The sequence below is a fragment of the Manis javanica genome, chromosome 4 (assembly GCF_040802235.1).
Source record: "Manis javanica isolate MJ-LG chromosome 4, MJ_LKY, whole genome shotgun sequence".
Lineage (NCBI taxonomy): Eukaryota > Metazoa > Chordata > Mammalia > Pholidota > Manidae > Manis > Manis javanica.
In genome coordinates, this window is record NC_133159.1 from 150,627,326 (window position 1) to 150,699,414 (window position 72,089).

General features: G+C 44.2%; 1 protein-coding gene across 3 annotated transcripts; it reads right to left on the bottom strand.

Moving 5' to 3' along the window:
* Positions 1-967: 967 nt before the first annotated feature.
* AKAP1 (A-kinase anchoring protein 1) lies at positions 968-40,102 on the bottom strand. 3 transcript variants are annotated; one of them, XM_036999065.2, is made up of 11 exons: positions 39,932-40,102; positions 13,520-15,167; positions 10,840-10,973; positions 9,127-9,253; positions 8,432-8,559; positions 6,479-6,656; positions 4,872-5,022; positions 4,347-4,414; positions 2,770-2,843; positions 2,486-2,548; positions 968-1,964 (listed from the first exon to the last, which is right to left on the bottom strand). In XM_036999065.2, the coding sequence occupies exons 2-11, from the start codon at positions 15,132-15,134 to the stop codon at positions 1,890-1,892; spliced, it is 2,613 nt and encodes an 870-aa protein (XP_036854960.1). In that variant the 5' UTR covers positions 15,135-15,167; positions 39,932-40,102; the 3' UTR covers positions 968-1,889. The 3 variants fall into 3 exon arrangements, with proteins under 3 accessions (XP_036854960.1, XP_036854962.1, XP_073091501.1); XM_036999067.2 differs by lacking the exon at positions 39,932-40,102 and adding an exon at positions 30,863-30,977; XM_073235400.1 differs by lacking the exon at positions 39,932-40,102 and adding an exon at positions 29,782-29,907.
* Between the last annotated feature and the right edge of the window lie 31,987 nt (positions 40,103-72,089).

A 72,089-nucleotide genomic window follows, 5' to 3' on the forward strand; every position in this document is an offset into this window, starting at 1 on the left:
CACCCTGGCTTGAGTCTCTGCCCTCCCACCTCCCCATCAGGCTCCGATGGCTGTTAAAGCCCCTCAGTGAGTACCAAAGATGAACGGCAAACATGCACCCAGGCTTTGTGAACTCTCCCTGGACGAGCTGGAAGGCTCCCACACACCCCTCCCGCTCTAGAGATGCCAAATTGTACAGAAGTTTAGTCCTGGGTATGACCTGACTTGGCCAAAGTCACAGCCAGTCACTGCTGGGACTTAAGACTACCAGCAGCCAGGACTGCTTGAGAGCTCACTGTGGGCAAGCTCTGCACAAGTGGGGTACAGTTCCATGATTTCATTTCATTGCCTTACAAGGGTGGTAACATGATGTGGTCCTACAGATGTGGGACCCACGGCCGGGGAGAGTGACCACAGCTCCGTGGGAAGATTCCTTCAGTGTGAAGGACCCTCGGGCTACCTCAGCTCTCTAGAGACCGCTGGAGGCCTGGGCCAAAGGGTCTGAGCCTGCCTTTGAGAGAGGGGGCCATTAAATCAAGTCTTAGTTCTGCTCTCACTGTTTAAATGCATTTTTTGTATAATTCTTACCACTACAGACTAAATACCTTCACAGATCTATCAAGAATACACAACCAACAATTTTGGGAACCAGTGCTTTAAATTCAAGCCTGGCTATCTCAGACATTCACTGGGAGAAGCCAGAGGAAGCTCGGCTGCCATGCTGTGGGGGCAAGGAGGGGGAAAAAGCCAGATAGAAATTGGACAAACTGTCTTCAAAGGCACATGGGTCTCCTTCAGACAGGATCCTCCACCCACCATACTCACAAGCACTCCTTTCACTACCCACCCCCAACCTTTTTCCACCATGGAAAAAATGGACTCGAAATTACAGTGTACACAGTCCAAGATTTATACAAGTTACTGAAGTTACTTATTTTAAATCTCACAATGCTGATGCCAGCCTAAAAAAAACAAACAAACACACCACTTCAAGGTAATTCAATGAGTTGTTTTTTTTTTTTTTTAAACAAATTTGTACAGAAGAAAAAAAAAATCCCCGGATCACAGTCTGCATAATACAGTCACCCTGTCTAGTTTGCAGGAAGCCAGGGGAGGAGCTGGGATGGACAGCTGTACTCTGCAGAAGTAACTTCTGCTCACAGATGACATGGGGTATGGAAAAATCTTGAGTTCCCTTTGTTCTCCAGTGTATCTTATACAAAATATTACATTTTTTAAACATATATTTACAGAGTTTGCACAAATAGAAAATGGTTATAAATTACAACAAGGCTTGGCAATCTAACAGCTCCTCTCCCCCAATGACCAAGGCCAGAGGTATGATTGCTTCATACTTACATATGCATTAAAAAGTCTGCCTTTTTAGAGACCTACATAAAGTTCATAAAAACTGGTTAAACATCATTCATTCATTTATGCAAGCTGTACAAGTAATCAATACCAATTATTCAGTTCATGTCTTGCTCCCTGAAAATAGATTTTGAAGTAAAAGAGACCCCTTCAAGCAAGCAACACATCCCTTGACTTGTCTGCTGTCATCTACAGGATGGAGGAGAAAGTGGGAAGGAAGAAGGGCAAGGAGGGGTAATAGGACAAGGACAACCTAGCTGAGATGGTTCTTCTTCCACTTCATTTTTTTTAATTTTAAACAGCTTGGAACCAGGTTAAGCCAACTGGCTCATTAAACACCATCCCATGGCTCTGAAGAGAACTCACAGTTCCTTCTCAGAGACGAAACATCTTTGTAACACAAATACAGTATGAAAAAAAGGACTTCCTGGGGAGGACAAAGTTTGTTATTCTGATGTGAAGTCTTTCTTTGCCTTAGTGCCAAGCCCAATTTCAACAGTGCAAAAAAGACTCAAGAAGCAGTTGTGGAGGGATGGGGGTCAGAGGCTCACGTAGTAGCTGTCTACCCATTGAGCAAGTCCTCGCTCCACCAGTGATCGGTTTATCAACACCACCTAGAAAACAAAGTTTCCTTGAGAGCTTTGCCCACGGCACCTCAGGGCCACTTCTTGAACCAAAGTGTGTCCTCCCTTGTACAGTCCCAGGCTGCCACCACAAACAAAGGGTACGGGTGCGGGCATGACTCACTCATTTTTTAGGCCAAAAGGAGTGTTACTTGAATGTCTGTTGGCATGAGGACAGGCTTTTTCCTATACTGAAGACATCCAAGCTTGCACACCATGAGATGGTATGCCAAATAAGCCAACAGACAGAAGGTGCAGAAAGGTCCAGACACTTGGGGGGCTCCCTGTGCACTGCAGCGTGTCTGGCAGCATCCCAGCTGTCCCCACTAGAGGATACAAGCAACATTGCCCCAACTGTGACAACCAAAAATGTGTCTGACACTACATGTCCCCTGGGGGCCACTGGTCTATGGTTATATCCTCTGATTAGCTCAAGAGGAAACAACAGCAGAACCAGCTCCCAGTCAACCCATTACTGCTGGCCAGACACTCAGAAGGAAAAGAGAACTTACTTCATCTCCAATCACACTCCACAGCTGAATCAGAGGAAGTCCAGTTGGACTGTAACTTGTCACCTAAAAACAAAACCAAGCATGTTTAAAAGCTACCCGTGCACTCCTCCTTAAAGACTGCTGGCCGCCAAGGGCCCAAGCCCAACCGAGGGAGGAAGGAATTCAAGGTCAGTTCCCGAGAATCCCAGATACTAGGGAAGCGAGGCCAGGAGGCACTGCAGAAGCCAGGTAGGCCCTCAGACAGACTCTGTCCAGCCTGCCCACCTCCCAGCCACCAGTCACACCTGAGCCAGCAGTGCTGCATTTCCTGTCATTTCGCTCATAGCGGCATCTGCTTCAGGTGAGAACTGGTCATTATCTTGAGGAGAAGAAAAAGCAGCATTTAGACTCACTGACGCAAAGCACTCCTATCACTCACACAGTTCCCAGGGGTATCCCAGGCAGAACACTTCAGAGGCTGCCATGGGACTAGGGAACTTCGCTGGGGAGAGCCAATGTCAGGACAGCCACATGGGGAGCAGAGCCCAGGCCCCCAGGTGGACACATTCAGGGTCCCTGCTGCATGCTACAGGGAGGAAGGGAGCAGAGCCCGGGCCCCCAGGTGGACACACTCAGGGTCCCTGCTGCATGCTACCCATGGAGGAGGAGGAGGACCAAAGGGACACCTGATCTGACTTCGATGGAAATGTCACCACTGCCACCACCTATCTGGGGCCTAACCTGGCTTGGCACATTGTAGACATTCTTCTACCCCATCAGTGACACCCAAGGAGATGGCAGGTGTTCTCCCTGCTCTCCAGGTGAGAACATGGACACAAAGGATGATGGCCAAAGGCCAACCAGCTCCCAGAGTGGTGAAGGAGGAATTCAAATCCAGGCAGCTGGCCGCAGAGCCCAGTACAGGCAGTGCCCCCACAGGGGCAGGGTGCTGAGGCAACATTCTGTCAGAATTCAAGTTATGGTCAAGAACACACCCAAGGCAAGATGGACAGGCAGGTTTACGAAGGTCTGGGAATGTCTTACTGAGGCAGCAGCATTTCAGCTGGGCCTGGACAGACCATTGAGATGGACAGAAGTGGAAAGAAAGGTTGGGCAAGAGCAATAAAGGAAAACAAGCCGAAGCCCTTGTCCAGTGCTCTAGCTGCTGTGCCTCTGGCTAGACCAGTGTTTCTAATGCATGTCATTGCTTTAGACAAGTAAGAATAAGATTAGAAAGGGCAAACCTCGGGAGGGAGGAGCATGGAAGGAACAAACTATTACCTACAAATACAAAAATCCTGGCCATAAATTAGCTGCTATTTGACCAGCTCCTGGGTTTAGGTAATTCCCTTGGCCACCCTGAAAGACAGGTACCACCCCATTTTCAGGGCGGGTAAGTGGATCAAGGCTAAGCAACCTGCCCAGGATCACACTGCCTGCGCCCCTCTCTCCAGGGATGAGATCACAGGCTAAGACACCACACAGGTCAGTGGTTATGTAACCCCTGTGGGTACCTAGGGGTGAGGCCCAGCCAGGCAGTGGCGTGGGCCTCAATGCCTGCCCTCAACCACGGGTGCTAGGACTCTGGGTCTTGACTATGGCTCTGGAAAGTACCTGTGCCAGAAACCTCTCAAAGCTGGAGGCCTGGGTAGACTACAGCAGTGCACCTGAAAAGATGGTCTACGGACCAGCAGCACTGGCCCCACCTGAGAAGTTGTTAGAAATGTGAGTTCTTGGGCCTCCGCCCAGACCTACTCAGTCAGAAACCGAAAGAGGAAGTGGTCTGTGTTAGCATGAGACCTCCAGGTGTGAACAAGCACCCTCAAAGAGAAAGACCTCCTCTCAACACCCGTGCCTCCAAGCCAGAGGCCCCACCTGTTACCTGACAGGGGCATCACACTGTCCAGAAGGACCTCTGCTCCCTGGAATGGCAGTGTCACAAAGTCAGACCTAGAAATGCAAGAAGAAACAAGTTAAGCACAGACGTGAAGGCTGAACCTACTCCAGGCCAGTATTTAACTCACACATAGCACCAACATAGCACCAAGACCCCCGGCAACCCAGGATGAAGCAAAGCAGGGGTGCCCGCGACAGTCAATGGGCAGTGGCTCCTGGCATGGCTGAATGTAGTGGCCTCAGTGGTCACAGAAGTCCCAGGAAGAAGCCTGCTTCTCTTCTGCTACATGACCGGGGGGAAGTCTTCCACAGAAAGGCCTTTCTAGCTCAGATTGGCTGAGGTGAGCAATGAAGTTTGTTCATATCAGACTCTACTGTAAGTAGCGCAGGTAGCAGGATGGAGGAATTAACCCACATCCCAGGCTTAGTAGAACTGAGCCAGCTATGCAGAAATCACACATCCCCTAAGAAGCAGGGTGCATGCCTGTCTGTCTGAGGGGTCCCAACTCACCGGATTTGCCGAAGCACATCTACTTTCACTCTCTTATATCCACCGTAGTCCACATAGCGAATCTCGACTTCATCTGTTTCCTCATAGGAGGCCACCACTTGAGCTCGCCACCAGGCACCGTCCATGCCAGGGGCGGCGCAGATGACCGTTACTGCAGGACAGGGAGAAAGCATGTGGACATGTGTGACCCAGGCCAGGGCACCAAGGGGTTCTTCTGGTCAATGCTACCCACCCCACCGTGTTACTTCTCAGAGGCCTGTGCCTCCACAAGGCTGGAGAACAGCAAGGAGTCCCCAGAGCTTCCCCAGAGCCCAAGACTGCTGGTGCAAAGTCTCTGTTGTGAGAAATTCACCCTATCATGTGCACTGCCCAAATAGCTATCCAGACCAAAATGCATGCATCCAGACCCATTTACTCAGTAACTTACCAAAGCCTGACAGAGACACAGATTAACTGGAAAAACCAAATACAAGCCAAAACTCAGGGAATGAAGACTTAGATCCTTAAGAGGAAGTCCCAGAAAGCATCAAGAACCTCCAAGAGCAGATCTCAGTAGCCTACTATCTAGAGCCTGCTCCAGCTTCTGACAACTCGGAAGCTGACCAGAAAGGGGCTCGAACTTTCCTACCAGAAGACCTAACCACCACTTCCTCTAGCCTTCGCTTCAGGAAGGTGCACTGATGCCCTGGGAAGCCAACGGGGCTAGAGAGCAAGTACCCTGAGGTCACTAATCCCAGCTGCAGAAGAGGCAGGTCACCCAGAGGCACCAGTAGCAGCTGCCCAGGCCAACTGGGATGAGGGCCTATGACACAGCTGACCACACTCTTAAAGGGACACCCTGGTGCAGTCATCTCTTGGACTCATTTGGTCTTTACTGCTGGGTTGAAGCAACATTAAATCTGACGAAAATTAAACCCTTACTCCTCCAAGAAAAAAACATATAAAATGCTACAGATAATGTCAAAGGTTTTCCTAATGCCTTGAGGCCCACCAGGGGCTCCAAATTAGGAGTCCCTGATGGGGATGGGTCAAGAGATGTCCTAACATTTGATTCTTGCTAACAAGGGCAATAAAAATAATGGCAATGAAAGACAGACTCAGGAATGCCACTGGGTTTGGCCAGACTCCAGCTCCTGCCCAGGTTCACCTGGGAAAGCCACGGGACTTCAGAAGCTGTTTCTCACCTGTCACATGGAGATAACCCAACCGCCTCGGAGGCCTTTGCTCCTAGGGAGCTTCTGTGGGGACCAGCATCTGCATCAGGTACTGTACATATAACACACACGACACCCACCCCCAATTCCTGGAACAAGTGGGTATCAGCTCCATTTAATAGGTGTGGCAGGCAGAGCTAGGATCTGAATCGTGTGTCAAAACTGCACTCCAACCCCATCACTCTGCCAGCCAATGGGAGCAGCAGCCTGGGCAAGCCAGGGAACAGTGCAGAGGAACCACGCCAAAGGAAGAACTCAGGGCTGCGGTTCCCATGAAGGATCCCATAATGCCTCCTCCTGGTCAAGACAAAGGGCAGAACAGGCTACCCCCAAAACTTCTCCCCGACCTAGACAGAGCCCAGGGCTCCCCACTGACGCCAGGGCAGCACTTACTTTCCACAGGGGTGGGCAAGGTAGGGATTCCGGGCTGAGAATAGCACAGGAACATCTGCTGGTCCAGGCTGCGCAGCGCATGGAAGGTGGGGTGTGTGTGCTGCTGTACAAACAGGTGTCCAGCATTGACCTGGTTGACCACGACGACCTCCACAGTGATGCCGTCGGGGAGCATGAGCTGTAGAGAGGGGAAGGGGCAGCAGGCACTGTAGCAATCCTTCCCTCATCAAGTCTGGGACAAGCCCTGAACCCCCAGGCAAGTCTCTGAACTGGCAAAGCTTTGGAAAGGGTATGGCAACCCACAGCAACGTGGCACCCAGGTGACAGGTTCAAGGAAACTACTTTAGCCATAAAGTGTTTGACTACTGTGGCCATTGTCCTGCAATGCCACGGGTAACCACTAGAGGCAGCATCCTGCTGGCCTGGGCAGCATCGGTGGGCCGGTTTCCCCTCCTCTCTCTAATACCCAAGGAAGGCAAATGGGAATGTGGCGGACGCTGAGAATAAAGTATCCAAGAATAACAGGTGAGGAGGCCTTCAACCCCTCAGCCAGCTACTCTGGGCTTACTGCTGACCCCAGGAGCTTAAGATTTAACAGCATCTCCCTACTCTGTTTTCCTGCCAGCAAGTCTGTTGTCAAAATTTGCAAGAATATGAGTCATAATTGTTATTCTCTATGCTCCACAGACCTCCTTCCAACACATTTCCACTCTGGCATTCGGAATATAGGTTTGCTCAGTAGCCAGGCTCCCATGAAAGGCCCTAGAAGCAGCCAGCCAGGTCTCTAGAAGACTTGTCCTTAAGACACTAGATGCTAAGCTACAGGCAACTTCTAGGTGCTCTGGATACAGCAGGGAATCTAGTCCATCTTCCAGCCAGGTGGCCACAACAGCAGCTTCTGCTGAAGTCCTGGCTTCCAACTCTCCCCACCAGGGCTGCTGGTTGAGAGGCACCTGGGTGTCCTCACCTGGCCCACTGAGCCACACAGAGAACAAGGGAAGAAAGCCATACCAACCACTCAATTTAAAAATAAAGAGTGGGTCTGGGCTAAGCTTCCTGGGGAAAAATTCTGTGATTCTGAAGTGAAACTTGGAGTAGTGTTCAGCCCACTCCCAAATATCCACAGGGAAGGAAGGGACATCCATTTCTTCCCCTGAGGCACAGGATCTTTGGAAAGGCAAGATACAGGACCAAGAAGTCTACCATTCTAAACAAAAGAATGGGAGGCAATTTTCTTGAATTCAGCCCATGTGTGAAATGCAGTAGTCTTTGGCCTACAGAACCATACAATTCTTCCACCGGTGAGATGAGGCTCAAATAGAGCTGGAGGCATGCTGCAGGATATGAGTGATAGGCCCCTGAGGCCTCAGATGTCAGCAACTCCTCTGTCAAACTCTTAGGGCAACCTCCAAAGAGCCACGTGGCTTCAGGGCCTGGGGAGGTGGTCATGGGGAGGGGGAAGGAGAAGGGACTCTTTCACCAGGGCCACCGCTAGACGTGGCTCCACTAGGAGTGAGGAACATAGTGACCCATCATGAGGCCATCCAAACCCACAATGGTGGGTCCCACCCAGGCCTCAGAGGTGTTGGGCTGAACATGGCACCAGCTTTAAGCAGATCCAAGCCAGTCTGGGTTCACCTAGTGTCCTAGATGGACCATAATCCTTTCCAGATGTCTTAGAAACACAGGGGGCCAAGGTGACAGAGCCAGGGGAGTTGTCCTTCCAAGTGGGGATAGAGGCACCTCTGGCTTTCTTCCAGCTCTTCAGTCCCCAACCCAGCACCAGAAAACACAGGCTAGAAGTGGAAGTGACCAGTGGAAGCCAGAGGTGAGAGGATACAGGAATCAAGGAGCTCCTGGCCTTCCTGGCCCATGGCCTTAGGAGTTTCTTGTTTGGGGCAGGTTAGGGAGAAAGGGAGACAAGAAGTCCTGGTCCTCCAGGAGCATGCTCACCCAGGAAGTCATTGGAAGAGAAGGCAGTGCCAGCGAAGGCAGGGGGGGAGCGTAGATATTGGTGAGATTCAGTTCCTTGAACTTCTTCCCAATCAAGTTCAGCGCCTTGTCTACATGACGCTGAGAGCCTAATATGGGGATGGAAGCAGGATACAAAAAGTAAGACAAACAGAGCAAAACCAACCTTGTGCATACCCATAGGCATTTTCCTGGAGTTCAAGTGTACCTTTAAAGTGCCAAAATAATGTTCTGCCTGAGGAAAAGAGGCATCTAAAGTGGCTTGTAAAGCACTGACCTTTCAGAGGAATCCCTCTGCTGCTGTGACCGATGCCTGAATTCAATAGAAAGCTGGTAGATGGAAAGAGCCTGGCCCTCATTGCCCAGAGGGGAAATCACACTTCTGCTCTGTGAGGGAGCTCTATGGGGCAGCGGGCCCTCAAAGCCCAGGAGCCCTAGCCCACCCACCTATGTGCTCATGTCTTTCCTGGCCTGAAGATCTGGGGGAGGGACATGAGTCTCAGTCAAGCACCTGAACTGGATGTGAAGGCTGAATGAAGATACCAGTCAGTGCTCCCTTCACCTGGGATAAGCAGGCTTCTCTGCTCAGAAACTTAAAGACTCCAAAGGGAAGCTGCTAGAACTCAAATGCTTTACACTTCAGGGGAAAAAAACACAGAGCAGCAGCTGTCACTGACCTTCTATGTGGCAGATCTGGATGTTCTGGGTGTAAGGCAGGGTTGAGATGTAGATCTTGGCACCAGAGGTTTGTTTCAGAAAACTCACATACCGCCCCTGCTTGCCAATTAGTCGGCCAACTAAGTGCTGAGAGAGATGGAGAATAAGAGTGTTAATGGGAAATCAATTCCCTACACTCTCGAAGACCTACCTTTGTTTTACACAAGGTCAAGCTCAAACATATTAATTATTAACATGTCAGCACTCATTTGCCAAGCACTGTTCTAAGAACTTAAAAATGGATACCTTTATCACCATGTTACAAATAAGGAAAGGGGCCCAGAGAGGCTAAGTACTTGCCCAGTATCACACAACTTCTAAGCAATCGAGCTGGATGGAGTCTGGTTCCAGGGACTCAGCAGTTCCCATGTCATCCCCAACAGTGAAGTCTAAATCTAAAAGGCCACAAAGGCAACATCGGCTCCTCTCAAACCCACACCATGAGGTGTTTCACCAGCCAATGGGTCAACTTATGACTCCTCTGACCTTGTCAGGTCTACTCAAGTTCAAAGATAAAAAGGCTCAATTTAAAAATAAAGGTCTAAGACCTTGGGCTTCTGCTGCCAAGTAACAGCAAGGATGGAGCCTTCAGAGCATGAGGCTTACAGAAGTGCCCAGAATGCCAGAGTTCAGGCAGACAGAAGAATCCAAACTTAGCCATGATGTAAGGCAAGCTCCGCAACAATCCCAATGACCCCACCCCAGCAGAGCCGCTAGTGATGCAGTCAGCTCTGCCCCCAGAGCTGCCTGGCCGTGTCCTCTCCAGCCACTGAAGGAGAGGGGAGGGTTTCCATCAGGGTCAAGGGAGAAGGTAACAACCATGGGAGGCAGCATTCCAGGGTCAGGGCGGCCCACAGGATCCAGAGTTCAGACGGAGCCTCCTCTCCACCTCAGCAGGGTGCGAAGTGCCCTGGAGGAACGCAGTTGGCCAATTATTTCTGAGCCCCAGAGATAAACCTAAAGATCCAGCTAATAAGTGGGAAGTTAGAACACAAGGAGCTAGAATCCACTTGAGCTCACTGGAACTGGGGACTGGTAAAGTCAACTGAGATCCACCAAATGAATAATGCAGTTAAAATTACATTTTCAAAGAAATGCAGGAAAATTAAATTGTTAAATATTTAAAAGAATTAATTAAAGGAACATAATCTCAGTTTTGTTTAAAAACCACAGGGTGTTAAGGCGAGAAGGAAATACAAGTCTTCACAGTCACTCTCGGGGGTAGGATTAGTGCTGATTTTTATTTTCTTCATGCATTTCTGTATTCTTCAAGTTCTCTAAAATATGGATATATGCTGTGCTCAATTATAAAATACACTTTGCACCTAAGACCTGGAGCAGGACACAGTGAAGGACTCACAGGTCCTCGGTCTGGGTCTTGCCAGCATACCCATACAGACCTGAGCCCGGCACATCCAAGAAAAGCCGCTAAATAGGTAAGTCGGCCTGAGTCTGAAGGAGACAAGAATAAGCAGCTCCTGAAAGTGGTTGGAAGAATCCCATTTTGCAGGAAGCTCTCTGAACCCTGGCAAAGGATCAGCAGTCCCTTTCCTTCAGGCTCTGACTCACTCAGGACCTTCTTCTGGCTTCCTGGCCTTCCCCTGGGCCTGCCCCCAAAGCCTGATGACCCCAGGCCCAGGGAACTTCCGGCTTGCAGAGCTTGAAGCTTTTACCTTTGGTACCTCAATCTCCCAGATGATGAGGTCAACCTTCTTAGGACTGGAGCCTGCCTGAGCATTCTGGAAACCGTCAGTCTTCCTGAGGCCACAGCAGCCCTCCACCGAATCCATGCTGTTCCCGTCAGACCCTGCAGGGGAGGAAGCACCAGGCACACAGGCACAGACACCAGCTAAGAGCAGTTAACAACGCAGAGCTTCCAAACTCACATTCCCAGGAGGCACCTGGCCCACACCCTCTCTTCAAGTTTGGCAGGTGACTGTCAACTCTCGGCCTAGAAGGCTCAGAACACAACCCCAGTGGAAGGAGGACTGGGGGTGTAGATACACCTAATTTTAGCTTGTCACTTACAGTCCCACTTGCTTAATTGGCAGCCACTCCCAGCCACAGCTGCTGGAGCAGAGACAAGTGGTGAACTGGGAAGAGTCAGGCACTGGCCCAGGAAGGGGAGCTCACGGAGCGGGGGAAGGGGCAGGCCAACAGGTCCACATGGTCCCAGGAGCCAGTGTCAGGCGCAGGCCTCCAGAGACTGACCAGTCATAACTGGTCCATACCCTTCAAACTATGCCAGCCCTCAGACCAAGGGTCCCTAATCCCCAAGGCCCCAGGCCTGTGCTCACAGGCAGTGGCCATCAGCCAAGCACAGCTAGAAGAGTTCCCCCTCACAGGCTTGTCTGAGAGGGCATTATTCTAAACCTGCATCAGGGTCCTACCAGGAATAGATGAAGGAAGGAGGTTCTCCTTTCCTTGTGCTTAGGCCCAGACTTGCTCAACTCTGAATGCTCTTCTGATTCATGGAGGCTTTTTAAACCCCTAGTCAAATACTGAGCTAAAGCTCATGCCCAAGGGGGCAGAGCAGGAAGCAGGACTCTGGCACAGACATAGGCTGTTCCCGTCTTGCTCAAGAGTGTGCCAAAGGGGCCAAAGAAAAACAGGGGTCCAGATCAGCTTAAGAGAAATTGTTCTGGCTTATATATGGAGGACTTAATTGTCAGAAGTAGATCACTCCTGAAATTCTACTAATTAGGTTATTTTCCACATGGTTTGTCCAAACTGGAGCCATAATCCTTTACCAAGCAGTCCACATACTGTCTGGAGTCAGAGGAGTAAGGCTTAAAAGAGATTCCACTACCAGCTAAGGAAGAGCGACCTTTAAAGTGACCTCCCTCAACACCAGTGAGATTGGCTGATGCCTGCCATGCTACGCCACCCAGAGGTGGCTCACACCACTCCAGGACTCCAGCAGGCTGCACTCAGAAGCCTGCCCGCTTCTAGCCGCCTCAGCTGGTGGTTCCTGGCCCCTCTAAGCTTCCACTGCATCACACACAGGCTGGGCTAATGTGGGAATGGCATGTAAGGCATGAACCTGGTGCTTAGCACAACTGAGTGCTCAATGAATGACACTACCAGGTACAACAGCAGCCCCACACCTCTCCACCCAGCACTACAGCTCCATGACAGCCTGTAGCTACCACAATCTATCTAGAGTTGGCATGGCATGGCTGCACAGCTTGTTAGTTAAGCTGAGAGGCAAGAGACAAAGGGAAATGCTTTTATTTTTTGAAAGAATGTTTTTCACTCATTTTAAGATTTGAGAAAACATTTTAACATCCCTGAAGTTAGGATGCATCTTACAGTCTCTGACCTTCTATAATCATGACGAGCATGATGACTTTTTTTCTTTTAGAGGTATACAGAGAAGTAGTGTCTTAATCAGTGGCATCTTAGAGGTGACAAAATATAGCGTGTGGTACAACAGATGCTGCTCAAAGTTCCCAATAAAGGTCCCCAGCCTCCCTGGAGCTGAAATGGTAAGGAATGGCTCCAGGATGAGCAAGCGAGAGACCTACGCAGGGAATTCGTTGGCCTCTTTCCATAAGATAAATGAAAATAGCCCAGGGTAGCTGCATACACAGGGTCAAGAGCTGCTGACCTGTAAGTTAGCAATCTGAACTGTCTACACTGGGGTCAGCACTCGAAAAACCCAGTGGACACTTCATTACCAAAGTGCCCCTCTTTCCTAGTGGTGATCTACAGCTGCACAAAAAGAAATTGGCTGAGGCTCTCTGTGAAGGAATAGGAGACAGCAACAAGGCAGGAAAGCGCCAGCCTCCCACAAGTATTCAAAGCTGTGGCCACTCTCTAGGCACTTACCCGGTAAGAGCTTCTGGAGGAGGAAAGCAGGTGAAGACATGGGAACAAGCACATGATTAAAAGGAAATAAACCACTAAAAAGCTCACACCCTTTCTTGGTACTCAAGGGAATTAAAGCTAAGGCAGCCTCTCCATTAAAAAACCATTAAAGATTGGTTTTAAAAGAGATAAAGAGGCACACTTAGGTTAATCAGTGGGCCCAACTTTTGGGCAGGTTCCTTCCGTAGCACTGGGGAAGGTAGGTACTGGCTGCTGAGCCAGGTTACAGCTCCCATGGTTGGGGGCATTCAGGGAGACCTAACTTCTCAATCACCCCCCAGTTCTGTGCTGTACCCTGACTCTCTGCAGGCCAATCGGGATAGAGTTGCTGTACCCTGACTCTCTGCAGGTCAATCGGGATAGAGTTGAAGAGCACTCTTGTCGCAGCAGCAGCAGAGGGAGAGACAGAGCTGCCTCCTTTCCCTAACAAATGAAGGGGAACCCCCGAGTCCTCCAAGTGGGGACTGCCCAAGACCCTCCTACCTCCCGAATGATCAACTTCTGCATCCACGGTCCATCCATCCTCAGTCCCCAAGTCTGACAACTCCCCTTTCAGAACCCCATTGCTGAAGGGCACAGTACTTTCTGACAGCGGCGGGGTGCTGGCCTTGTCCCTGGAGCTTGAGCTGGTCTCAGTACAAGAGTCTTCGAGCCCTGAAGTGCTGACAGAATCTGAGCACTGCCCACAGGAGGCCATAGAAGGGACACCCTGGCTGTCGTCATAGCCCACATCTTCCACCAGGACACTTGCCTGGTCTAGAGACTCTCCCATCAGGGCAGCTGGTGTTGGGCAGCGGGCCAGGGAGATGTGGCACGCAGAGTTCTTTGGCTTCTTGTCCTTGGTGGGGCTGGACAGAGGGCTGGTCAGGCAGTTCATGTAGGTCTTTGGTGGTGGTGGGCACCCTGGCGGCAGGCCTGGCAAGGGGAGGGCAGTGGCCGATGGGGCTGTGGTGGCCTCCGCAGCAGCCTCCATGGCAGCTTCCTCAGCCCTCTGCCCCAGGGCAGTGTTCTGGCTGACTAGGAGAGCACAGCTCTCCTCCTTCCGCCCTTGGAACTGACCAGCTGAGGTCTGGTACATTCGACCTGCAATCTTGCCCATGGTGGTGGCCAGCACTTCCTCAGTGGCCTCCAAGATCACTTTGGAGATGATCTGGAAGGCAACCTTCTGAATATTCTCATTTTTATTCAAGGCCTCCTCTTGGCCCAGTTCTCCTGTGAAGTCTCTGTCCCAGACTCGGCCACCCCCGGCCTGGGGAGCTGACCTCTCATTTTCCTTCTCCAGTTCTGGGGGCGCAGACTCAACGGAAGTGCTTGACAACTCCCCTACTGTGCCCCCAGCCTCTTCCACCTGTGGTGGGCCACTCTCCCTCTTCTCTCCTCCTCCTTCCAGGAAAGCCAGGCTAGGCACCTTGCTGTTCTGCAATTCAGAGCCCCGCTCCTGAAACAACACACCTTCTTCCAGCACAGTGTCTCCCAACACTGCCTCGCCAGTGCCTTCGGCCCCACCCATCTCTCTGGCCTTCTCCTGGGGGCCGTGCTTCTCTGCAAGGGTTGCACACTGGCCTTGCTGGCCCTGCCTGTCCATCCAGAACATAGACTCTAGCTTACACATCTCAACTGCTTCATGGGGAAATGCAACACCTTTTGGGGATGGAAGGGGACACTCTGGAGGGTAAGACCTGACGTCATCACCCATCAGGGCTAGTTCCATCTTCGCACTGTCATCTTTGCGCATTCCTGGTCGAAATCGTGTGTCCGTGGTGTTAGGAAGGTTGCCTGAGGACTCTGATCTATGACAGGCGGGATGTGCTTGCAGCAAGGTTAGGGGCTCCCCACAAGGCTTGCTTACAGAGGATAGCTCCTTTTCCGGCAGCTGTGTGACACTGGGGGATGTGGGCCCTTCTACAGGACAGGCATTCTCCATGGGGAGTGTTTCCTTGATGGCAGGGTGGGCCTTCTGCTCCCCAGCAGAGGCCTTCAACTGGGTGTCATGCCTGCTGTCGTCCTCTTTTTTACGAGAGAAGAACCACCACCAGCCAAGGAGCGCCAGCATCCCAGGCAATACCAAGGGGAAAAATGAACGGAACTGGATGGCCATCCTGGAGGTCTGAAGGAATTATACCTGCGAGAGCTGGAGGAGAGGTAGAGAGGGATGAATGAGAACCCAGTAAGAGGATCCTGATGCAAGTACACAGGAGAGACAACCAGCAGGTTATGCAGAGCTGTCTGCACTCCCAGTCCTGGCCCCTGAAGGAGCGTCCCTCCCTCTACACACACCCTCTAGGTGATCCACTAGACGCAGGTGGGCAGGAAGAGCCATCTCCCACTCCTGCTCCCTCATCCACCCACACTCCCTTAAAACAAGATAGGCATTCTCTTGAACCCAAATCCCTTCCTTCATCACTTCCTGATGTCAAATCCTTCCTCTGTTTCCCAAGGGGCTGGTTGTGTTTAGCGTATTTTATAAACTAACAGAACACTAATCTAATCAGACAGCATCAGAGCAATTTTAAACACCCATGGAATCTACATGTACAAATGTCTCTCACATATACCTACAAAAGCATCAGTCAACAAAACAGTAATTAAAGAGCAACGGACTCCAGAACAAGGATGAGTAAGATTTCAAAAGGATAGGGGGATGTTCCAGGGTATGGAAGGTACTGGCCACCACAATGCAATGGAGATACAGATCACATGTGGAGAACCAAATGGTTTAGCAAATCTGATGAGGGTTCTGGGACCTCAATGCAGAATCTGGACTTTATCCTATAGGCAACAGAGAACAAGCATAGTTCTGTAGTTCTGGGGATAGGATGAATAGTATGTCAAGCAATAGGAACTTGGAGACGGAAGTTCATTAAATCCAGACAAGGAGAAATAACAAGGGCCTACAAGAAGATGGTAGATATGTAAAGGAAATAGGAACTTGATTTTCTTCATCTGTAAGATGGGGACACATCATAAAGGATGGATGGTGTAAGGATTGGCTGAGATATGTATTAAGTGTTTTGCACAGCAAGGTTAGCTCTTATTAGAGGTGTGTGACAGACTTATTCTGGAAGCTTGTATTCAGTGCCTCCTATGACAGCAAATTTCATTTTCTCTGCAAAAATTTTAAGTCTGCCTTAAAAAGGTCAATTACACCTCAATTTGGGTTTGTGCTTTGTTAACAGAGATAAACATAAATGCCATAACAACTCTTATTATTTAATTTACTCATATGTTCTCTGGCAAAACCAGTGCCTACAGCTCCCAGGTGGTTCTAATGTTCAGCAGAGGCTGGGAACCACTGCTCCAGGACTGTGCTTCTCCAAGTGCACTCTATGGACCAGAATCATCAAGCGTCACCTGGAAACCTACCAGAAATATGGTATTTCAACCCCACACCAACAAAATCACAAGTTGAATTTTAAGGAGACCACCAAATGATTAAAACACACATTCCAGTGTATGAAGAATGCTAGGAAAAGTGTTCTGCCCCCAAAGTGAGGGGGATGGGCGAAGTGCTGGGGAGGAGGTCATCTCCAGAAAGTCCCTTCATCTTTAAAGATACCTTGCTATTGGCTAAAAATGAAGCAATGGAATTTGAAGACACAAAGGCAGGACTGGGCAATGGTCAAGCCTCACAAGATTTTGTATCCATGCATCCAGGCAGAATGCTTTGATGATGCTATCTTATAGCCTCAGATTCAAACACAGAACCTCACTCACCTCTCCCTTGCATTCTCTCACTTCACACTTAACCTTCAACCACTGGGGTTGGATTATATTTAATAAAGATTAAAATAACTCAAGTTTGATTTCTAAGATGGCGGCGTGAGTAGAGCAGCGGAAACCTCCTCCCAAAACCACATATATTTATGAAAATATAACAAAGACAACTCTTCCTAGAATAGAGACCAGAGGACACAGGACAACATCCAGACCACATCCACACCTGTGAGAACCCAGCACCTCGCGAAGGGGGGAAGATAAAAGCCCCGGCCACACGGGACTCGAGTGTCCCTCCCCCCAGGTCCCGGTGAGAGGAGAGAGGTCTGAGCGAGAAGGAGAGGGAGCCCAGGACTGCTGAACACCCAGCCCCAGCCATCCAGACCAGAGCGCAGACACAGTGCATGCGTGGGGTGCTGGATACTAGGGAAACAGGGCAGCAAGACTGGTGAGCGGGTCTCTGAGGCCGGCGCCCTAGGACAAAGAAAAGCGAGTGGCTTTTTTTTTTTTTTTGGCTAGTGCTTTTTGGAAATCTTAAAGGGACAGGGACCCCAAAACTGGATGGAAGCGTCCCGGGACACTTAGTCCAGAGGCAGGGAATCTGGGGATCTCTGGGGACTCTAACACCCTGGGCAGCAGGGAGCATGGAGGCCCCTCATGGAGATGAATAGCCTACCGGCCGCGCCCCCTCCAACACGGCTCCACCATTTTGGAGCAGCAGCCCAGGCCAGGCCACGCCCACAGCTAACAGCAGAGATAAACTCCATAGCAGCCAGGCAGGAATCAGAAGCCCCGTCTGCACACAGCTGCCCAGCACAAGCCACTAGAGGTCGCTGTTCTCCCAGGAGAGGAAGGCCACAAACCAACAAGAAGGGAAGTTCTTCCAACCATCACTTGTCCCAGCTCTGCAAACTATTTCTATCACCATGAAAAGGCAAAATTACAGGCAAACCAAGATCACAGAGACAATACCAGAAAAGGAGACAGACCTAACCAGTCTTCCTGAAAAAGAATTCAAAATAAAAATCATAAACATGCTGACGGAGATGCAGACAAATATGCAAGAGCTAAGGGATGAAGTCCGGAGGAAGATCACAGATGCCAGGAAGGAGATTACAGAAGTGAAACAAACTCTGGAAGGATTTATAAGCAGAATGGATAAGATGCAAGAGGCCATTGATGGAATAGAAACCAGAGAACAGGAACGCATAGAAGCTCACATAGACAGAGATGAAAGGATCTCCAGGAATGAAACACTAAGAGAACTATGTGACCAATCCAAAAGGAACAATATCTGTATTATAGGGGTACCAGAAGAAGAGAGAGAAAAAGGGATAGAAAGTGTCTTTGAAGAAATAATTGCTGAAAACTTCCCCAAACTGGGGGAGGAAATAATCGAACAGACCACGGAAATACACAGAACTCCCAACAAAAAGGACCCAAGGAGGACAACACCAAGACACATAATAATTAAAATGGCAAAGATTAAGGACAAGGAAAGAGTTTTAAAGGCAGCTAGAGAGGAAAAGGTCACCTATAAAGGAAAACCCATCAGGCTATCATCAGACTTCTCGACAGAAACCTTACAGGCCAGAAGAGAATGGCATGATATATTTAATACAATGAAACAGAAGGGCCTTGAACCAAGGATACTGTATCCAGCACGATTATCATTTAAATATGATGGAGGGATTAAACAATTCCCAGACAAGCAAAAGTTGAGGGAATTTGCCTCCCACAAACCACCTCTACAGGGCATCTTACAGGGACTGCTCTAGACGGGAGCACGCCTAAAAAGCACAGAACAAAACACCCAACATATGAAGAATGGAGGAGGAGGAATAAGAAGGGAGAGAAGAAAAGAATCTCCAGACAGTGTATATAACAGCTCAATAAGCGAGCTAAGTTAGGCAGTAAGATACTAAAGAGGCTAACCTTGAACCTTTGGTAACCATGAATTTAAAGCTTGCAATGGCAATAAGTACATATCTTTCAATAATCACCCTAAATGTAAATGGACTTAATGCACCAATCAAAAGACACAGAGTAATAGAATGGATAAAAAAGCAAAACCCATCTATATGCTGCTTACAAGAAACTCACCTCAAACCCAAAGACATGCACAGACTAAAAGTCAAGGGATGGAAAAACATATTTCAGGCAAACAACAGAGAGAAGAAAGCCGGGGTTGCAGTACTAATATCAGACAAAACAGACTTCAAAACAAAGAAAGTAACAAGAGACAAAGAAGGACACTACATAATGATAAAGGGCTCAGTCCAACAAAAGGATATAACCATTCTAAATACATATGCACCCAACACAAGAGCACCAGTATATGTGAAACAAATACTAACAGAACTAAAGGGGGAAATAGACTGCAATGCATTCATTTTAGGAGACTTCAACACGCCACTTACCCCAAAGGATAGATCCACTGGGCAGAAAATAAGTAAAGACACGTAGGCACTGAACAACACAGTAGAACAGATGGACCTAATAGACATCTATAGAACTCTACATCCAAAAGCAACAGGATATACATTCTTCTCAAGTGCACATGGAACATTCTCCAGAATAGACCACATACTAGCCACAAAAAGAGCCTCAGTAAATTTCAAAATATTGAAATTCTACCAACCAACTTTTCAGACCACAAAGGTATAAAGCTAGAATAAATTCTACAAAGAAAACAAAAAGGCTCACAAACACATGGAGGCTTAACAACATCCTACTAAATAATCAATGGATCAATGAACAAATCAAAATAGAGATCAAGGAATATATGGAAACAAATGACAACAGCAACACAAAGCCCTAACTTCTGTGGGATGCAGCGAAAGCAGTCTTACGAGGAAAGTATATAGTGATCCAGGCACACCTGAAGAAGGAAGAATAATCCCAAATGAATAGTCTAACATCACAATTATCGAAACTGGAAAAAAGAAGAACAAATGAGGCCTAGTCAGCAGAAGGAGGGACATAATAAAGATCAGAGAAGAAATTAACAAAATTGAGAAGAATAAAACAATAGCAAAAATCAATGAAACCAAGAACTGGTTCTTTGAGAAAATAAACAAAATAGATAAGCCTCTAGTCAAACTTATTAAGAGAAAAAGAGAATCAACACAAATCAACAGAATCAGAAATGAGAACGGAAAAATCACAACAGACTCCACAGAAATACAAAGAATAATTAAAGACTACTATGAAAACCTATATGCCAACAAGCTGGAAAACCTAGAAGAAATGGACAACTTCCTAGAAAAATACAACCTTCCAAGACTGACCAAGGAAGAAACACAAAAGTTAAACAAACCAATTACGAGCAAAGAAATTGAAATGGTAATCAAAAAACTACCCAAGAACAAAACCCCTGGGCCGGACGGATTTACCTCGGAATTTTATCAGACACACAGAGAAGACATAATACCCATTCTCCTTAAAGTTTTCCAAAAAATAGAAGAGGAGGGAATACTCCCAAACTCATTCTATGAAGCCAACATCACCCTAATACCAAAACCAGGCAAAGACCCCACCAAAAAAGAAAATTACAGACCAATATCCCTGATGAATGTAGATGCAAAAATACTCAATAAAATATTAGCAAACAGAATTCAAAAATATATCAAAAGGATCATAAACCATGACCAAACGGGATTAATCCCAGGGATGCAAGGATGGTACAACATTCGAAAATCCATCAACATCATCCACCACATCAACAAAAAGAAAGACAAAAACCACATGATCATCTCCATAGATGCTGAAAAAGCATTTGACAAAATTCAACATCCATTCATGATAAAAATTCAGCAAAATGGGTATAGAGGGCAAGTACCTCAACATAATAAAGGCCATATACGATAAACCCACAGCCAACATTATATTGAACAGCGAGAAGCTGAAAGCATTTCCTCTGAGACCGGGAACACGACAGGGATGCCCACTCTCCCCACTGTTATTTAACATAGTACTGGAGGTCCTAGCCATGGCAATCAGACAAAACAAAGAAATACAAGGAATCCAGATTGGTAAAGAAGAAGTTAAACTGTCACTATTTGCAGATGATATGATATTGTACATAAAAAACCCTAAAGACTTCACTCCAAAACTACTAGAACTGATATCAGAATACAGCAAAGTTGCAGGATACAAAATTAACACACAGAAATCTGTGGCTTTCCTATATACTAACAATGAACCAATAGAAAGAGAAATCAGGAAAACAACTCCATTCACAATTGCATCAAAAAGAATAACATACCTAGGAATAAACCTAACCAAAAAAGTGAAAGACCTATACCCTGAAAACTACAAGTCACTCTTAAGAGAATTTAAAGGGGACACTAACAAATGGAAACTCATCCCAGGCTCGTGGCTAGGAAGAATTAGTATCGACAAAATGGCCATCCTGCCGAAAGCAATATACAGATTTGATGCAATCCCTATCAAATTACCAGCAACATTCTTCAACGAACTGGAACAAATAGTTCAAAAATTCATATGGAAACACCAAAGACCCCGAATAGCCAAAGCAATCCTGAGAAAGAAGAATAAAGTAGGGGGGATCTCACTCCCCAACTTCAAGCTCTACTACAAAGCCATAGTAATCAAGACAATTTGGTACTGGCACAAGAACAGAGCCACAGACCAGTGGAACAGATTAGAGACTCCAGACATTAACCCAAACATAAACATATATGGTCAATTAATATTTGATAAAGGAGTCATGGACATACAATGGCGAAATGACAGTCTCTTCAACAGATGCTGCTGGCAAAACTGGACAGCTACATGTAGGAGAATGAAACTGGACCACTGTCTAACTCCATACACAAAAGTAAATTCAAAATGGATCAAAGACCTGAATGTAAGTCATGAAACCATAAAACTCTTAGAAAAAAACATAGGCAAAAACCTCTTAGACATAAACATGAGTGACCTCTTCTTGAACATACCTCCCTGGGCAAGGAAAACAACAGCAAAAATGAACAAGTGGGACTATATTAAGCTGAAAAGCTTCTGTACAGCAAAAGACACCATCAATAGAACAAAAAGGTACCCTACAGTATGGGAGAATATATTTGTAAATGACAGATCCGATAAAGGCTTAAAGTCCAAAATATATAAAGAGCTCACCCACCTCAACAAACAAAAAACAAATAACCCAATTAAAAAATGGGCAGAGGAACTGAACAGACAGTTCTCTAAAAAAGAAATACAGATGGCCAACAGACACATGAAAAGATGCTCCACATTACTAATTATCAGAGAAATGCAAATTAAAACCACAATGAGGTATCACCGCACACCAGTAAGGATGGCTAACATCCAAAAGACAAACAACAACAAATATTGGTGAGGTTGTAGAGAAAAGGGAACCCTCTCCTACACTGCTGGTGGAATGTAAACTAGTTCAACCATTGTGGAAAGCAGTATGGAGGTTCCTCAAAATAGACTTACCATTTGACCCAGGAATTCTACTCCTAGGAATTTACCCTAAGAATGCAGCACTCAAGTTTGAAAAAGACAGATGCACCCCTATGTTTATCGCAGCACTATTTACAATAGCCAAGAGTTGGAAGCAACCTAAGTATCCATCAGTAGATAAATGGATAAAGAAGATGTGGCACATATATACAGTGGAATATTACTCAGCCATAAGAAGAAAACAAACCCTACCATTTGCAACAACATGGGTGAAGCTAGAGGGTATTATGCTCAGTGAAATAAGCCAAGCGGAGAAAGAGAAATACCAAATGATTTCACTCATCTGTGGAGTATAAGAACAAAGGAAAACCTGAAGGAACAAAACAGCAGCAGACTCACAGAACCCAAGAATGGACTAACAGGTACCAAAGGGAAAGGGACTGGGGAGGATGGGTAGTTAGGGAGGGATAAGGAGGGGAAGAAGAAAGGGGGTATTATGATTAGCATGCATAATGGGGGGGAGAAAGGGGAGGGCTGTGCAACACAGAGAAGACAAGTAGTGATTCTACAACATTTTGCTATGCTGATGGACAGTGACTGTAAAGGGGTTTGTGGGGGAGGGAACTGGTATAGGGGAGAGCCTAGTAAACATAATATTCTTCATGTAATTGTAGATTAATGATAAAAAAAAACAGAAAGAAAAGGGGGATTACTCCCTGATAGGATAAAACTAACTGTAAATCAATGATTAATGCCTGCTTTAAATATCCTTAATTTTGATTATTTAAAGGGTGTCAGATGATCAGCTATGGAAGTACATTTTTCTGATAACATTCCTTTCTCTTAACAAAAAAAAAAAAAGCAGTTCCTGTGTGGTGATCTCCAATAAGTTCTTCACAATGGTATAAAGGGCATATCAAAGGCCGGGCAAAGGGTTTGTTTGTGTTTATACAGAGGATCAAAGCCTAATTTGGCTACCCAGAAAACAAATTAAGATACGATATGAAGAAGAACTTCCAACATCAACATTCTCTGGAAGAGTCATTCCAGAAGATGATCATCAAAAAACTTCAACAAAGATCCTGGGGCTGTTGCAGTTGCAGCTGCATTCATCCCTTCGGTTCCTGGACTTGCCATTGGAATGAAGAAGGAGATATCTAAGCTGGCCTGTGCATACAGTAAAACAACAAATTTGACTGGATCTATACTGTCGGAACTCAGCCAAGAATTAGAAGAAGTGCAAGTTGCAGTGCTCCAAAATCTTGCGACTATTGACTATCTACTGTTAAAAGAACATATGGGATGTGAACAGTTCCCAGGAATGGGTTGTTTTAATTTGTCTGATTTTTCTCAAACTATTCAAATTCAGTTAGACAATATCCATCATATCATTGATAAGTTTTCACAAATGCCTAGGGTGCCTAACTGGTTTTCTTGATTTCACTGGAGATGGCCGGTAATTGTAGGTCTGCTTTGGTTATGTAGCTGTATTCCTGTTATGTTAATGTGTGTATGCAATTTAATTAGTAGTTTAAAACCTATACATGCTTATGTTACTCTACAAGAAGATATGTCAAAGAAATAATAAATCTTCCCATGTTTTCTTCCATCTGCTACTTCTATAGCTTTTCTTCTTCCTTCCTAATTACAACTCTTAAGTAGAATTCGTGCCTCATATCGAAATTACCGAGTATGATAATTCTTCCAAGTGGTAAAGATAACTCAAGACAAATGCTGGGCATAGAAGCCACAGGGCATAAATCTGCAAAGAAGTAAAAAGCTAACCTTTTCAAACAATATGGCTTCTCTCTCACTTACCAACTTTACATTTCCCTGTGTGGCCCTGGAAGATGACTGGTTAGCCAGAGACAGGTAAGATTCCTCAAGGGAGGAACAACCTAAGACAGGCACAGTCGCAGGGGGGCCATCAGGTGAGAAATTGGGGATCAACAGAGGTGAGGCTTAGAACCTCACCCCCCATTTTAAGAGAAATCTTCTGCATCCGTGGATGTTTTGTTGCCCTTGTCTAGCTTGGATTAATACTTAGTCTATAGGCACACACCTGATCATCTACATTTGCCCTCTTACAACACACTAAACTATGTTTTCTACCTTTATCTTGCATCTACCTACCACTTCAGCATTTTATTTTTTAAAAATTATAATAATAATAAGGGAGAAATGTGGAATTCACATATAAATAAAGTATAAAAATCAAATGAATATTCATATTTGACCTGATTGTTTATAGTTCATAATGCATGATCAAAACCGAAAGTTTCTGTGATGACTGCCCTTGCACTGTTCACCATGTAAGAACTTATTCACTATGTAAGAATTTGTTCACCATGTAAGAACTTGTTCGTTATGCTTCAGAAGATTGGGGACTGTTGAGAATTAGGCTTGGGGTTGATTAATGATTGTGCATTTAGTCCCCTATACAGAATTTTATTGTTGTTAACAACCATTTGAGACGCCCTCTCAAAAAAATCAAAAAAATAAAATAAAATAAAATAACTCAAGTTTATACAGCCAAGGGATTGGAAAGCAGTCAGGTTGTACTTCACATTAAGTCTGGGTCCCACTAATTAATGGTTCTGTGGGGATGAGGCATTGTATGGGCCAAGAAAAGGGGGAGTTAGTACCACTCTTGAAAGTTCATGACTATAACTATTTGTGGAACAAATGGGAATTTCTGACCAGGATTCCCACCTGGCCATAATAGCGCCCATTGTATATATAAGAGCCTGTTTGCACATCTATGGGATGTTTACCAGGGACAGAAGGGCTGGCCAGTCACAGGAGTACTGACAGAGGAGTGGAGAGGAAATATTCATTCTCTCCTCTCCTCAGTTCCTGGTACATAAGTGCTCAGGCAACCGCCAGTCACCAGAGACCCATCTACAGAGTTCCTCTGGATGCTACGGGCAGGGAAGCAGCGGACCATGGGGAAAGCAGGGGGCGAGCCACTGGGAGATTGGGAAGAGTGCTGACAGCCATGGAGCCCCGGTGCTCCCGGAGAATTAAGCCCGAGAGTGGGAGCAGGGAGCTTAGAGAGAGGGGAAGGGAAGCAGAAGAGGATGACAGACTGGGACCTACTGCCCTGAGGATAAACCCCACTTTTAGCTCCCAACTTACCTTTATTCAGTCTCACTGCATTCATAGTGAACTTGCCCCAAGGAGGGGAGCCCCCTCCTTCCAGAGCAACACTACTCTATTACCCCAAAAAAATCCCAATTATGGACTCTTTTCTCTAAAAGAAAAAAAATTCTGCATAGACAAGAGGTCTATAAGAATGCTCACTGGGGCATCATGTGAAACAAAATTCAGAGGAATGCTTGCTGCTAAATTAAATATATTACAGAATCCATGGACATACCATGTTAAGAGAAGAAAGCTAGTATCATGTGCTGACATGGAAAAACTGCTATGATACAGAAAATAAAAGCTGCAGACCACATGTGTGTGATGTCTATAAACACATAATCCCATAGAAAAACTGAAAGGACACCTACGCCTTCTGGTTATGGAAGAAGGCAATGTTTTATACATTGACCTTTGACCTTGTAACCTACAACCTTGCTGAACTTATTAGTTCCAAGTTTTTTCTTATCTGTGAATACAGCCTTACTTTTCCTTTTGGAAAAAAGATTTTAAAATTTCTCTTAGGGTTCTCCAGCTTGGCTGCACATTAGCATCACTTGAGAAGCATTTAAAATTCTAGGGCCAAGGGTGGCACCCAGATCAATACAGTCAGAATTTCTGAGGGTGAGACCCAAGACACCAGGGTTTTTTAATAACCCAGGTGATTCCAATATCCAGTCAACTTGGGAGCATCAGTGTTCTGTAACAACTTGTACACACTCAAAAAGGTGGTGGATTAGGGATACTTGTTTTGTGTTTAATGTCTTTCAAATAAAAATAGATACAAATTGAGGAGGCAAAGAGGCTATGGGGAAAAGGTGGTCTCAGGATAAGGCAGTATACCTGTCAGACCACACATGAGGAAGTTGGGCTGGTGTCTGACACTAGGTTTTCTTCTTGTCAGTAAATTTAGATTCTAATTCCTTATTAATTAGACAATCCCATTTCAGTAGGGTTTATAGTCGCGATTCTCATGGTGTTCTAGCAATTTTCTTATCTCAGGAAAAAGACTAAATGGAATGGAAGAAAATAATCTTATTCTCAACAACCCATAGAGGGTGGTCTCCCCAATTTATACACCAAGGGACCAAGGACAGCAACTCAAATTGTGAGGGTGAGGTGGGTGGTGAAGCAGGTGGGGAGGGTTGCTACCCAAGATACAAACTGCCTTTCAAACCAGCTGGGAGAAGCCCCCCACCCCTTTGGAGCTAAAAGTTGATCCCAAGAATCCAGTAGTTGTCCCGTTCCACTGCTGGGGATCCCACACACAAACATACATTCCAATCTGGCTTTGGTCCTGCACCCTAGGAGATCCATAACACAACCAGACCCTGGCCTCCCCCAACTTCATCTATTCTGTTCCCAGTCCTAGTTCACATTGAACACAGAAGCGGCAGCCCCCTGAGGCCCCAACATATGCCCCGTGCCTGCTGCTCTGTGGCTCACCAGGACGCCATTAGCACTCACCCACCTAACCCTCCCAGCCTAGCTTATTCCCCAGAGACTGAAACTCTAAGCCTCATACTCACCATCCACAACTCTACAGTCAACTGTAGCTACTCAGCTAATTACAGCTCAGAAAAATACTGTTCCTCCACCATTTCTAAGCCAGATGCCCTGTCATTGTGCCAGGATAGCCCTCCAGAAGATGTTTAACACTGGTACCCTGACACCAGGTCACCCAACCCACAGACTCCTGAATGGCCCCACTGGATTCCCAGTCCTGCCCACTCTGCCCTCTAGACTAGACCAGGACTAGAACTGAGAGGCCCTCTGCTGAGGAGCCAGGAGCCACTGCACCTCCAGGCAAAGCCCTTCTCTCCAAGGACAGGAACTGCCCAAGTAAGTGCTCTGGGCACTTGAGAAAACAGGTATGAACTCCCCAGATAGGACAGGAAGATACATGATGTGTTTATTTTTTCCTTGCTTCCAGGGGACTATGATTAGAGAGATTAGGCATCTCCACCAAGAACAGCCAAGAGCTCCTGGGATCAGCAGCCCACCCTCCCACAGGTGGTGTGTTCCCAGAACCTTGCTATTTCCCTACCAGTGCCACTGCCTGGAGGGACCTCACCGGGAGCTCTGAAGTCCCCACTCCCACCAGTCAGGAAAGTTCCTCACTTCCAAGAGTCCTACCCAAGCCAATCTCACCTCAGTCAGGCTTCTTGTGGATTGGTAAGGTGCCATTTTCCCAGCTGTTTATGGTTATGATAAGGCCGCCTTCATGCATACGTGTATGCGCGCGCGCGCACACACACACACACACACACACACACACACACACACACACACACACACACACACACACACACACACACACACACACACACACACACACACACACACACACACACACACACACACACACACACACACACACACACACACACACAGATTTCAGCCTTACAAGGCTTCAGGCTCCCTTCCCTCTCTGGGCAGACTTTTGAGTTGTTCTCTATGCCCTGGTTTTTGTTTTTGTTAAACCTGAACTGCTCAAGATATAAGTGGCATTTAACACTGTGGGTCTAAAAGCCTTCACTTACAAGCTAATTGAGAGCAGCCTCCTCTCCCAAGGCCTCCCACTAGTGAGGCCCAGGACACTCAGGCAAGCCAGCCTCCAGTCAGGGAATGCCTGGCAGAAGGATTGACATTGAACACAGAAGCGGCAGCCCCCTGAGGCCCCAACATATGCCCCGTGCCTGCTGCTCTGTGGCTCACCAGGACGCCATTAGCACTCACCCACCTAACCCTCCCAGCCTAGCTTATTCCCCAGAGACTGAAACTCTAAGCCTCATACTCACCATCCACAACTCTACAGTCAACTGTAGCTACTCAGCTAATTACAGCTCAGAAAAATACTGTTCCTCCACCATTTCTAAGCCAGATGCCCTGTCATTGTGCCAGGATAGCCCTCCAGAAGAGGGCTATCCTGCCCTAGGCTTGCGGGGAGGAGACTTGGCTATTTTGAATCTGTTGGAATTAAATAGCTGCCTGCTTATTTTTAGCAGGTTTACTTGCCTGGGAATAGACACACACTGGCTGGTTGCCCAGTGGTCACATGGAACTGAAGGCAGACACATGCCACAGCCCCGTAAGGTCTTAGAGTTCACCTCTCTCCAGGTTCTAAAAGAACTCCTTCTTTCTCCCAGAGGAACCTGCAGCTTCTCAGAACAGCTTACCTCTGGAGAAGTAATGGCCCCACTCCCAACCCTGATGACCAACTGGGTCACTGCAGTCTAGAACCTTCTGCCAAACAAGAAAATCTGAGAATGGTACAAAGAATGTTCGTCCCAGTGACTAAGCCCATTTGGCTGTAGTTATTGTAGAAAAAGAACTGCATGTAATTAATTGATGGGAAAATCAATCATAAAAACAGACTGTTCCTGGGTGCTAACCAACAGGAGGCAGCTCAACACACCCCATCTCTACAGTGCTGAGTACATCAACTTCTTGCCAAAGGGTTCTTCCTTTGACGGGGGTCTTCTAAGGACAAGGAAGTTACATGATCCAGAACCAAAGCCCAGCACCTGCTGCAAGTGCATTCAGAGAACAAGCAGGCTGGGGGCCAGGCCAAGGCCCCTCCTTCCCACTCAGAATTTGCTGGAGAAAGACCACACATGCAGAGGTCTATGCAAGACCACAAGTGTGCTTCTTGATTTGTATACAATCCATTTACCTAATTCCCCCTCAAGAAGAGGTTAGGCACATACACTGAAATATGTTTAAGTTGCTGCAAGAAAAAACTTGTCTACCAGAAGCTCACAGTCCAGATGGAAGAATGTGTGTGTCTGTGTGTCTGTCTGTCTCTATCTCTCTCTCACACTCCCCAACACACACACCTCTGCACTAAGCTGAGCCTGATTTCAGTAGCAGGCAAAGAGAACCCAAGGAAGAGACTCTTAAAGAAGGCCAGAACTTCCTTAGGTTGCAATGATAACTTAATGACAAAAATTAAAGTTCTAAACAGAGATACCTTTATGGGTGGGAGGGGGCAGCAAGTCCCAAAGTAGAGCAGAACAACTCCTGGGAGCTAAAGATGAAGAGCTGTTCAGGGGCCAACAAAAGGAGTTTGACCTTTACTGTCAAGGCAATGGGAACAAGTCAAGGCAGTTGCAACAAGGCCAAAAGCAGAGGTCACAAGAGGCAAGGGCCTGGGTGATCCCCAAGTGGTGACTACAGTCCAAAACTGGCAGCTATTTAGTCACAGGGGGCTACTGAGCACTTGAAATGTGACCAGGGTGGCTGAAAACGGAATTTCAAATGCTATTTCATGTTAATTTAATTTAAATAGCAATTCATAGCTGGTGGCTACTTACTGAACAGCAGGGCTCTAGAGGGTGGTCCCAGAAGAGCTCAAGGAAACAGAAGAGGTGGGATGGCCAATGCCTGCCTTGCTGGGCAGTGTTTGGTCCTACCACCCACGGTTGGGGATAATGGTTAGCTTGGTCACTCACCCTCAGCAGCACCGCTGAAGCCCAGGAATTAGAGTGCTGGAGCCATGCCTCACGTGTGTGAGTCTCAGCCCAGGCCCGATGTTCACTAGGTTGTAACCATCAACCTTAGCAGGGTTGAGTAAACTGTAGCTCATGCTGGCATCCTCAAGATTCCAAATTAGCTCACAGTGAGGCTTTGAGGTCCTGCCTAGGACTGCACCCCACGCCCTTCATTGTGATGGCCCCACAGAGCAGCAGGGTGAGCCAGGGCAGCCAGACCAACCACACTCCCTGTTCTGGGACGTCATGGACCACTTCCCAGCCTGCTCTGCAGGAGACTGGACGTTTAACCCAGAAACATCTGGATGTGAATGCCTGATCGGTGAAGCTGCCTCCAGCCAAAATGGAATCCCAGAGTTCAGTACAGGAGCTCCAGGTAAGAAAAGCCAGAAGTGAAAAATCCTATCGCTGGACATGGTCTCAAATTAAGAACTCTTCTTCCTCCAGTTCAATTAAAACTTAACTCCCAGTTTGGAAAACTTGGTAAAAAAAAATAGGGACCCTCCCTCCCCTAAGAGTGAACTGTACACCCTCCCTCCTTCTCTGCTGACTGAACCCATGGCAGGCCTATTCTTATTAGACGTCAGATGGTAACAGAAAAAAAATCAGCACCACCTACAAAGGTCTTCCCATTGCTTCATTTGATGGGGATAGGGGTATAGTTCAAAAAAACTAATGACTATGTCACATCCATCCTACCCCTCATCACCAGCTTTACAAGTGAATTCTGACACGTTTCTGAGGATGGCAATAAGGCAGGTATCAGGAAAGCATTTCTGGGTACATGGTGTTCCCACCCATGACCACTGAACACTACCCAAAAGGAATCAGAAAAGATGCTGCCGTGAGGCAAAAGACCCTCACACCACCACCTCAGATGGGCAAAGCAAAGAGGTAAGACACTAATTTTCCAAATAGCAGATAGTGTAATATGACTGACTCAGAAATCACATAAAGGCATAAGGCAATTTCTATTCAACAAACATTTACTGGAATCTATGAGGTACAAAGAGCACTGAGAAACAGAATCAGACAAACATACCTCTGAGGCACTTTCAAGTCTTTCCGTTTCTCTTTGGGCCCAATGACCTCTTCTCCAGTGGGCCTGTTACTACCATCTGCCACTGACAAGCTTGGTCCAAGAGTCAGGCAAGTATCTTGACCAAAATGAAGGACAAAAGGGGAATCAGACTGCCAGTTTCTCTAGATTAGAATGTTCTAATGTCCTGGGGTGGGGGAATGAGAGGACATGAGCCTGAACAGCACTGTGGCAGCCAAGGGGGGTTGGGTTGCCCCATTCAATAAGCAGACTCATTCAATACCCATTTTTCACCATGACCTGGTGCCCAAATCCAGATCCCCTCTCATTTAAACTATTCCATAAAGTAAAGTCAGAGCTTCCACTGGCATGGTAGAAGGGATCTGGGGGCCTAGTTGTCTTTACCCACTTTCCATCAACCCTGCCATGTTCAGCCACATACCCCAAACCATGCCTTCAAAGGGGCTTGTCTTGTGTAGAATCAACTTGCTTTTTGCTGGCTACCCATCTTCACACACTTTCTCAACAAGCTACTGGAATTTGGTTTACTCCCTTGTCCCACCAAGACAAGGGAGTAAACCAAGACAGGAGGGGCATCAAGAAGGGGAGAAGCAATTCCCAGGAGGCAGAGTCTGGGGACAGCATGCTTTCTACTGTCAAGGACCTGGTATGATTAAGCACAATGAGAGGAGCTTCCCGCCAAGGACAGGAGCTTGACAGCAATGGCCAAGGCCCAGGGGAGAATCAGAGAACTGGTGAGATGCACAGAAAAGTAACCTAAAGAAACAATGGAAATTAACTGGGAAAAAAGAGAGTGGGGAGAGTAGAAAGGAAATACAGAAAACTAAGAACTCTTCAGAATAAGCAGTATTTGTAGCCTAACAACATATACTCCAAATAGCAACTTAACCAAAAGTTGTGCTTCTGCTACAGTGAGCGCATCAAGAAAGAAAACAACTGTAGGAATAAGCCAACTTCTTACCATCCAGAGAAGAAAAACAAATCGGGTATTTTTAAAAAAGGGAAAGAAATAAGGAGGAGTATACCATTTAGAAATACACTATTTAGATGCCAAGGCATCTGGTCTCCCCACTCCACTGAGGTCTAATCAGCATCAGGTAGCAGGACCCCTCAGAGCTAGTCACTTAATAAAGATTTTAATACCCACTGGGAATCAGGTTCCACTGAAGATGGGGGGTATGGAAAGAGCCCTCAGGAAGCAAAGGTGGAAGGAGAGGGAGGGAGTCACATTTCAGATGAGATACTGCCAAGATGCAGCAACCAAATGTAATAAACCTGCAGCCTCTCTCAAAGGGTTCAGAGAGCTGGGCCCGAGGCCTTCTTGTATATAATGAGCTAAGTATACTTTGTGCATCTAGCATGGTACTAACAGCGAGAGCTGAGAAACAGTCAGTCAGTCATCATCTGTGTTCTGTAGTGTAGATGAGGAACCCAGGCTGAGAAAGGCTGGATAAAGTGTACTTGGGAGAGCCAGGGAGCTTCAGACAGAATGGTCAGGGAATTAATGCCTCTCCCAAAAGGTGGCAGCATAGCTGGAAGAGTGAGCAAGGAGAAGCCCTGCCAAGATCTGGGAGGACAGGGAAAGGAGAGCAGGAGAAAGTTTTAGGCAGGGAAAACACAGGCCAAGAACAAGAACAAGGTTGGCTCACTCAAGAGACAGCAAGGAATCGAAAGATGATGAGGTCAGAAGGCTACAGCCGGAGAAGGAACCCCCCCAGCATCACTGGGCAGAGGCAGTACCGAAAAGTCAAAAACCTGGAGAAGCAGGTTCACCCAACTTCCTCCAGAGAGGTGCACCAACTTGCCCAAAATGCACCAACAAACAAAAGCAGGATCCAGAATTTATTCCTGAAACAAGGTGCCTCCATAGCTGTTAGCATGGCGGGCACACAACAAGTTGTGTGAGCAAACAGGGGCTCACGTTTTACTTCCAGTTGGAGTTCTCAGCAAATGTTGTTTGTCAGGAAGCCCTGGAAACACACCACTCATTAGCCTTCGAGAGTCCCTGCTAAGCCCTGCCCCTCAGATGAATCTGCTACAAGGTGATCCAGCTCTGGCGGGGCTAGTGGGCACGGGGATAGACACAGACATATACACACACTCAGCCCCACATAAGCCCTTGCCATTTTTTGGAATCAGACTGCAAAAACAACCTTACTTCCCAGCCAACATAAACCGTAAGCAACAGAGGGCCTTATACAGCCCGAAGCTCTCCTAATCAGAAACAGATAGCTGGGCTCAAGTTGGCAGCTCCAAGTTAGAGGAAAGGAGGAACCAAAAAAAGAAGGAAGAAAGGAAAGGATGCAGTGAGGAACAGAACTTGTTTGTCTAACTACTTTTCCATCTCTTCGGCCTTGGTGGCTTCCCAGTTAAGAATTCCTACTGAGCAGCATGGCTTTGCCTCCTCTTGTGTTTTTGTTTTTGTTTTTAAGCCAGGGGATGGCAGCAATCAGGCTGCCAGCAGAGCCATGTTTTACAGTCTTTGGTGTCCATTTAGTGGCCTGCCCTTAGGTTGAGTGACTTCCCATGAATATGAGATTATGTGATGTCCTAAGAAATTGGCTGCTGGGGCAACATGGGGTCATCACTCATTCCCCAGGACTGCAGTCCCAAACTTAGGAGTTCCCTGGCATCCTGGGCTGCCTCGGTCACATGCCTGCCTGGCCCAGGAGGCACGGCTGGGCCTCTGCCACACATCCAGAATAGGAAAGGCAGCCCCTGAGACCTCTTAAGCAACCACCTCCCCCTCCTTCCCACACATCCCAAGTTTGTAGGGTGGCTTTATCCTCCTTTTTCTCCTGATTAGTAGGCAGCAGCTTCAGCACCAGGACCTGCCCTGTACACTGAAGCCACTCACACTTGGCCCTCCTAAAGGATACCATCTGCTATAAAAATAGCCTGACGGCAGCACAAGCTTGGCCAGGTGGGCCTCACCAAAGTCAAAGGACAAAGCAAGGAGGTCATTCTCAGCAAGGCCTTTTCTCACCGCAGAGCTCAAGGCACATCAGAGTGCAGGCCTCCTTCTAAGGCAGCTCAGAAAAAATCACTCCTGCTTCCTTCTCTTTACAGGGACAGGAAAGAGGGGGCAGCGAGATCTACAGAAGACTCAACCCTAACCTTCAGACCTGCTGTCCCAGGCCAAGGCTGGAGAAGGGGTAGGAGTGGCAGCTGAGGGCCAGGACTTGAACATACCCTGTTGCCTCCTCCAACAGGCACCAAGCTATTCCCAGGCAACAGCATGTGGGGGACCAAGGGATGGTATCAGGACCTCCATGGGATATCTGACAGGCCATGTTATTATTAACCGGAGAAGGAGTGACTTCCAGGTTGCCTTTTCAACCAAGCCACTGAGCTAAACCATAGCCTTCAGAGCAGTTTGTCAGGCCCTGAGGCACAGCTACCTAATCCACAAGGCTGTTTCAGTCAGTTATTTGTGCAGCTCAAAGGCACCGGATGGCTGCAAGATTCAAATGATAAAACCTGGTTTGGGAAAGACTAGAACATTAAAGATAAAGAACATTAAAGTGAAACTGAGCTTTAGTTTCCTGCAAAATGGGATAAGAATGCCTCCCCTCATTGGGCTATAATGAGGCTGAAATGACTCAAAACACCTAACAGTCTGACTTAATCTGTGAAGTCGGATTTTTAATCTTTTAAAAATCCAGTTTCATTTTTCGGATGTGGATGGAGGGATAATGGGACAGTAAATAAGAAACAGCCTCTAAGCATAGAATTAGAGATACAGAACCCTGATCTAGGTCCAAAGTCAGCCCAGCCCTGCCCTGCAGTCCTTCCTCAGGACTTCAGGTGCCTCATACACAAACTAGAAATACTTAACCTCACAGGGTTGAGAGACAATAAAAAGGGAATAGTTTGAAAAAACTATCCTCCTAAGATGCCAGGTATAAAGTAGGTCATCCATAAGTGTCTGATATGCATCTTGTGCTGTATGACTCCAAGAAAAGAGAGCTCTCACATTGTTTACCAAAGGTCATTCTAGCAGGGTTCAAGCTAAAACATGCCCAGGGCTGGATCGGGGTGGGGGTAGAATCTGGAAATAAAGCCCATTCCCCAGAATAGTACCACACCAACACTTCACCCACTGTGGCCCAACTCTCCCCCATGCCTTCTGTAAAAACAGGCCTCCTAACACGGAGATGAACTAGAGGGAAAGAAAGAAAATGCCACTTGTAAGGTATCTGCAACCTGGTTTAGCAGAGGGCCCACACTGGGACCCTATAGGAAGTCATTGGGTGAAGGGCCATGTAGCAGGTCTGCAGACATCTGGAGATCAAGGACAGTGAGCACAGGCCCTGGAGGACCAACAAGAACCTTTATGACAAGAAACAGGCTCTTGAACCAAAACAGCTTTCCAAGGGCTAGTGTCTGACCTTCTGCTTCATGCTCCCATCCCAAGACCCCACACTACGCTCCTCACACAAACTGTTTCCTAATTAATGACTGCCCCCAAGATGGCAGACCAAAATTGGCTTCTTAGCATGCCATGGAGAAAGCTGGTAAACAATGTTACCAAAGCTGTTGGATTTGTGGACTATGGAGGACTAAGCCCTAACATATGTTGCTTTACAAGGTAAGGCAATTAAACTTTTAGAGTTTGGCAAAGAACTAAGTCTAGTATTGTCCAACAGAACATTCTGTGATGGTGAAAATGTTCAAGACCTGCACTGGAGTCCAGCACTGCAGCCACTGGCTACATGAGGCTAGTGAGTACATGAAATGTGACTAATGTCACCAAGGAATTGTTTACTTAATGCTTTAAAAAGCTTAAATTTAACTAGCCACACATGACTAGCAGCTGACCCTATAGGGCAAGGCAGCTCTAGATCTTCTCCCCTAAGGATAGGGGATGAAAAGAGATATTGGAAAAAAAAAAATTAAAAATATTTAGCACAGAAACACCTTAGAGCTAGGAGAATTTGAGATGCACCTAAATCAGTGAATTACAATTTTTTTTTTCAGTCTTCCATTTACACTATCCACTGAGCCATTCATCTTGGCTCAAACACACTCCTCCCAATACACAACCCTGCAGGCAACTCCACCTTCCAGCAGCCTCAAGGCACCTTAGACTAACTCCAGGGCTTCCAAGAGTACAATCTGAACACCTCTGATATTGACCAAACTTCTTTTACCAGCTGAAGAAAAACTGAGACCCTCAGAGGGCCAACAGACCTGCTAGTACCACAGCCAGGTTTCAGCCCTGAAAGCTGCATGCAGCCTTTACCAGCCGATCCAGGGCTACTGCTAGCTAAGACCAGAGTGAGACAAGCCTCATCAGCCCTCAGCACTGTATGCTTTTACTTCCAGAACTCACCTGGGGCTCTGCTTTGTTCCTAAATGCGTGGACCTCAAGTGACACCAGGCTAAGTGAAGGCAGCCATCCAGTATTAACAGATGGGGACAGAATGTTTACACTCAAACTGCTGTAAACTATCAAACTGAGCTGTAGAAATGTCTAAATGGTAACGACTAAAGACCATTTACTAAGAGGAAAAGAAAATTAAAGAAAAGGACACCTTGAAAGCTGATTACTGAAAGCCAGTCCCCAGAAGGTTGAACACACCTTCACTCCAACAGTCTGCTTAGAAAGCAATGGAAAGATTAGGAGAAAAGCTCATGGGTTTGACTATTTCTTGCTTCTCAGTTAAACCAGGACTTAGCTTAAGTCCAAATCCACAATTGTCAGTTTCTCTACCCCTCAGTTCGTATTTTTATTAGCCACTGAAACAATCCCATGTGACCTCCAGCTTCACCCTCCACAACCATATTCAGAAGTGTGAGGATTATAGGATTAGAGAGGTGTTTGCTTATATTTCACCTAGCCCAGTAACTCTCAAGGAAAAGGCATCCTCTAAATTTTAGTTACCATGTCCTCACCAGCTGCTTCTCCAGCCGGACTCTGTCCTACTCAAAACATTGTTATTGATCATGGTTTCCACAGCCCGTTTAAAATCAGGTAGGAGGGCCAGTTGGTTTGATCAGAAGAGTGCTGCATACAACGGGTCTCAGAAAGGTGAAACCTGTTTGAGCCATTACAACAGAAAGGGAGGTAGAAGAAACAGAACTTGCCCTCAACAGCAAGGTTTAGGATTACAATTAGCAACTCAAAGCAGTATATGATTTCAGTGGGACAAGAGGACCCACCACTTCTCCAGGGCAGGGGAAAACTCTTTAGAATGGCAAACTGAAGGTATTAAGTCATACATAAATCTGTCAACTTCCCCATAATAGTACAACAGACCAAGATGCAGAGAAGTCCTCTCATTCTGAATTTACAGGCAAGCTTAGGAAGGAATGGCCGGGAAAGAACGGGCTGGAAGGGCGAGCTTGCCAGGCACATGGGGTGCCCACTCCTCAAAGCCCTGAAACATCAAGCCATGTTGCAGGATAGATCCAGGAGCTGCCTGAGGAAATGGGGGAAACCAATTCTTCCTTTTCCTTCCAACTAAGCTTCCAGGTCAGAGGCTGGGGGAAGGGTATTTCAAAAAATTTCAAATCACTCAATTGATTCAAGAGAAACTTCATGTCAGTGTCAAAGATTCTTTAGTGGAGAAAAAAGGGGTGGGGGGGTGCAGCATGCTTGAGCAACCATCATGTACAAGGCACAGCACTAAGCCTCAAATATTATCTCAACTTGTCTTTAGGATAAGGACAAGGGCACACTGTAAAGGCTGAAACTAGCCTTCATCCACACACAAATCCTGCCTATGACCCAGCCTGAGTCCAAAGCCCAAGAATAATTTGGGTTACCAGGGAGGGCAAAACCAATTGCTTTAAAATACTGATGCTAAGCAACCTTACATTGGACACATATCCACTTGGCACCTGAGCAGGCCACTTACAAAGATACCTTCACTGTCATCCTGCAGCGGCTAAATGTGAATGCATTTCCTAGAAACAGCTGGGAGGAGGAGGAACTGGTGTTCATACAAAGGACTCCAGGCTAGACACAAATCCATTAAACCAGTATCACTCATGGGCTTGGAAGGGATCAGCTACCTGCAAATTATGGGCCATCACCTAACAATGCGAATGACAATAGAAAGTATTTAATCCAGGTAGGAACTGAAGCTTCAGTGATTTGCATACCTGTAAAGATCCAGAGGACCTCTATTCTAGGGCCACACTTGATCTGAGGATAGAACCAGAACCCGCATAACTAGCAAAGAGGTGAAAAAGGAAAGGTTCCACACAAGTCAAAAAGCTCCCCAAAATATAACTTCACTTGTTTCCACGTGCTCAAAAAGTCTTAAGTAATCAGCAGATGAACTACCTGAAAGCCAAGAACAGGAGAACCTGATAAATGATCAAATCACCCTGTCTCTCTTCATTTCAAAGATGCTCTACACCTTTAAGAAGAAAGCAGATTGGATGGGTGGTGTTAAGAGTCCAAGCTTTGCTTTCTAAATAGAGTTAAAAAAATAAAAAAACTAATTTGGGAAAGACTGAACACAAGAGCATGGTAAGGTTACTAGATGCCAGAATTAACAGCTTTTTGTAAAGGGTATTCCTTATCAGTAATTCCAACAAAGTTGGGGGTGGGGGTGGGGGAGGGTGTAACAGCAAACCAACCAACCATTTTGATAGTGCCAGGTGTCCAAGCAGACCAGATTTCCCTGCAGGAGATAAATTTAAACACCAAGTAGCTTGCACAGTAAGATAAAGACAGCTAGCTAGTTTAATCTAATTGCTCTATTGCCTAATTACTCATACACCATACCCGGCTTCAGAGGCCTTCACTCACACCTGGAGCGAAGTGCACCGGGTTTGTGTTAGCGGCGGTGGAAGGGCAGGGAGGCGCCCGGCAACTTGGGCATCTCTGCTAAAGATCGAGAAAAGCCATGGGTTTCCAAGTAGTGGATTCGTTATTGCCCACCACCGGCAGCTCCTTTCCTTCTCTATACCTCCCTAGGAGGGAAAAGGGGAAGAACCGCACCTTAGGGAGCAAAATAGTTGAATTGGTGAATGCTCACCCCGGAGGCTTCCACACCATGGCCTCTTCAAGCACATTTTGACCTGTAACTCCGAAACTAGCGTGGTCGCCGCAGACTGCCGGCCTGGGGAGGGGAAGGAGGTGCATCACACGGAACCCACGCAACCCCGGGCATTAAGTCGGCGAGCACACCGGACACAACGGCCACCACCTATCCAGATACCCTTTTACAAGCTGCAAATGCTAATCCTCTAGAGACACCATGCCTTTGGCCTCGAGACCTTAACTCGCTCCAAACGGTCTGTCCGCCCGAAAACGGGTTCCAATCGCCACCTGTCTCCTAGCCCATCCTCCCCGTTCTGCAAACTGAGCCTCTTCCTCTGGTTCTCCGCACTGAACTCTCGAGGGCTGGGCTACCTGCTCATGTTTGCCACTGCCCGGCCTAGGTGGAGAGCAACCCAACAGTCAGCTAAGGAGGCTCAAGTTGGGTGAGGTTCCTAAAGTGGCAAACTCCAACCCCTCAGGAAAGGCCTTGGGGCACCTTCTCGCCCTTAAGAACACCTGGCACTTCCCACAGCCCGCTCCGCGGCCGCCTCTCCCAGCTCAGACTGGATACACACGACCTTTGAAAAGTAAACGCGTGTAGGGTTGGGCGACCTTGGGTGGGACGCTCTCAGGTCTGCCTCACAGGAGGGTGTGCGCGCTCGGAAAAAGTTAAGCCGCAGAGTGGTGCCCCGGGCGTCGCGTTCGCGCCCGCCGATCCCGAGAATGGTGACGTGCATGCGGGACACAGCGCGGCTGCAGAACGCGGCCCCAGCCACGCACACGCGATCTGTCAGCTGGAGCCCTCAGGCAGACAACGCCGGCTGCGGAGAACGGGCGGGCGCGCGAGCGACGCAAAGGAAAGAACGGCCTGCTTGACAGCAGGCGAGGGGGCCGGAGCCCTTCCGCACGCACTTGGCGTACGGAGCCTCTGGCCCCAAGGACACCTGGAGCGCGCGTCGCACTCCGCACCTGCACACGAGGTTCCCCTGCACCTGGATCGCGTCGCCCTCGGGACCCCGACAGGTGATCCTCGGGCAACCGCCCGAACTTACCAGCTCCTAGGCGTCCGTCGCCGCCCCTCGACCCCGGCCCCAGCCCCGCCCCGCGGACCTCAGCTCGGCGTTCTGGCAGCTCCCCCACGTGCTCCTCTAGACCGGTGGAACACAGAGACATTAAATACTGAGGACGCGCAGCGACGTGCCCGCGGCACGACGCAAGGCCCCGCCCCCCGCCCTCGGGTCCCCGCGTCCGCTCCGCTCACCTGCGCGTGCGCGCTGCCGGCCGCTCCCTCCCGCATCTCCCAGCTGCGCCAGAGGGGGCGCGGTCTGGAGCGCTGTGCCAACATCCCGACAGCGCCGCTGGAGCCGGGCCTTGCACATGCTCTCGCGAGAGGAGCTGTAACCACGGCAGAGCTTGAGAAAGCCTAGCTTGGATCCTTCCGAGCTCTATGGAGCTGCTAGGCTCTGATCCCAAGGAGACCCCAAGGGGCCCTCGAGGAGTCAGGCCATTTGCATCTTCACGGAGAGCCCCCTGAAAAAGGCGGAGGGTGGGTGAGGGGCAGGGCTCCCTTGTTTCCCTGTAATCGTCATTACTTTTGTAATGCATGATCAGGTGGCAATTAATAATTGCTCAGTAATAACTGCATAATGGAAGTACCTGGCACTACTCAAGTGCAACTTTCTTGCCCATTTTCACAACTTAGTGATGTAAAAGTGAAACGAACACTTTCCTCTAAATGGGTTTGTGTTTTGGAATAATTCCTGAGAAGAAGTGAGTCACCGACTGCCGGGAAGCTGGAAAATAAATTGCTCCCAGACAAATGGATAGGGTGGGGCTCTGGCTGGCCCAGCCTGCTCTCACTCTGAAGACAGAGACTTAAGTGAACATTTGTTTGGTCAAAATAATAGAAAAGAGTTCATGCCAGGAACCACCAATTACTCGGGAAAGTGCTTCATCCTCACTAGTGATAAAATGCAAATTCAAATGATGAGATACCGCTTACCTATTGAGTTTTAAAAATAAATTCATATATATGTATGTGTGAATCCCAATTGCACAGTGTAATTAGTGTCACTAAGGAAACAGGAAAGAAGTAACAAGAGACCTATTGTAGGTCCTGTGGTTTGTAAAGGCCTGCAGGATGAGGAGCCAGCCTTACAAACTGTATTTGGAAATAAGGGTTGTGGAGTATTCCCATCAGAGGCAACAGCACAGACAAAAGCAGGAAATAGCTTCTGCTGAACTAGAAGATCAGTGAGGATGGAATATAGTAAAGGGGGATGGGGAGTGGGGTAGGGTAGGGAGAAAAGTTGGAGATGTAGAGGGAGGAGGTTTTGGGGAGGAGGGTGAGGGAATGGGACTGCCTTATAAACCATAGTAAAGCTTGGATTTTATTCTACTCTGCTCACCCCAAAACCAGGCATGCTTCTCCCTCAGGGCCTTTGCACTTGCTATTCCCTCCAACTGGAATGAAGCTCTGCAGAGCTCACTCTCTCACCTGTTTCAAGTCCTTTGCTCAAAAGTCACTTTCTCAGTCTTGGTGAAACTATCCCTGGGTTCACCATTTAAAATGGTAATCACACACACACACACACACACACACATACATAATCCCTTGCCCTTCACCCCTTCTTTATTTTTCTTCATAGCTCTTATTACTGTCTTTATACTATATACTTCATTTATTCATGACAGGAGGCATTTATGAGGGCATGGCACATAGCAGGCACTCAGCAAAAATGCGTTTAATGAATGAATAGGAAACCGCTGAAGAGGATTAAGTAGAGAGTGACACAATATAACTTCTGTTTTTAAAAGGGAGCTGTAGCTTGTGTGGAAAGAACTGATTGGAGGAAGACCAGCATAGAAGCAGGGAGACCATCTGGGAGGTGGCTGCAGGGGTCCAGGTGAGAAATTATGCTTGCCTGAGCTAAGAGCCATAGCAGTGGGTATGAAGAAACTGTTTGGACTTATGAGATATTTTGGAAATAGTAACAGCTAGAATCGTTCATGTTGGGGGGGTAATGAAAATGGAACAACGAATGATGCTTCCTTTGGCTTGAATTACTGTATGAAATGAGGTACAATTTGTTGAGATGGGGGCAGGGAGTCATTAGTTTCATTTTGGACCCATTAAGTTTGTACCATTCTTGTAACACTCAAGTGCAAATAGTAATTAAGATGGATATACAAGTCTGGAGCTCAGAGAAGTGGTCTGGGTGGGAAATACAAATACATATTGAAAATCATGTAAAAAGCAGATGTTTTAAAGAAAGACAATGCCCTGATGATGGTGGAGGTAGAAAAGGTCTGCAGGGAAGAAACTGAGAAAACGATGTGCAGGGGGCTGAGTCCTGGAAACATTGGTAGGAAAAAATGGGGAGAGGGAGGAAGTAGAAGTGGGAGGTAAATGAGGCTATAGATATGATTACGAGAAGGAGGGACAGAAAAACAGAGACAAATGAGATCAATATGTCGATCATATCCTATGCATGGGGACATGGGCAAAGCCTGCCAGGATAAAAAGAAGGAGGGAAGAAAAAGGGGTGTTATAACTGGAATATTAGGGAAAGTACAAGACACAAGTCCAAAGGGAAAAGGTGAAAACGCAGGATTAACTGTAATCACACCTACAGATCAACCAAGCAGCTGTGGCTGAAGACCTGGCAGGGCAGTTCAGAGGTCACAGGTTAGCCCTAGTATAAGATTAGAAGGTAGAGGAATGAGAAGGGAGGAGAGAATGGAAGAACTTGGCCATGAGGAAAGTAGAATGACATGATTAGATTTTAAATTTACTATTAGCTCGAAATGGGCAAAAATCTGCCTAAGGCAGGGATTTTAAGCTAGATGCATAAAACAGATTTAAAGACCTCCACAAACCCCAAATATGGCCTTTTTCTGTGGAAACAGTTATGAATAGTTTCTATCAGATTCTCTGATCCTGGCATTAAAAAAAAGAATAAAAATCTGATAAATAGAGCAAGGCAGAGGGTAACACTGCATCTAAAAAGGAACATGTCAGTCAGAAGAAGGAAGTGAAAAATAAGTACCTAAGGAGACAAACCAAAAGAAGTAGGCAGTGCCCATCGAAGGGAGAAGGTCCCTGACCCCATCTAATCACAAAGTGGCCTTCTTCTCTGATAAATGGAAATAACCAGATGAGAACCCAATGCTATTATTCGTTTAGATCTGGTAACTCACACTACTCATTCTGACTCCATACCCACCAAGTAAGCAACCTGATGGTTCTGTTCAAGGAGAAAAGCTGTGGTTGGACCTACAGAATGCATCAGTCTACATGACAGGTAGATTTTTGTCCTTGTAAATTATGTAAGTGGCCCTCTTGTGTTCTACACCTTGTACATCTTGTGAACATTTTTGTTTGAATCAGCTTCCAGTTCTGGGACTCAAACGTGGTGACATTTCTGACCTGTCATAAAGTGGAGTGAGGGCTTGATATAGGACCATGGGGAATTTCATCAAAACATCTTGTGAGGCTCTTTCAAAAAGTCAACCAGTTGTGTTCTCTTGGCAGCCCCTCCAACTTCAGGGGGCAGATAAATGAGAAACACTCCACCTGTCCTTCTAGAAACATCTACAGAAGGAAATTTTTCTATACTAATAAATATGAACTGTGCCCTTTATGGACAACACAGTGAAGGAGTGTCTTTAGTCCTTCAGTTTAACTGAATAAGCAAGTGAAACTAAACCCCTCCCATACTCCACCTCTTTCCCTAGTCCCTTAAATTGAAGAAGCATTTGGTTATGCCCCAGGACCAAGTGTGTCTGCAGGGAAGAATAAATTATCTACCCCTAGAGAAGTCAGTGGAAAGAGCTGGGGAGTACCAATACCAATAGCTAATACTTAATGTCCTAATCTTCTACTAACCTCAAAACTAGATACACTTTGTTATACTGTGTTCCCACTTTATAGCCCTTATTCACACAGTAGTAGAGGTAAGATTTTAACCCCAGAAATCTGATTTAGAGCCCATGGGTTAACCAATTGATTATACTACGGCTGGAGGCAAACCTAGAGATCCAGGGAGCAGTTTTGTACAGGAACCTGTTTGCTATAGATTGAATTGTTGCAAAAAGACATGTTGGAGTCTAAACCCCCTGCACCCCAGAAATAGTTTTTACAAATTACAGATTTAAAGACCTCCACAAACCCCAAATATGGCCTTATTTGTAATAGTTTGTTACAAATTAATTAGTTAAGCTGAGATCATACTGGAGGAGATTGGACTGCTAGTGCAATATGACTAGGGTCCATATAAGACGACGGCATGTGAAGGCAGGAAAGCACAGGGAGAACACCGTGTGACAACAGAGGATTGGATTTATGCATCTTTTACCCAGGGAATGCCAGAGATGTCCAGCAAACCACCAGAAGAGAGGAAGAGGTAAAGAATTCCCCTACAAGTTTCATAAGGAGCATGGCCCTACTGACACCTTGATTTTTTATTTCTTCCTCCAGAATTAAGACAATAAACTATTGTTTTAAGCCACCCAGTTTGTGATACTTTGCTACAGCAGCTCTGAGGAAAAGCCACTGTACAATGCCCTTCCTCATTGAATCCACTGGTGAGAGGTGGTACAAGAGAATGTGAAGTCACTTAGCAGGTGACAAAAAGGGCTGTCTACTTCTTCCTCTCTGGACCCAAGGTGCCATGACTTCACAGGTCAGAGGCCCCACCCAAGTGGCCACAATGAAGGGGACTCCAACAGGCACCACCCAGACTCTGGTACCAGCACCATCTCTGCCACCATTTCTTGGGAACTTTCCAGCTACATATGTAATATCTTAATTCTGGTTCTGTTCATGAGGTGTCTGGCAGAGCTATGGCTGGCCATCTCCCAGAGCCCCTTTTACCCTACCTAGCGATTTTCAACGGCAATTCAGTTTGGAAGTGGAATGTAAGGAACTCTGCAAATTACTGCAGGCAGGGTGAAGTTTTACCCAAAACCAGTTTAGATCCTTCAACTATAGCCAAGCTCATGCATGTAGAGAAGCAATGAAATCATCAGAGATTGTTAGCTACCTCACTTGACTCTGTGAGAGGAATCTTCTTCTGAGCCAAATGTTGGAATCCACCCAGGAGGCCACCTGGACTATGCTGGGTGCCTGTGTATGGATATTTGAATTACCTGGACTCTACAGGGAAACTGCAGTGAGCCTCTCTGGTAAGGTTTATGTTGTTATTTACAGTGTTACTTTATTGTTGTGCAGTGCTTATTCCGTTAGTTTGCATACCTTTCTGTGTACTGTTGCAGCTGGGATGGTCTGAAACAGCAAGACCCAGGAGTGTTGAATACTTCAGGGACTTCCCTGGGGATGAGACATTTTGCCAAGGAGACCCACCTCTAGGAGTTGTGGGGCAGAGTCCATAGCAAGATGGGAACTTTGGATACTGCCCCTAGTTCTCCATTGTCCCTAATCTCCAGATACCCTCTGCCATGTCTCTGGAACCATTTGTTCACTCTATCCATTCTAAAACCTGGCAAGTTTCTTAGTAAGCTCTTGTCTTCTGTTCAATCAGGCACTCCAGCCTCCCACAGACTCCAGGTTCTGTCCAGTGTTGCCCACACAGTAGTACTGTGTGAAGTGGGCAGCAGGTATGCTTTCCCAAGACAGACCCAGCTCTGGGCCCTGCTACATGGTGAGCAAGCACAGTAGCACAGACTGGATTTCAGCCCACTTGCCCTTGGGCTAGATACCCTTGTGCAGGACGTGACCTGCACAGCCTCTCTTGACATTCCTGCAGCTCAGGAGTCTTAGTAGAGTTAGTGCTGTCTACCATGACACAGCCAACCAGACCGCTGGGGGTTTTGTGCACCACACTGCAATGGCTTCACTCATTTAATTGCTGCCAAAGCCTAAAGCATTCGCATGCTCGGCACAAGTACTTACAAAACACTTGTAACCTCAAGAAACTTTACTTAGCCTCTCAGTTTCTTTATCTGTAGAATGAAGATGATAATAGGACCTAGTTCATGGGCTTGTAGTGAAAATTAAAAGAGATAATCCATATAAGACTCTTTGCACCATTCTGAGCCCAAGAAAGAAAAGCTGCTATTCCATTTCAAGTGCTTTCATCAGTTAATCAAGAGCAAATCAAGATTCATTCCATAAATATGTATTAACTATATTGTGCCAGGCCTTGATAAGGTGCTGTGGTTACCAAGGGGAATCCACTCAATCTGGCAGGGAAGGCAGATGGGAGCAAGCATAAAGGCCATGTGCAGTAGGGTCTGTGCTGGGACCAAGGCAGGCACAGAGGTGGGATGAGAGGTGGTAAATGTCAATGTGTTTCATTTTGCTTGTGTCAGGGTTAGGGAAGTTTCTAGGTATTGCTGGTACTTTTCTCTATTTGACATTCATCAACATAAAATGTACTGCTTTAGTGTCTATTATTGCACATCAAACCACCCCAAAACTGAAATGGCTTTAAGCAACCACTGATTTTTAGCTCATCAGGATGGCCAAATGGTGTTGGCTGGATGACTTGACTGAGGTTGGAGGATCCTGTGTACCGTCACTCCCATGTCCAGGGTCTCAGCTGCAGTGTCTGGAACAGCTGAGCTAGCCAGGCATTTATTTGTCTCTCCTGTGGTCTCTCCAGCAAGGAAGCTGATCCTCGCACATAGTGGTGTAGGGCTTCAAGAGGATGAAGGCTGAAGCTGCCAGGTCTCTTAAGACATAGGCCCAGGCTCAGGTAGCATCATTTGCATCAATAGTCGAAAGAAATCAGCAGGCCAGCCCAGATTTAAGTGAAGTGTTGATAGACACCACCTCTAGGTTGAAGAGGAGGCAGAGAATTGTGGACATGTTTAACCTACCACATCTGTTTTATATATTCCATTTTACAGCCAATTTATGACTTAGGGAGTATCTAATTGGTGAGATCTGTGGCTGCTTCAGAAATCAACAGTGTGAAGCACAGCATGGTATAGCAGTGGTAAAACACAGGGTTCAGATCCTCATTTCATTACTAAATTGCTGTGTGACCCTTGGACAATTATTAAACCTCTCTTCCCACCCTTTCCTTATCTGTAAAATGAGGGACAGTATGTCCTAACTTGGCAGGGCTCTTTTGAGAATTTGAGAGCATGCAAGGAAAGCCCTGGTGCATGATAGATGAGATAGTTAAGCAGTGCCATAATACTGTTATTGTTACTGGGTTTCCTGCCTCTCTTCCTAAGTAAAGTAATATGACTGGCACATTTGGAGACATTTCTTCCACCTGTCATGGGAACACCCAATGCACCTCTAGTATTGTCTGCCTTTCCATAAAAACTTAAGCAACTGTGCCATGGAGTCAAGGCATGGCTTTGTGAATTTGTTCAACCTTTTGGAAAGCAATTTAGTAATCATTAACAGAAGTCATAAAAAAAAAAGTTCATAACCTTTGACCCAAAAACCAGATTTCCAGAAAATTATCCCAAGGAATTGATTCAAAAGAAAAGCAAAACCCATACACATCAAATCTTCATTGCTACTTCCTCTACAACAACTAAAAATAAACAACTAACATGTCCTGTAGTGAAGGAGTGGTTAGCTGCAAATAAGTACTTGCTGAAATATTACATAATTCCTGAAATGACAGTTATTATCACTGTATGATAGCATGGGAATTGTTAAAATTAGAATCCACATGACAAATTTAGAATTCAAAATTTTTTCTACATGAACAAGGACTAGAGCTAGACATTAAAAAAAACCACATTTGCTAATATTTAAGAAGTCAGTTTGGAATTTATTTTCTTTAGAATTATTTTTTATTATTTTAAATCAAAATCAGAAGAGAAATTTAGGTGATTTCCATATGGAAAAAAAAGAAAAGCCACATAATAAATGCCAGAGGATAAATTGCAGAACTTTAAAAATACAAGTGCTTAAGCTTCATCCTGGAATTCTAATTCAGAGGGTCCCAAGCAGGGTCCAGGTTGTTTTGTTGTTATTGTTGTTTTTTACAGAGCTTCACAAATGACTTTGATATACACCAGAGTGAGACACCCTGAGATAGACACTCATCATTATCCTTTCAAATGATCTAATAAATGCTCTGATCAGAAATAGCAATACAAGGAAAATTTACATAATTAGAACTTTTTTCCCCTAATAAAATACATTCCTACTTGTGGGCCTTTTCCATTTCCATTTACTTAGTTGCACTCTGATAAATTTGTAGCCTTGTACAGAATCCAGAACACAGAAAGGACAGCTATTGATAAACACATGTGGTTCTGTACAGTGTAAGGAAAAAACATGGCATAAGAGCTGATGGCCTGGGGTTTGCAGGAAGAATAATAGAAGCAGAAAAAAAATCTAATCTCCGTATCACTCAAAGATATTGACGGAATTTCAAGGATCATCTCCCACTGAGACCAGCTGTGGCCTTTTCCTGAGGAATAGAAGTAGTCTCATGACATTTAATGTGTATATTTTTCTTTCTTTTGTAATGCTGGCACTAACTCATAGGGCGTTATTGTTAAAAGACTGAAGAGTAGAAACAGGAAGTCAGATAGAGCCTTCCATAGAATGTAAGTGAATGAGACAGTAGGTTCTTTGAGAAAAATCTTGGAGTTAACCAGTTGTCTTGATGACTAGTTTCCTTGAGACCATCATTTCCCAAAGTGCACTCTTCGTAATAGTAATTCCCCAGAAGATTGGAAGGCCTTGCTTGAAAACGGGTTCCATGATGCAATAATTTTGGAATGAGGCATTTAACCAAGTTAGAAAGGTTTCTTTGCAGGACTTCTCAGGGCTTTTGTGAATCTCCAAGGAAAGAATATAGTATGAAATATGAAAACCTTCTCTTTTGTCAATGGAACACACCTTGCAAGACATTTCCATAGACCATATGATTTCCAGTAAGGGCTAAATAAATGTTAATTGTTAATGTGGGGAAAATCAATACAGGGTATTAGGTCCTAGGTTTATATTACTTAACTTGGATTTTTCACCTAAGGAAAATTAACTTTCATGTGCAGAGTAGGAGATAATATATAGAAAATTCAAGAGCTTCTCCAGACAAACCCTTAGGACTACTGAGAAACTTTACTAACTCCCAGTCATAAGATCCTTGCCAAAAAAAAAAAATTGCTTTTCTATACACCAATAACAAATAATTAGAAAATTTAATTTAAAAAATATCACTTATAATAGGACCAAAATCTACACACTATCTAAGAATAAGTCAAATAACATATAGTTAAAACTCCTATGGAGAAAACTTAGTCTTTAATGAAACACATCGAAGAATTCCTGAACAAATGGAGGTCATATACTATGTTTATGGTTGGGAAGATTCAATGTGGTAAAGATGTGGTAGTCTCCGTTTTTCACTTCCTTTGCTTCCTTATTAAGACATATTTCTCTCTCATCCTTTTATTCTCTTGTTTCTTGTAATGTCCAAAAACAAACAAGGTATCATCTCTTTCACTGTCAGAATGTCTTCTGCCTGTCTTAGCAAGCCCCTCATGAGGCATGTTTTAGAGCTCCATCAGAGTTGCCCAGTAATATCCTGGTGGTAGTTTGTAAGCTTTCCTGTATAGTGCAAAAAGGTCTTAAGGCATTTTAGTGTAATATCAGATTCTATGAGCAACCTATGCAATTTATCCCAAACACTACATATTTCTTTGGACACCTTAGCTAAAAAAGGCTTTTCTTGTGCTCAAAATTGCCCAATTTAACTTAATAAACAGGGTGTTGTAGATGTAAATAAAGGCAGCTTCCTGGCTCACAGTACTCTCAGTGGCCACATTTGTGCTTCATTTCCTCTGATAATAGACTCAACCCCAAATCACAGAGATAGGCAAGTGATCCAAGCTGGGTCAATTATAATGCCTCATTCCTCTGGCCTGTAATTGGACCAAATGGTAGACACATGACCTAGGCTGGGCTGACCAGTCTTTCCCGATGGAGAAAAGAATAAAGCTAACAGGAAAAGAGCTTAAGAAATAAGAAACCAATAGTGTTTAAACCCCTGGGAAATGTATTTCCCAACTTATTGAAATCGATGAGTACAAATTGCTCTAGTCACCCCTGCACTTTCATGGGTTGAGGATATGAGCTAAGAAACATCCGTTTTTTTTGTTTAAATTAGTTCAGTATGGCTTTCCATCTCTTGGAACCAAAGAATCTTCATAATAAGTAAGCAGTTGAAAGCGTCTGTGCTTCAGTTCCCCTGGGATCTACACAGGCTATTAATAATAATAATGGTTATTAGGGAAGCAGAAATGCTACAAGTTATCCAAGATGAGAAATTTATTAGATGGCGACCATACACAATAGTGGGAGGAACTAGGGAAGTGAAGGATCAGGAGGAAAGTTGGGGATGAGAGTAGAGGTCACCATTTGATCAATCTAAGAAGCTAAGTACATCCAGTACCAAAATGGGACAGCAAAGGCAAGATCAGGGAAAGTGAGGGGGAAGCTGTGCCCCTGGTAACCACTGACTTCATGGATCACTGACAAGCCTGTGGCATCGGAGTTGTGTGAGTCAGGTACACTGTTAGTCAGTAGGGTCAGCAGTTGGTAGGAAGAGACAGATGAGGAGCGGAGGAGAACAAGGACACGTTGGAATTCACAGGCACATCTGCATCTCTCTGTAACTACTCCCAACTGTGACAACTTTCCGAGGGTAATGGGTGCTGCCTCACCTCCGCCTTCCAGATCTCATGCAAATTCTTCTTTGACCAACTCCTACCGGGAACCATATAGACAAGGGGATTCTGGGAAATGGATTTCCCAACTCATTCAAATCGACAAAGTACAAATTGCTCTAATCTTTATCCAGGCAGAGCCGCACATCAAGAATTTCCCCAGTATATATTCTCCAGTAAAGGAGACCCCAATGCCATAGCCTTGGACTTGACTAGGGGTTCTGCAGCAGTCTGACCCTTGGCTTCCAGCTGTTCTTCTCATTGAGCGACTTTTCTCAACCCTTCCGGGTTCCTAGCTCTGCAGCCCTCTTCTCCATGCCTGAGAGACTTCAGTTGTCCTCCCAAATATGGGAGTCCTGTCACAATTTTTAGGACCAATTCTAACTTTAGAAAAGGAAGATTAAGGATGTTTAGTCCACCTCCTGCTCAGGGACGCAGCACAAAGTTCAGTTTGCTCTGAGATCAGCTTTGACTTCTTGCTCCTGTCTTTAGTTCTTTTGGCTGACTTCTGCCATGCTCCCAGAGCCCTTTTGACTATCTGCTAAGCATTCCCTCCTGGCTTCCCAGGACTGAGTCCCTGCCTTGCTTTGGCCCTCCCCAACCCCCACCAAGTCCTGCCTCTGAACTCCAGCCAGGAGCAATGGCTGCTACCTGAAACACACTTTCCGGATATCTACTCCTACTAGTTTGATTTCCAATTTCAGCAAACCCAGAACATGCTCAAGCAATAATCTTCCATTTTGAACCCCTACATTGTTGTATAGGTGACTCTTGTTCTCTAGAATCAAAGGGTCCCCTGATTGTGCATAGCTTCACATCACATTTTCACCTCCTTTGCAACTTTCACTGAAATTTACCTCTCCCACGATGGCCAGTTTTTGTGCCCTACTCGAACAGCTTCTTTGTTTCTTTTTTTGTATAGAGTACAAGTGGACTTGTTGATCACTCTGAGCCCAGCACAGCTGAGTTCAACATTAAGTTCTATTTCATTTTCTGACAAAACTTCTCTTCATTTAATACTGGCATCAGCAGCTTACTTTATTTTCCAAAAGAAAAAAACATTGTGGTTATTGTTATTTTTTAATAACCTAAGGCAAGTTTCTGCATGCCCAACCGTGAGAACAGAATCACAGAGTCACGGTGAGATGGAATACTGGTCACTCACTCAACCAGTTCCCCCTGCTCAGGTGTTTAAGATGCTTGTCCTGGCAAAATGACAAATGGCTGCATGTCGGTGATCTTTGAGATCACTCAAAAGTATTTTAAGCAGTGATTGTGTCATCCAAGAACAAGGGTGGTAATTTGTTACCTGCTCAGTTGCTACCTTCTAGGCACCTCTTGTCCTGTCAGATGACCCTGATGCCACCAATATTACTAAACAAATGCTTATCACCAGTTGCCCTGGTCCCCAGATTCCATGCTCTGCCTGCCACACTGGAAGCCTCCCAGCACCCACACCTGTGGGATACCTTCCTGGGGTATACCTTGGATGAGGGCGTCAATACCACATACCCTGCATGGGTGTGTCAAGTACCCCACCCCTTCCAGTGTGCCTTGTTTCTTCAGTGCTCTGGGGGTTGGCTAGGATGACGGCCCTTACCAGTAACACAATGAGAACTAGATGTACTCAGAGAAATACTTTTAAATAATTCTGCTGGCTCCAAGGAAATAAACCACAAGAAAATAAAGGCATCTATGAGATATTGTGGATCATTAAATCATCTCATACGAGTGATTCTAAACTCTAACAAGTTGAGCAAGATTGTCATTGACCACATTATAGCCATTAAATTAGGCTCTAGTTCAAAAGTATGATCCAATGGCACTTTATGTCCTCTACAGCCCATTGAGCTCCTTGTGAAAACACTGCGTAGAGTACATTGAAGTCTGTTTTATAGAAGTTGGAATGGCACACTTTTATTGTTCTAGATGATTACAGATTTTATAATCTTTTCTTAGGACATTATTTTTGACCATATCCCTGACTTACTTAGAGCTAAGTCCTTGGTCAGTAGCCCACGGTCCCATTTTAATTGTATTCCTATGAGAAAATGAAATACATATTTATTGTTTCATTCAATGAATCTTGCAGTTTTTAAATGATCCACTCTACCACTGAGCATGTCATGAAAGTTCTGTCCCTGATTTGTGCAGAGGGTGGGTACACAGAGTACAGCAGACAGTGAGGGAGGTGGAGAGGAATGGCTATGACCCTTGGAAGAGAAACTCTGTTCTAGGAATGATAATCTTGATAAGTTTTCTAAATGGCACAAAAAATAGGGAGCCAGCTGGTTGGGATGACCTTGAGCCAGGTTTTCCCCCAAACTAGCTTCCCCTAATTTTCCTCCTATGAAATTTCATCTCATTCTTGCTCTGACTGGACAGAATGAAGGCATTCCTTCTTTCACTGGACCTACTTTGGCCAGAGGCCCCTAGCATTTCTCCCCTGAAGCTTCTCCTTCTCCTATATATCTGTGGTAGGCCAAATAATGCTTCCCAAAGATGTCCACATCTTAATCCCCAGAATGTGTGAATATGATATGTTACATGGTAAAGGAAACTTGGCAGATGTCACTAAAGATTAAGGAAACTAAAGATCTTGAAAGGATCATAATATATACAAGAGGAATATAGGTGGATTAGAGTTAGAGAAGGAGATGTGACTATAGAAGCAGAGGTTGGAGTGATGTGGGGCTGTGAGTCAAGGAATGTGGACAGTCTTTGGAAGCTGAAAAAGGCAACATAACTGTTTCTCCAGAAAGAAGGCAGCCTGACTGATGTCTTAGCACAGCAGATCCATTGTGGACTTCTGACCTCCAGAACTGTAAGAGAAGAAATATGTATTGTCTTTAGGCCACTAAATGAGGGGTGACCTGTTACAGCAGCAATAGGAAACTAACAGTGTCCCAGCTAGCTGGAAGGCAGAGACAGAGGGGTTATCTAGAGCTGTGGCCCAATAGGACAGCCACTAGCCACAAGGAGCTGTTGAGCAATTGAAATGAGGCAAGTCTGAATTGAGATGTGTGGCAAGTGTAAAATACACACCAGATTTTAAGGACTTTATAATGTTTTGCATACACTGACTTAAACAAAATATATTACTTTCACCTGTTTATTTTTACTTGTTTAAATGTAGCCACTAGAAAATTTAAAACTACATGTGTTTGCATTATATTTTTGTTGATCAGCGCTGCTCTAGAAATTTGGATGAATCTCACTAATGAAGTTTCTGACATAACTATGAAACCCCGCTGGGTTGTCGCAGGCCCCCAGCCTCCAGCTCGTATGCCTCTGGTTCCTGTTGAGTCCTCCAGGATGTTGCCAGAAGGGGGCCCTGAAATGCCCTTGAACCTGCCCTGCTTGAGTCCTGGTGTCCCACTTTACGTTTTTCAAACTGAAGCTTAATGGGCTGAAGCCATTTTTAAAACCATTTTTAACAGCCATTTCTGCTGTTTATTCAGTATTTAAAAAAATTAGTTCTAGTGTTACATATGTATTTTTTTGTGTGCAAGTAATCTTTCACTTTAGTCATGAACCTAAGTGTTTCCAGACACAAATGCCTTAATTGACTAAAACTGATCTTGAGAACTGGCTGTAAAACTGTTGTGGTAGTAACAAAATATTTATTTTTAGACCTAGGATATAAAAAACATAAAAGCTATTTCTACAATCTCTTTCTCCATATAATTGCTGTAAAATTAGAGACTAAATCTTCAATGTTCATGAAATGGAAAATTGTAATCATTTTTTTGAATGGGCTACATTTTGCTAGGAACATATTTACACTGTCAGAAGGATGTGACAGACATGTTTTCAGGATCACCATCCAATAAGCATTGTACAGCTCCAGAAATTTTTTTTCACATTCAATTGCAGCTTTTATAAGTGCATTTTTTAAAAGGCTGGGTAAATAGAAAAATAAAAATAGTATTCAACAGAGACAAATGATCTTTTTTTTAAAATTACGGTATCATTGATGTACAGTCTTATGCAGGTTTCACATGAGAGACATTGTGGTTTCAACATTCACCCATATTATCAGGTCCCCCCCTCCACTGCAGTCACTGTCAATCAGTGTAGTAAGATGCTATTGAGTCATTACTTGTCTTCTCTGTGCTGTACTGCCTTCCCATGACCTACCTATATATATTGTGATTGCTAATTATGGTGCCCCTTAATCCCCTTATCCCTCCCTTCCCACCCATCCTCCCCAACTCTCCTCCCTTTGGTAACTGCTAGTCCCTTTTTGGAGTCTGTGAGTCTGCTGCTGTTTTGTTCCTTCAGTTTTGCTTTGTTATTATATTCCACAAATGAGTGAAATCATTTGGTACTTGTCTCTCTCCTCCTATCTTATTTCACTGAGCATAATACCCTCTAGCTCCATCCATGTTGTTGCAAACGGTAGGATTTCTTTTCTTTTTATGGCTGAATAATATTCCGCCGTGTATATGTACCATCTTCTTTATCCATTCATCTACTGATGGACACTTAGGTTGCTTCCATATCTTGTCTATAGTAAATAGTACTACAATAAACATAGGGGTGCATATGTCTTTTTGAATCAGGCATCTTGTTTTCTTTGGGTATATTCCTGGGAATGGTATTCCTGGGTCAAATGGTATTTCTGTTTTTAGTTTTTTGAAGAACCTCCAGACAAATGATGTTCTTATATTAATGTCCAATATTTAGTCAGGCATAATGATGCAGCTCAGTATTTATAGAGAACAATGGCATTTTCTTTCATAGAAATTATTTCAAAACATGGCAAAAAGTTGAACATGTAGTATAGTTTTAAAAATCCATCAGGTGAGATTCAAGATGGCGGCATGAGAGGTGAGATAGAGAACTCCTCCCAAAACCACAAATAGTATGAAAATGTAGTTAATTGATACAACTAACCCTAAAACAGCAACAAGAAAGAAGGCTGAACCAGACTTCACGAACAGACCTCACGAACAGAACAGACCTCACGAAACAGGGTTATGTACCAAAGCCTTGATCCAGTGGGACCCAGGCTCTTCCTCCACCCCAGCTTACCAGTGGGAGGAAGAGAAATGGAGCAGGGAGAGGGTGGAAGCCTGGGACTGCTGAACACCTGGCCCTGGAGGTCTGCTTTGTGAGCAGAAACCTACGTTCTGTGGTCATCTGGACGTTGGGGAGCTCAGAAAGGTGGAGTGCTTGAGAGACTGAGATTCAGGCCATTTGTGGAGGAGGGGATCCATACCCAGCCGCCCTGGGACAAGGGAAAGGCAGGCAATCTGAGAGGCTTCCTAGCAGGAGAGGGCTGCTGAAGGGCCGGGGTTTGCATGGAGCTTGCTGCATGGGGGAGGGGAGACTGGACAAGGTTGAGCATGCTCAGCCCAGCTGGTTGGGAATGTCGAGGAGCTTCAGGCACCCCATCCCCCTGGCTGCCTACTCAGCTCTGAAGCCCCCAACTGTGACACCCGGCCTGCTGCACCTTCCTCCTGGCCTGCTGGCACTGGCTCACAAACCCACAGTCACTGTACTGGTGTCAGGCCAGCCAGAGGGAGGCCGCACCTACAACAGATAGAGACACAAAGCACAGAGGCTTACACCTGTGTGCTTGACCCACTGGCTCTGACACCAGAAACAGGCACTGCAGACGGGAATCAGGAAACAGTTCTTTCCTGCCCTCAGCCACCAGCTCTGCTCCCCTATGACCCCCAACCTCACTCTAGGGGCTGAGCAGGTCCAGAAACTGGAGCTTCTGGGCACTAGTGGGCACCACACAGAAATATGAAACATCAAAAGAACATGGTTCAGACCAAAATCTCACAAACCTCAGAAAAAGGGTCAAATGAAACTGAACTCACCAATCTGCTTGAAAGAGAGTTCAAACTAAAAATCATAAACATGCTTATGGAGGTACAGAAAAATATTCAAGAACTCAGGAACAAAGTTAAGTCAGAGACTCAATCATTAAGAAATTCCATATCTGAAGTGAAACATACAATGGAAGGATTTAAAAGCAGATTAGATGTAGTAGAACAGGTGGTAAATGGAATAGAAATTAGAGAAGAGGAATATAAAAAAGGTGAGGCACTTAGAGAAAAAAGAATCTTTGAGAATGAAAGAATATTGAGAGAATGGTGTGACCAATCCAAATGGAACGTATTCTCATTATAGGGGTACCAGAAGAAGAAGACAGAGAAAAAGGGATAGAAAGTGTTATTGAGGAATTAATTGCTGAAACTTCCCCCATCTGAGGAAGGAGATACTCTCTCAGGACATGGAGGTGCATAGATCTCCCAACACAAGGGACCCAAGAAAGACAACATCAAAACATATAATAATTAAAATGGCAAAGATCAAGGATAAAGACAGACTTTTAAAAGCAGCTAGAGAGAGAAAAGAGATCACATACAAAGGAAAACCCATCAGGCTATCATCAGACTTCTTGACAGAAACCTTACAGGCCAGATGGGAGTGGTATGATATATTTAATGCAATGAAGCAGAAGGGTCTAGAACCAAGAATACTATACCCGGCAAGGTTATCGTTTAAATTTGAAGGAGGGATTAAACCATTTTCAGATAAAAAAAAAAGGTGAGAGAATTTACCTCCCACAAACCACCTCTACAGTGCATTTTGGAGGGACTCCTATAGATGGAAATATTCCTAAGGCTAAATAGATGTCACCCAAGGGATAGACAAAGAGTACAGAATATGATTCATAATACAAAGAATGGAGGAGGAAGAAAAAGGAGGGGAAAAAAAAGAACCTTTAGGTTGTGTTTGTAATAGCACATGAAGTGAGTTAAAATAGACTGTTAGATAGTAAGGGAATTACCCTTGAACCTTTGGTAACCATGAATCTAAAGCCTGCAATGACAGTAGGTACATACCTATCAATAGTCACCCTAAATGTAAATGGTCTGAATGCACCAATCAAAAGACATAGAGTCATTGAATGGATAAAAAAACAAGACTGAATATATGCTGCCTACAAGAGACTCACTTCAAACCCAAAGACATACACAGACAGAAAGTAAACAGATGGAAAAAGATATTTCATGCAACTAACAGGGAGAAAAAAGCAGGAGTTGCAGTACTTGTATCAGACAAAACAGACATCAAAACAAAGAAAGTAACAAGAGACAAAGAAGGACATTACATAATGATAAAGGGGTCAGTCCAACAAGAGGATATAACTATTATAAATATCTGTGCACCCAACACAGGATCACCAGCATATGTGAAACAAATACTAACAGAATTAAAGGGGGAAATAGAATGCAATGCATTCATTTAAGGATACTTCAACACACCAATCACTCCAAAGGACAGATCAACCAGACAGAAAATAAGAAAGAGACAGAGGCACTGAACAACATATTAGAACAGATGGACCTAACAGACATCTACAGAACACTTCATTCAAAAGCAACAGGATACGCATTCTTGTCAAGAGCACATGGAATATTTTCAAGAATAGATCATATACTAGGCCACAAAAAGAACCTCACTAAATTTAAAGAGATTGAAATTGTACCAACCAACTTCTCAGATCACAAAGGTATGAAACTAGATATAAATTACACAAAGAAAATGAAAAAGCCCACAAACAGATGGAGGCTTAATAACATGCTCCTAAATAATCAATGGATCAATGACTAAATAAAAACAGATCAAGCAATATATGGAGACAAATGACAACAATGATTCAACACCGCAAAAATCTGTGGGATGCAGCCAAGGCTGTGCTAACAGGGAAATATATTGCAATACAGGCCTACCTAAGGAAAGAAGAACAATCCCAAATGAACAGTCTAAACTCACAATTAATGAAACTAGAAGAGGAAGAACAAAAGAGGCCTAAAGTCAGTAGAAGGAGGAACATAATAAAGATTAAAGCAGAAATAAATAAAATTAAGAAGAATAAAACAATGGAAAGAATCAATGAAAGCAGTAGCTGGTTATTTGAGAAAATAAACAAAATAGATAAACCGCTAGCCAGACTTATCATGAAAAAAAGAGAGTCTACATACATAAACAGAATCAGAAATAAGAAAGGAAAAATCACTACAGACAACACAGAAATACAAAGAATTATGAGAGAATACTATGAAAAATTATATGTTAACAAACTAGATAACATAGAAGAAATGGACAACTTTCTAGAAAAATATAACCTTCCAAGGCTGACCGAGGAAGAAACAGAAAATCTGAACAGGCCAATTACCAGATATGAAATTGAATTGATAATCAAAAAACTACCTAAGAACAAAACTCCTGGACCAAATGGCTTCACTGCTGTATTTTATGAAACATTTAGTGAAGACCTAATACCCATCCTCCTTAAAGTTTTCCAAAGAGTAGAACAAGAGGGAATACTTCCAAACTCATTCTATGAGGCCAACATCACTCTACTACCAAAACCAGGCAAAGACAGCTCAAAAAAAGAAAATTACATATCGATATCCCTGATAAGCATAGATACAAGAATGCTCAACAAAATATTAGCAAACTGAACTCAAAAATACATCAAGAGGATCATCCATCATGATCAAGTGGGATTCATCCCAGGGATGCAAGGATGGTACAACATTCGAAAATCCATCAACATCATCCACTAGATCAACAAAAAGGACAAAAACTACATGATCAACTCCATAGATGCTGAAAAAGCATTCGACAAAATTCAGCATTCATTCATGATAAAAACTCTCAACAAAACGGGCATAGAGGGCAAGTACCTCAACATAATAAAGGCCATATATGACAAACCCACAGCCAACATCATACTTAACAGCAAGAAGCTGAAAGCTTTTCACTTAAGATTGTGAACAAGACAGGGATGCCCACTCTCCCCACTTTTATTCAACATAGTACTGGAGGTCCTAGCCAGGGCAATCAGACAACAAAAAGAAAAAAAAAGGCATGCAGATTGGCAAGGAAGAAGTCAAACTGTCCCTGTTTGCAGATGACATGAGATTGTACATAAAAAACCCTAAAGAATCCACTCCAAAAGTGCTAGATCTAATATCTGAATTCAGCAAAGTTACGGGATACAAAATTAGTACACAGAAATCTGTTGCATTCCTATACACTAATGATGAATGAGCAGAAAGAGAAATCAGGAAAACAATTCCATTCACAATTGCATCAAAAAGAATAAAATACCTAGGAATAAACCTAACCAAAGAAGTGAAAGACCTATACACTGAAAACTACAAGACACTGTTAAGAGAAATTAAAGAGGACACTAATAAATGGAAATTCATCCCATGCTCTTGGGTAGGAAGAATTAATATTGTCAAAATGGCCATCCTTCCTAAAGCAATCTACAGATTCAATGTAATCCCTATCAAAATACCTACAGCATTCTACAATGAAATAGAGCAAATAGTTCTAAAATTCATATAGAATGACAAAAGACCCCGAATAGCCAAAGCAATCCTGAGAAGGAAGAATAAAGCAAGGGAATTATGCTCCCTGACTTCAAACTCTACTACAAAGCCATAGTAATCAAGACAATTTGGTACTGGCACAAGAACAGACCCATAGACCAGTGGAACAGAATAGAGAGCCCAGATATAAACCCATGCATATATGGTCAATTAATATATGATAAAGGAGCCATAGGTATACAATGGGGAAATGAAAGCCTCTTCAACAGCTGGTGTTGGCAAAACTGGACAGCTACATGCAAGAGAATGAAACTGGATCATTGTCTAACCCCATACACAAAAACAAAAGCAAAATGTATCAAAGACCTGAATGTAAGTCATGAAACCATAAAACTCTTAGAAAAAAATATAGGCAAAAATCTCTTGGACATAAACATGAGCAACTTCTTCATGAACATATCTTCCCAGGCAAGGGAAACAAAAGCAAAAATGAACAAGTGGGACTATATCAAACTAAAAAGCTTCTGTACAGCAAAGGATACCATCAGTAGAACAAAAAGGCTCCCTACGGTATGAGAGGATATATTCATAAATGACATATCTGTTAAGGGGTTGACATCCAAATTATATAAAGAGCTCACACCCCTCAACAAACAAAAAACAAATAAGCCAATTAAAAAATGGGCAGAGGATCAGTAGATGAATGGATAAAGAAGATGTGGCACATATACACAATGGAATATTACTCAGCCATAAGAAAAAAACAGATCCTACCATTTGCAACAACATGGATGGAGCTAGAGGGTATTATGCTCAGTGAAATACACCAGGCAGAGAAAGACAAGTACCAAATGATTTCACTCATATGTGGAGTATAAGAACAAAGGAAAACTGAAGGAAAAAAACAGCAGCAGAATCACAGAACCCAAGAATGGACTAACAGTTACCAAAGGGAAAGGGACTGGGGAGGATGGGTGGGAAGGGAGGGATAAGGGCGGGGAAAAAAAGGGGGGACATTATGATTAGCATGTATAGTGTGTGTGGGGGCACAGGGAGGGCTGTGCAACACAGAGAAGACAAGTAGTGATTTTACAGCATCTTACTATGCTGATGGACAGTGACTGTGAAGGGGTATGTGGGGGGGACTTAGTGAAGGGGGGAGCCTAGTAATCATAATGTTTTTCATGTAATTGTAGATTAATGATACCAAAATTAAAAAATAAATAAAGGGCAGAGGATCTGAACAGACACTTCTCCAAAGAAGAAATTCAGATGGCCAACAGGCACATGAAAAGATGCTCCACATCGCTAATCATCAGAGAAATGCAAATTAAAACTGCAATGAGATATCACCTCATACCAGTTAGGAAGGCCAAATGACAAACAACAAATGTTGGTGAGGGTCTGGAGAAAGGGGAACCCTCCTACACTGCTGGTGGGAATGTAAATTAGTTCAACCATTGTGGAAAGCAGTACAGATGTTCCTCAAAAAACTAAAAATAGAAATACCATTTGACCCAGGAATTACACTCTAGGCATTTACCCTAAGAATGCAGCAGCCCCGTTTGAAAAAGACATATGCACCCCTATGTTTATCGCAGCACTATTTACAATAGCCAAGAAATGGAAGCAACCTAAGTGTCCATCAGTAGATGAATGGATAAAGAAGATGTGGTACATATACACATGGAATATCATTCAACCAAAAGAAGAAAACAAATCCTACCATTTGTAACAACATGGATGGGGCTAGAGGGTATTATGCTCAGTGAAATAAGCCAGGTGGAGAAAGACTAATATTGAATGATTTCACTCATCTGTGGAGTATAAGAACAAAGCAAAACTGAAGGAACAAAACAGCAGCAGACTCACAGAACCCAAGAATGGACTAACAGTTACAAAGGGAAAAGGACTGGGGAGGATGGGTGGGAAGGGAGGGATAAGGGGGGAAAAGGGGCATTTTGATTAGCACACATAATGTAGGGGGTGGGGGTGACGGGAAAGGAAGTATACACAGAGAAGACAAGTAATGATTCTATAGCATCTTACTACACTTATGGACAGTGACTGTAATGGGCTTTGTCAGGGGGACTTGATAATAGGGGGAGTCTAGTAACCATAATGTTCTTAAAGTAATTGTACATTAACCATATCAAAATTTAAAAAATCCAGCAGGTGATCACCACACAGAATTGCAAACTGAAAGTGAGACTATTAATGTGTTTTAAAGTAAAAGAAGAAAGAAATCATACACAACATATTTAGAGTAAATTTACCTAGATTTACCTAGATTATATTTTAAAATATAATCAAAAGTGTTATATTTCTTTTTCTTTATTATTGTAGAAGTAATATATTTCAAAAGTCATGGAAAACAGTTTTTGTGTTATATATACTGATGATGAACCTCAAGTAGGAAAAAATCCCCCCAAAATTGAAATTAATATTTATCAATTATATATTTTCAGTAATAATTACATTCAGTTATTTTTGCTATTTTGCTGGCTTTCAGTCACAAAAACCACAGCTTTATGGATGTTTTTGATTTTGTTGTCATGAAACTATTTTGTTGTGACAAAGCTATATTTGTTAGAGAGTTAGAATATATTTAGCCATTTGTTAGTTTGATTTTAAACTTTTAATTACTTAGACCTATGGCACATGAGTTTATTTGTATTCTTATCTGAGCTCAACAAATGCTGGCAGTACCCAATTGCCACCCACCAGATGTGGCTTTCTCAGATGTAGAGCTTCAGAGCCTTCAGGAGCCCACCTTGCAGCAACATCAGTGTGCGAAGTCCCTGTCACACAAACTCCCAGCTTCTTCCTCAACCTGCCTAGCCAGTTGTTATCTACCAACAGATCTCAGGATCAAGTGCACACGTGTAACTACAATAAAAGTCCCCAAAGCATAGAACGTACTAAGCATGTGTGGAGCAGCCTCACAGATAAACTCAGAACAGTGAGAACACTTTTACCACCTTATGAAATGATCTTACCCCTCTCTCCCACCCTCTAGACTCCCAGATAACCAGTATTTGGAAGCATTTAAGAATTGTGTCAGTCCTGTGGGAATGGGAGGGAGAGTTAAGTTTATACTAATCCTCCTCACTCAAAGCCTAATTATTTAAAGGCCACTGATCTGTGAGAATTCATATTGGCTGTGTGGAGTTAGGAAGTCACATATTAATTATTCAAAATTGATCTGCTGAATGAATTAGACCTTCACTTTCCTCCCACATCCCAGTCTCTGGGCTACTTTCCTTTCCTACCAGTCACTCTGTACGTGGGATACAAACACTTTCCAATTGTGAGAGCAATACATCTGTGGTCCAAAAAATAAAAACTAAGTACACATAATGGCAACGTTCTGGATTCCATTACCCATGGGTTAGAAGACTTCCTGGTGTGTTATACCACTGCTCTTTTCTGCTATCACAGATCCTTAAGAGTAGCTGCAAAGAAAAGAATTTAGCAGCAAGTTGTACCCACATCCAGATAAGGGACCGACTGTCCAGGATCTTTGATGTCGAGGAAACCCTAGAGTCTGTGTGATAGGATTTCCCTGAGAGCAGTGCTTCCACCATCAAAGACAGACTGGGAGAGTGAAAAACCTCAAAAGATGACAACTGATGCCTACCAAGATAGGCTGTACCTAATCCATCCATACATCTAGTAAGTGCAGCTTTGATAGGTCTTCCAGAAAAATCATTCCCTGTTTCTCTTTCGTTTATACTGACATGTTTTCTTATTATTCCATAAGCAGTGACTGTGTATTGTACTAACTATAGGAATTACAGATAAGTGAAATAATACACAGCTAACTACAGATGAGCAAAATCAAAAACAATAAAACAAACACCACCTGTAATCCTATCCGTACTATCACTCCTCAGCTTTGGTGTATAGCCTCTCAGTCATGTGGCTGTGTGTGTGTGTGTGTGTGTGTGTGTGTGTGTGTGTGTGTGTGTGTGTGTGTTTAAATAAAAATAAGATCATGCTTAAATGCTCTTTGACAATCTGCCTTTTTAGTCTACAATATTACAAAGTGAATTTTCATGCCTTCAAATTTTCTGCTATATTATCTTTATCATTATTTTTATTATTGAAAGTAAACTCTCAATATATGGTAGTTACTTTTATGTGCCATACACTATGCTAAGTGCTTTGCTTATGTCATTAATTATTTCTGTGACTCTGGGAAGTAGGCATTATTATCCCCATTGCACTGATTGGGAAATTAAATTTCAGAAAGATTGAGTCATTTAAGATATGTCACAGAATTAGTAAGTGGCACAGCAGATTGGAGCTTAGTTCCTTCTGCTGACAAAACTCAGGTTTTTAATCAATATCATAAGACTTCTGGTTATCATATTGACTCTTCAAATAGTCTTTTAGGCAGAAACATGAGTAGATCAACAGATGGTAGATAGATCAGTAATTGACAAACAAAAGATATACAGAAACAAATGAAAGGATAATCGAGCATATCATCATATACATGGACGTGTCTGGGTGTTGTAGACACACACAAACAAAAAGAGAGAGAAAGGCGGTGGCAGGGAACCTGATATAATCAAATATCAAAAAAAGAAAAATCAGAGATGTGAGGTCCGAAGAAATGTTATGGGGTGTTTTTCCTACTTTCGCTTTACAAGCTGTAGAAGCTGCCCTTTACTTCCCTTTCACCCTTCTATCCAGTCCTTCAGCCACCTCCTATCACCCACCAGCCATAGATAGTCCCAAGAAAGACCATAGTCTTTTATTTCATTTTTTTCCTTCAGGTTTCTCAGGCTCTGGATATCCTACCATTAGATATTTTTTATCATTACATGTTTTTAAATCAGTGCCTAGCTCTCACCTTTATCTAGAGCTATGTGTCCACAGCTTTAAATGCATGTGGATTGCTCTTTATGCATTTCTCCGTCATTACAAATTCAGGATGTAGAACTCAATTCTCCTCTCCAAAACTGGTTCTCTTTCTTCATCCCTCAGATTCTGTTAGTGGCTCTATTGCTCTCACACTCTCCAGGCTCCGTTTTCAGACTGACTTGGGTTGCTCCCCTTCTAGAGTCCACTTCTAAACAGCCCCTTCTCACCATACCTTCCTGAGTGAGTAAGCCCCTGCCATTCCTTGAGCATAAGTTGAATGGTGGTACCAGGCATAAGCCAAGGGTCACATTTCTCACCAGAATTCCGTCCCAGGTGAGGCTGACCCACCACACAAAGGTAAGAGAGAACCTGATGAATACATTTTGTTTTGGCCTGCCCAGTGTCCCTGCTGGTACCATCTCTTCACTGGGGTAAAACAGCCCTCCCCCATTGTCAGTCCATCTTTTTCAAGTGGTGCTGACTCACTTACCAGCCTCAAGAGGGGTGGACACATGAATTAGGCCAGACTAATCAGGGCCAGGGAGATTATATTAGGAACGGCCATGTGACTCAATATAAGTCAAGGAAATCATTCCAGGAACTTTTGTACAACACAACGGGAAGATACTCCCTTTTTATAATAGATAGAAAATAAATATGAAGCTTCTGATGGCCATTCTTGTCATGACTTGGGGAGATTAAGCTGAGAATGAAGCCCAGACAAAAAAGAAAGGGATAACTGAAGACATCTTTGAGTACCTGAGTCCAATGGTGTCAGAAGTTAAACAACACCAAGACTTAGGTGAGCCAGCAAATTCCTTGTTCTGCTTTGGCCAATTCCAATTTAATTTCTGTCATCTACAATTGGAAGAGACTTGTATTCACAGGGATCTTCCCAAATATTCTGTTTCCTCCTTTCCAGACACAGGAGTATACATCCTCATCATCTTTGAAGTTGGTATGGTTATAGCACCTGCTTTGACCAATGACATGTGAGCAGAAATTTTAAGAACCAGTACAAAATTTAACCAAGGAGGTGAAAGACCTGTACACTGAAAACTATAAGATATTGTTGAAAGAAATTAAAGACAATGTAAATAAATGGAAAGATATATTGTGCTGATGGATTCCAAGAATTAATATTGTTAAAATGTCCATATCACACAAAGCAATCTACAGATTCAATGCAATCCCTATCAAAATACCAATGACATTTTTCATAGAACAAGAAGAAGTAATCCTAAAATTTGTATGGGACCACAAAAGATCCCAAAAAAACCAAAGCTGTCTTGAGAAAGAAGAACAAAGCGAGAGATATCACAGCCCCTGATTTCAAGCTATATTACAAAGCAATAATAATCAAAACAGTATAGTCAGACATAGACCAATGGATCAGAATAGAGAGTCCAAAAATAAACCCACACTTATATGGTTGGTTAATCGACAACAGAGGAGATAAGAATATACAATGAGGAAAATATAATCTTCAATAAATGACATTGGGAAAACTGGACAGTCACATGCAAAAGAATGAAACTGGATCACTATCTTACACCATACACAAAATAAACCCAAAATAGATTAAAGACCTAAATATAAAACAAAACCATAAAACTCCTAAAAGAAAGCATAGGCGATAAACTCTTAGACTTTGGCTTGGCAGTTTTTTCCTGATATGTGTCTCTGGGCAAAGGAAACAAAAGCAAAACTAAACAAGTAGGACTACATCAAACTAAAAAGCTTCTACAACAGCAAAAGAGGCCATCAACAAAACAAAAAGGCAACCTTCTGAATGGAAGAAGATATCTTCTATCTTCTTCCCTATAAGGGACTAAAATCCAAAATATATAAAGAACTCACACAACACCAAAAAAACCCAATCCAATTAAAAAATGAATAAAGGACCTGAATAGACATTTTTTTCCAAAGACATACAGATGGCCAGCAGACACATGAAAAGCTGCTCAACATCACTAATCATTAGAGAAGTACAAATCAAAACCACAATTAAATACCACCTCACACCAGTTAGAATGGCCAATATCAACAAAAAGACAAGAAATAATAAGGGTTGGTGAGGATGTGAAGTAAAGGGAACCTTTGTGCACTCTTGGTGGAAATGTAAACTGATGCAGCCACTTTGAAAAAATACGGAGTTTCCTCAAAAAGTTAAAAATAGAAATACCATACAACCCAGTAATTCCACTTCTGGATATTTTCCCAGAGAAAACAAAACACTGCTTTAAAAAGCTATATGCACCCTTATGTTTATTGCAGCAGTATTTACAATAGCCAAGATATGGAAGCAACCTAAGTGTCCATCAACAGATGAAAGGATAAAGAAGATGTGGTACATATACACAATGGAATATTACTCAATGATAAAAAAGAATGAAATCTTGTCATTTGCAACATGAACGATAAAGGATATTATGCTAAGTGAAATAAGTCAGAGAGATAAATAACATTGATTTCACTTATATATGGAATCTAAAAAACATAACAAGTGAACAAACAACAATAAAAACCCAGAAACAGACTTACAAATATAGAGAACAAGCAGGTGGTTGCCAGAGGGAAGGGGTTGGGAAGATGGGCAAAATAGATAAATCAAGAGGTACAGACTTCCAGTTATAAAATAGTCACAGGGATAAAAAGTACAACATCAGGAATATAGTCAATAATATTATAATAACTTTGTATGGTAACAAATAGTAACTACACTTCTGATGAACATTTCATAATGTATATAAATGTCAAATCCCTGTTATGCCCCTGAAGTGAATATATTATGCTAACTTTACTTCAATAAAAAAAAAATTTTTTTTAAAGCCAGTACAAGATCTACCACTCCTTTCTGTCTGCCATAGGAACCAGCAATTCTCCAAATAGCATCTCTTCCATCAGCCAGGGCTCCAGACTGAGGATAACGTGGGAATGAGCCACCAGCCAACCTGCAATGGACATGTAACATGAGCAAGAAATAAACCTTTACTTTTTAAAGCTATTGAGATTTTAGTTTTTGTTATAGCATGTCCTAGGCCATCCTGACTGGTACTAATACTGAGGAGTTTACAGAGGAAAGGCATTGTCTCCTCCTTAATCTCTTTATTATTTAAAAATCATCAGCATGCTCAGCAATGTGGATGTACTTAATGCCACTGAACCGTGCTCTTAAAGATTGTGAAAATGGTCAACTTTATGGTATCTATATTTCACCACAATAAAAACAAATTTTCATCGACAAGCAATCAGAAATTTACTAAGGCCCTTGAGGTAATTCCACAAAAATGGCTCTGAAGGCCCCAAATGTTCTTTCTTGCATTTACTCAGCAGACCTTTATTGATTGCCTATTATGCGCCCATCACCATGCTAGGTTCCAGAGGTACTGAGACTACCTTGCCTGATAAGCTTTCTTCCAGTAAGAGAGCACGCATCCTAGTTTGCCATCCTTGCCCTGCCCCACTCACTTTTGGGTTCTTGCTTTACCCACCAACTCCACCTACAGCCCTTGTCAAGAAGTAATGGCTGAAAGTCACTGTAGCCATTGAAGGAACACTTCTTCTTTCTAATCTTTTTATGCTCCTCTTCCCTAGCGTGGTATCTTAAGAGGACAAGCTTTCAGGTCCAGTAGGCCAGACTCAAATCCCAGCTCTACCACTTCATAGTTCTATGATATGGGCAAGTTAATTTCTCTGTGCCTCCATTTCTTGGTCTATAAAATGGAGATTCAGATAGTGTCTGCCTCTTATAATTGTTGTGAAAATGACATGAGATACTTCACATAAACACTTAGCCCAATGCCTGGTACAGAGTAAGTGCTGAGTATTATTTATCATTGATTAGCTGCTCTAAGCTCCTGGTTTGCCGCGTGATGCTGGCATATCCAGCCCAAGTGGAAGTTACAGTCAGGGATTCTGTATCCCGAACTTCTCTGTGTTCTCCATGTATTGATACTCATATACCCACAGTTTGGCCCACAGGGCTTGCAGGGGACCGTTGCAGGTCCACAGCCACTTGGGAGCACCCTCGAGCTAGGCGTGACCTCTTCCTCCTGACAGGTAGCTGTTTCCAGCCAGCCCAGTTCAGTCAGAACCTTTCGCTTTCACTCTGAGCCAGAGCCAGGAACTGAGAAGGTCCTTCCAGACACTTGGCAGGAAGCTGGTTCCCAACAGTTAGAAGAAACAGAACCCAGGCCATCCTGCAGAGAGAAGGCTTCTATCGGCCCAGTACCCCAGCCTCCAGAGAGGCAATTCCCAGCCATATCAGCAGTGTTTGTAAATGTGACTGGATTAATATAAGTTCCCCCTCACTCTCACCAAATTTCTGGAGGCCTTCCCTGCATCCCCACCCTTTGTGAATATGAAGGGTCACTCTCCCAAGGAACCAGAAGACAAAGGTAGCAAACAGGATGGTTACACGCAAAAATGCTGCTGGCCTAAACAATGAGAGATTGGAGGGCATTTTGCAGAGTAATATGATTGTGTGTTTTTGTCTGCCTTAAAAAAATGTTTTTTTTTAGGATTTCCGTTTTTCTTATTAATGTGCAATGAAAACTTGGAATCACTTAGAGGAAATCTGAATGTGAAGTCCGAGATGGTAATAATTTTCTTCTAGTCTTTCATAGTTATCTCAACCAAATATAATTTCAATGATTTTTTTTTTAGCAACTCTCCCTTATTGAGAAATTCCAAAACATCTAATTTGATTCTTTTTCTTCTGTTTTCTTTATCTTTTTAAAAATTAGCAGATTATTTTTTAGAGCAGTTTTAGGCTTATAGAAAAAAATTAGTACAAAGTACAGAGAGCTCCCATATACCCCCCCTTCTCCCCAAGTACACATTTCCCCTAGTATGAACAGCTTGTATTAGTGTGATTTATTTGTTAACAATTAATGAACTACTATTGATATGTTATTATTATTAACCATGTTATTAATGCAACACATAGTTTACATTAAACTGCATTCTGTGTGTCATACAGTTTTCTGTGAGTTTTGACAAATGCACAGTGTCATGTAGAGTATCAATCAGAATAGTTTCACTGCCCTAAAAATCCTGTGTTCCACTTGTTACCAGAGAGAGGTCCTTGGTCTCATTGTGAGAAAGGATTCAAGAATGGATGCAAAAAGCGGCTGAGCATCAAGAGGTTATTTGAAGAATAGAGTTCAGAGAAAGGAGTCTGCTGGAGACTTGGGGTGAGGACAGACCCAGAGGGGGTTGCACCAAGGGAACAATAGGGAGCCTTTTTTATATAAAGAAAGATGAATATTCGCTAAGTGAGATTAGATTTCAAAAGGAACAGGTGGAGTCTTACTGTGGAGTTCCAGCATGCTCCACCCTAACATCAGGCAGAGGGATTTTTGACTATATTTGGTTCCCATCAGAACCATCATGGTGTGAGGAGGCTTTATTTTTACTCTGTTAATAAGTGTAAAATGTATTTGGAGGTGAAGTTTAGGTCAACCTCTCCCCATGCTGGAGCCAGCCAGTCCCGGCCAGACCATTTATCTGTACCCTCACTCCACATCCCCGGGGAGCAGCTTTTACAGAATGTGTAGAATGTAAGCAAGCATCTGACCAGAGTTCCCCTCTGTCTCCCTGCCTTGGTCTAGTATCTATCTACCCCTAAACTCGTACTCACTTCCCCCTCCCTCCTCCCATTCCCTGGCAACCGCTGACCGTTGTACTGTCTCTATAGTTTTGCCTTTTCCAGAATGTCCTATAGTTAGAATCAGAGAGTATGTAGCCCTTTCCGACTGGCTTCTTTCATCTAGCAGTAAGCATTTAAGGCTCCTCCATGTCATTTCCCGGCTTCCTGGCTCATTTCTCCCCCCCCCCCCCCCCCCCCGCCCCAGCGTTATTGAGATATAGTTGACACAAAACATTATGTAACTTTAAGGTATACAACGTGTTGACTGGATACATTTGCAAAATGATTACCAGCATAGTATTAGCCATCACCTCCATCCCATTTCTTTTTTTGGTGAGAACAGTTCAGACCTACTCTCTTAGCAGTAAAGTATATGATACAATGTTGTTAGCTATAACCACCATGTTGTGCATTCGATCCCCAAACTTGTTGATCTCATAACTGGAAGTTTGTACCCTTTGACCAGTATCTCCCCATTTCCCCCACCCTCTAATACTTCATTTCTTTTTATCATTGAATGCTATTCCATTTTCTGCATGTAACACAGTTTGTCCATTCACTTTTCAAAGGGCATTTTGTTGGTTCCAAATTTGGAAGTTATGAATAAAGCTGCTCTAAAAAACATCCATATGCAGGTTTTTGTGTGGACATAAGTTTCCACCTCATTTGGGTTAACACCAAGTATGATTACTGGGTTATGGTAAGAATGTTTTGCTTTTAAGAAACTGTCAACCAGTCTTCCAAAGTGGCTCTCATTATTTTTGTTAAGGTACAATAAGAATTTGAGGTCACTTGAAGAAAATCTGAACATAGAGTCCTTCTGGATTTTCAGATATTTCAGTAAAACCTAATTCCAATTATTTCTTTCCTTTCTTCCTTTCTTTCTTTCTTTCTTTCTTTCTTTCTTTCTTTCTTTCTTTCTTTCTTTCTTTCTTTCTTTCTTTCTTCCTTTCTTCCTTTCTTTCTTAATTTCTTTCTTTCTTTCTTTCTTCCTTCCTTCCTTCCTTCCTTCCTTCCTTCCTTCCTTCCTTCCTTTCTTTCTTCCTTCCTTCCTTCCTTCCTTCCTTCCTTCCTTCCTTCCTTCCTTTCTTTCTTTCTTTCTTTCTTTCTTTCTTTCTTTCTTTCTTTCTTTCTTTCTTTCTTTCTTTCTTTCTTTCTTTCTTTTCTTTCCCTCCCTCCCTCCCTCTCTCCCTTCCTTCCTTCCTTCCTTCCTTCCTTCCTTCCTTCCTTCCTTCCTTCCTTTCTTCTTTTCTTCCTTTCTTTCTTTCTTTCTTTCTTTCTTTCTTTCTTTCTTTCTTTCTACCAACTCTTCCTCATTGTGAAATTCCAATTTGGAATTATCTTCTTTTTTCCTTATTATCTTTTGAAAACCTTTTTATTTTGGAGACATTTGAACATAGACAGTTCAAAGAGCAGATGTTCAGTGTAATGAACCCTATGTGTAAGCATCACCTCACCCCACCAACCAGGAACCCATGGCCAACCCTGTCTTATCTCTACCCCCATCCACTTCCCATCCCATATTTTAGTTTTTCAACTAGTACTTTGATTGAGGTATGCCTTTATTGAGGCTATACTTTTATTAAGTTAAATCTTATGTACAATAAGCTGCATCCATTTGGGGGTACAATTTGATGAGATTTA

Excerpts from the sequence above, each read along its gene's own strand:
- AKAP1 (XM_036999065.2), bottom strand. The coding sequence starts at position 15,134 with ATGGCCATCCAGTTCCGTTCATTTTTCCCCTTGGTATTGCCTGGGATG. Across the intron at positions 6,657-8,431 it reads CTCTTCCAATGACTTCCTGG|CTCATGCTCCCCGACGGCAT; the intron begins GTGAGCATGCTC and ends CCCTCTCTACAG. Across the intron at positions 2,549-2,769 it reads ATGCAGCACTGCTGGCTCAG|GTGACAAGTTACAGTCCAAC; the intron begins GTGTGACTGGTG and ends TTTTGTTTTTAG.